Source organism: Camelus dromedarius, chromosome 11 (genome assembly GCF_036321535.1).
Source record: "Camelus dromedarius isolate mCamDro1 chromosome 11, mCamDro1.pat, whole genome shotgun sequence".
Classification (NCBI taxonomy): Eukaryota; Metazoa; Chordata; class Mammalia; order Artiodactyla; family Camelidae; genus Camelus; species Camelus dromedarius.
The window spans coordinates 57,501,273-57,562,220 of record NC_087446.1 but is presented as its reverse complement, the minus strand read 5'-3'; the positions used below and the strand labels follow the sequence as shown (position 1 = coordinate 57,562,220).

The 60,948-nt window shown below is 37.3% G+C and overlaps 3 protein-coding genes and 1 pseudogene across 3 annotated transcripts; 1 reads left to right on the top strand and 3 right to left on the bottom strand.

Moving 5' to 3' along the window:
• The first annotated feature begins 11,005 nt into the window (after nt 1–11,005).
• On the top strand, nt 11,006–11,972 carry LOC105101030 (olfactory receptor 9K2-like; annotated as a pseudogene).
• Nucleotides 11,973–19,916: 7,944 nt separating this feature from the next.
• Nucleotides 19,917–20,894, bottom strand: LOC105101031 (olfactory receptor 9K2). Its single transcript, XM_010994118.3, has one exon. The coding sequence runs from the start codon at nt 20,877–20,879 to the stop codon at nt 19,917–19,919; it is 963 nt and encodes a 320-aa protein (XP_010992420.3). The 5' UTR covers nt 20,880–20,894.
• Nucleotides 20,895–30,835: 9,941 nt separating this feature from the next.
• Nucleotides 30,836–31,967, bottom strand: LOC105100992 (olfactory receptor 9K2). The gene has a single exon (XM_010994077.3). The coding sequence runs from the start codon at nt 31,807–31,809 to the stop codon at nt 30,868–30,870; it is 942 nt and encodes a 313-aa protein (XP_010992379.1). The 5' UTR covers nt 31,810–31,967; the 3' UTR covers nt 30,836–30,867.
• Nucleotides 31,968–45,690: 13,723 nt separating this feature from the next.
• On the bottom strand, nt 45,691–46,747 carry LOC105101032 (olfactory receptor 9K2). Its single transcript, XM_031462223.2, has one exon. It carries the CDS (start codon nt 46,705–46,707, stop codon nt 45,772–45,774), a length of 936 nt encoding a protein of 311 aa, XP_031318083.1. The 5' UTR covers nt 46,708–46,747; the 3' UTR covers nt 45,691–45,771.
• Between the last annotated feature and the right edge of the window lie 14,201 nt (nt 46,748–60,948).

The window sequence follows — 60,948 nt, the reverse complement described above, 5'->3', positions numbered from 1 at the left end:
ATGACAAGCCAAGAATCTTGGGGCCCCAGTCTCAGCTGCTCCAGTTCTCTCAAAGGACAGAAGTTCTGTGCTAAGAGGCATAAGCTCAGAAGACCATGGGCTACTAACCTCACCCAAACACCTGCTCCTAAAGTAAGGATGTCATTCTGAGAGAATTCCTGCTCCAATTCCAGAACAGTTGAATGTGGGTTTTACCCAGAATGAAGGCAAAAAGCAAACTGTAGACCGAGTAGAAGTTTATACTTCCTCGGTCTAGGAAGGAGACAGCTAATAAAGGCCCTCTTGGGATTGGAACAAACCTCAAAGGCTATCCTTTGCATCCATGGTCCTGCCACAGTCGAGCGAGTGCCCTGCCTCTCCCCATCAACTCCCCCCACTCCCCACCCCCCCGTGCTGCAGTGACAGCCCCATTACAAATGGCGATCACAGGTATTTCACAGGGGACATCTTTTGGCTCTGGTGGCCAGGGGGAATTTCACTTCTAGGCCCCACACATTATCTCCTACACAAGGCCACTCCTTCAAGACTGGAAGAGGTAGCTGCTTCACCTAATACATAGAAACAGAAAGTCAAGCAAAATGAGGAGATGGAAGGATATGTCCCAATTGGAAGAACAAGATGAAACCTCAGGGAAAAAAAGACCTTAATGAAACAGAGATAAGTAATCTACCTGATAAACAGTCCAAAGTAATGATCATGAAGATACTGACAGACCTCAGGCGAAGAATGAATGAACACCCTGAGAAATTCAACAGAGAGATGAAAAATATAAGAAACTACCGAACAGTAGTCACAGAACTGAAGAATATAGTAGTTAAACTGAAAAATACACTGGAGGGATTCAACAGCACACTAGGTAAGTAGAAAATTGAATCAATGACCTGTGTCTGAAAATTCAGTGAACAAGCTGGTGAAGAACAAAAAAGGGAATTTAATCCAGCCAAACTGAGGATTATAATCAGAGAGACAGACTCTCAGAAAGCTCTGAAAATTGTTCCATCTGTTAGAAGTCGAAAGCACAGTCATAAACATTTTCGAGACAAAGTCTCATACATCAAGAGAAATACTGATATTTACTAAAGTTCACCAAAGATACATAGTGCAGGTAAGCATGTACAAAGCAAGCAGCAAGTCACAATAACCCCCTACGGAGTTGGGAAAGAATGCTATTCTTTTAAAAAGTTACATTGCTAGCATCAGAAGAGAGGAAAAAGATGATTTTTATGGCCAAGCAGGCCTTCCTATCTTTGAGGAACTCTGGGTAGTGTGAAATGCGGATGCACACTGCACGTTAGGGAGGGAGGGAGAAGGCAAAATGGACACGGGGAGAAAATTTTATGTTTAATTTTCCTTGGTAGAACTCAGTAGATGTAGCACAAAGCAGTACGGCTCAAAGCGTAAGACTGACAGCGAGCAGCACAGATCAAAGTGCCCCCTAGTCGGAGTGCAGCAGCTCACACTGCATGTTGCTGTATTGCAGGCCAAAACAAGAAAAGAAGGATTCCCAATGGTAGCAGTCATCGTCTCGACATCTTTTTCACAGCACCAATTATTGTGAACAGCCTCACTCAAAATGTGGTTCTACTACTGAATTAACATTTGAAGAATAAAAAAACATATGATCATCTCAATAGATACAGAAGCAGCATTTGATAAAATTCAACACTCATTTGTGATAAAAATTCTCCAGAAAGTGGGCATAGAGGGAACATACCTAAACGTAATAAAGGCCATATATGACAGACCCACAGCTAACATCATATTTAATGGTGAAAAGCTGATCATTTCTTCTCTAAGATCAAGAACAAGACAAGGATGCCCACTCTCAACCACTTTTATTCAGTATAGTTTTGGAAGTCCTAACCATAGCAATCAGACAAGAAAAAAGAAATAATAGGAATCCAAATTGGAAATGAAGTAGTAAAACTGTCATTGTTTGCAGATGACATGATACTACACATAGAAAATCCTAAAGATGCTGCCAGAAAGCTGCTAGAACTCATCAATGAATTCAGTAAAGTTACAGGATAAAAAAAATTAATATGCAGAAACTGACAACGAAATATAAAAAAGAGAAATAAGGAAACAATCTCATTTACCAAAAAGAATAAAATACCGAGGATTCAAAGGAATAAAATTGAACAAGAAAGAATAAAATAGCTAGGAATAAGCCTACCTAAGGAGACAAAAGGTCTGTACTCCAAAAACTATAAAATGCTGATGAAAGAAATTGAAGATAACACAAAAAGATGGAAAGACATACTGTGTTCTTGGATTGGGAAAATTAATATTGTTAAGATGACCATGCTACCCAGGGAAATCTACAGATTCAATTCAGTTCCTCTCAAATTACCAGTGGCATTTTTCACAGAACTAGAACAAAAATTTTAAAATTTGTGTGGAAGCAGAAAAGACCCTGAACAGCCAAAGCAATCTTGAGAAAGAAGAATGGAGCTGGAGGAATCAGGCTCCCTGACTTCAGACTGTATTACATAGCTACAGTAATCAAAAAAGCTTGGTACTGGCACAAAAGCAGACACATAGATCAGTGGAACAGGAGAGAAAGCCCAGAAATAAACCCACACACTATGGTTAATTAGTATATGACTAAGGAGGTAAAAATATGCAATGAAGAAAAGACAGTCTCTTCAATAAGTGGTGCTGGGAAAACTGGACAACTACCTGTAAAAGACTGAAATTAGAATATTCTCTAACACCATATGTTAAATTAAACTCAAAATGGATTAAAGACCTAAATGTAAGACAAGATACTATCAAACTCCTAGAGGAAACATAGGCAGAACACTCTTTGACATAAATCCCAACAATATTTTTTGGCTCTGTCTCCTAAAGTAAAGGAAATAAAAGGGAAAATAAACAAATGGGCCGTAATTAAACTTAAAAGCTTTTGCACAGCAAAGGAAACAGTCAACAAAATGAAGAAACAACCTACTGAATGGGATAAAATATTTGCAAATGATATGACCAATAAAGGATTAATATCCAACATATATAAACAGCTCATGCAACTCAACATCAAAAAAACAACCTGATTAAAACATGGGCAGAAGAACTGAATAGACGTTTTTCCAAAGAGGAAATGCAGATAGCCAACAGGCACATGAAAAGATACTCAGCATCTCTAATTATTAGAGAAATGCAAATCACATCACAAGATATCAGTTTACACCTATCAGAAGGACCATCATCAAAAACAACACAAATAACAAATGTTGGTGAGGATGTGGAGGAAAAGGGAACACTTGTACGCTGTTGGTGGGAATGTAAATTGCAAAAACAACACAAATAACAAATGTTGGTGAGGATGTGGAGGAAAAGGGAACACTTGTACGCTGTTGGTGGGAATGTAAATTGATGAAGCCACTGTGAAAAACAGTGTGGAGGTTTCTCAAAAACTAAAAATAGAACTATGATGTGACCCAGCAGTTCTACTCCTGAGTACATATCCAAAAACCCCCCACTAATTTAAAAAGATACATGCACCCCAATGTTCATAGCAGCATTTTTTACAATTTCCAAATATGGAAACATCCTAAGTGGCCATCAACAGATAAATGAATAAAGAAGATGTGGTATATACAATGGAATACTACTCGGCCATAAAAAAGAATGAAAATTTGCCATTTGCAGCAACTTGGATGGACTTGGAGGGCATTATGCTAAGTGAAATAAGTCAGACAGAGAAAAATAAATACTGTATGATATCACTTATATGTGTAATCTAGAAAATAAAGCAAACTAGTGAATAGAACAAGAAAGAGGCAGACTGACAGATACAGAGAACAACCTAGTGGTTACTAGTGGGGGGAAGGAAGTGGGGAGGGGCAAATAGGAGTAGAGGATTAAGAAGTACAAAGTATTATGTTTAAAATAGGCCACAAGGATATATTGTACAACATGGGGACTATAGCAACTATTTTATAATAACTATAAATGGAGTATAACCTTTAAAAATTGTGAATCACTATATTGTACATCTATAACTTACATAATACTGTGCATCAGCTGTAGTCCAAAAAATCTTTTGTAAAACATTTTAAAAATACATACATAATTTTACAAGAATCTATCAAAGAGAGTTAATGTACTGAGAATTTACTCATCTATGTATAAATACACGAGGGAGAACCACCTATGTAAAAACTCTCACAAAAGGCAGGGACAAGACCTACAAAGACAAAAGTGAAAAAGATTCACAAGTAAAGCCCATAGTTTGATTATAACAGGCCTTGATTTACCCATTTAGGATTGTTGGTTGCAGCAGAGCTTAGTGGGGGAGGAATCTGACCCCTAACTCCATTTGTGTTTTTTCTGGTAACTGTGTTCACCTATCCAATTTATTAAGTTGGGTTTTTAAGAACAGCGTATGTAGGATGCCTTTTCTATGGCTGCTAGCAGTGAAGGCAAACCAAAGCAACAGAATAATTTTAATGTTATACAACCTCCTCTTCAGAATTAAAAAAGGAGAAAAAAACTCCATCTTTTAATGATGTTAAGACAAACGAGTTCAAAATGTGCCGTGATTAACATGGGGAAACCACATAATACTTTCTTCGACTTGATGATGAACATTTACACAGCAATTCTAAACAAAATCCAGTAAAACCCAGTGAAAATGTATCTTAAGATAAGACAAATTCAGACATAATTGGCAAATATTTTCCATTTTCTGTTTTTCCCTTTTTTGAAACAGGATGAGATCTTACAGGACTTATCTTTGGTGAGGGAGGGAACAAAAGATAGGGATGGAAAACAGGGCTGACAGTGCTGACAATGCCAGAGACAACTTTATCTTGGGAGATAGGGAAATAATGGGGAGCTTTGCACATTTCTAGTTGTTTCCAACCAACTTCCCCTCCTCAGGACCACATGATGGGGATGAAAACAAGTAACTAGGAAGTACTTTGAATTGCTAATCATTGTTCTGGAGGTTCCATTCTGTCACAGTAACAAGGATGTCTGCCTTAGATGCCTTACAACAGCCACCAGATGGCAGCAAACTGCAGCTGCCTTTGCTTTTGGAGCCGGAACCCTCCCAGAATCCTGAGCAGCTCCACACATCCTTGCCTGGATCATATCACTGACTTCACAATAATTAGGCATTTAGTTTTGGGGAAAAAAATATTTTGAAACTCCTTCTATCAAGTTAAAGTAGGGTTTTAAAGTATAGGATAATTGATTGAGCAGTATATAAAGAGCATACCACGTTATAACAAGGTTGACTGTATCCCTGGAATACAAAGGTGCCTTAATATTAGGAAAATCAGCTAGTGTAGTTTACCACACTCTTAGAAAAAAAGGGGATAATCATTGTATCACCTCAAAAACACTTTACAATGTATGGAAGAAAGTTTTACCTCTACCCTCTTAGGGTTTTAGCTGGGCCTGATAATTAAATTGACATGAGACAGATTAATAGAAGAAAGCATGCAAATGTATTTAATATAAGTTTAAAGTGACAGGGGAGCACTTATAAAGGCATGAGGACCCAAAGAAATGGCAAAACCTAAATGCTTCATAGTAAGTTGAACAGAAAGAGTCAATTGTGAAAAAGTAACTAAACTATTGGGGAGGCTAAAGGAAGTTAAGAATTATTTTTAAAAGGTTGGTGTTACACAGAGTTCTCTCAGTCTCAGCTCCCCATCCTTGATGATAAGGTAAGATAGAAACAAAAAAAAATTTGAAGAAGGACCTCAGTCGGCATCATATAGAAAAAGCACTTTTATATCAACTAAAAATTTAAAATAACATCCAAAAAATTAACATTAAAAGTATTTATCTGATTTTCATTGGGTAAGTATATACAATAAATTAAAAGAGAAAAAGACCGATAAATTAAATTATATGGAAATACTGTACTTCTCTATACCAAAAATGTTGAAGAAGAAACACAGAGTGATATTTGCACAAATGATAACAGAAGAATGGTCAAATTTATTAGTTTCCACACTGGCTCAATATCTACACCTGCATTCACAATGGTTATTTCTAGATTGTGAATTTACATTTTTAGAATATATCAAAATATACATTTAAAAAATATTCCATTTTAGAATATACCACATTTTAGAAGATATATTTTGATAATAAAAATTCTGGAGACATACTGATGTAGAGATTTGGCTAAACCAAGTTACTTAATCTCAATTTCCTCATTTGAAAATGATGATAAAAATGATGTATGGCAGCAACCAAAGTAATAAAATATCTCAATAAATCTAAACAAGGAGGTGAAAGACTTATGCATAGAAAACTATAAAACACTGATTAAGGAAATTAAAGAAAACTTTAAAAAAATGGAAAGATATCCCATGCTCCTGGATTGGAAGAATAAATATTGTTAAAATGGTCATACTGCCCAAGGCAATCTACAGATTCAATGCAATCCCTATCTAATTACCCGATACATATTTCACAGAACTAGGACAAATCATAATAAAATTTATATGGAACCACAAAAGAACTAGAATTGCCAAAGGATTACTGAAGAAAAAGAAAGAGGCTGGAGGAATAACCCTCCCAGACTTCAGACAATAACATAGAGCCACAGTAATCAAAACAGCATGGTATTGGTACAAAAACAGACATATGAACCATTGGAACAGAATAGAGAACCTGGAAATGAACCCACAAACTTTTGGTCAACTAATGTTTGACAAAGAAGGCAAGAATATACAATGGAATAAAGACAGTCTCTTCAGCAACTGGTGTTGGGAAAACTGGACAGCAGCATGTAAATCAGTGAAGCTAGAACAGTCTCTTACACCATACACAAAAATCAACTCAAAATGGATCAAAGATTTAAACATAAGACAAGATACAATAAACCTCCTAGAAGAAAATATAGGCAAAACATTATCTGACATACCTCTCAAAAATGTTCTCCTAGAACAGTCTACTCAAGCAATAGAAATAAAAGCAAGAATAAACAAATGGGACCTAATTAAACATACAAGCTTCTGCACAGCAAAGGAAACCATAAGTAAAACAAAAAGACAACATACAGAATGGGAGAAAATTTTTGCAAATGAAACCGACAAAGGCTTGATCTCCAGAATATATAAGCAGATCATACAACTTAATAAGAAACAACCAAGCAACCCAATCCCAAAATGGGCAGAAGACCTAAACAAGCAATTCTTCAAGGAAGAAATACAAATGATCAATAGGCAAATGAAAAAAATGCTCAATATCACTAATTATCAGAGAAATGCAAATCAAATCTACAATGAGGTATCACCTCACACCAGTCAGAGTGGCCATCATTCAGAAGTCCACAAATGACAAATGCTGAAGAGGCTGTGTAGAAAAGGGAACCCTCCTACACTGTTGGTGGGAATGCAGTTTGGTGCAGCCACTGTGGAAAACAGTATGGAGATTCCTCAAAAGACTAGAAATAGACTTAGTGTATGACCCAGGAATCCTGCTCCAGAGCATATATCCAGAAGGAACCCTACTTCAAAATGACGCCTGCACCCCAATGTTCATAGCAGCACTATTTACAATAGCCAAGACGTGGAAACAGCCTAAATGTCCATCAACAGATGACTGGATAAAGAAGAGGTGGTATATTTATACAATGGAATATTGTTCAGTAATAAAAATCGACAACATAACACCATTTGCAGCAACATGGATGTTCCTGGAGAATGTCATTCTAAGTGAAGTAAGCCAGAAAGAGAAAGAAGAATACCCATATAAGATCAGTCATATGCAGAATCTAAAAAAACAAACAAACAAATACAAAATAGAAACAGACTCATAGACACAGAATACAAACTTGTGGTTGCCAGGGGGGTGGGGGGTGGGAAGGGACAGACTGGGATTTCAAAATGTAGAACAGATAAACAAGATTATACTGTGTAGCACAGGGAAATGTATACAGGATCTTGTGGTGGCTCACAGCGAAAGAGAATGTGGCAATGAATGTATGTATGTTTATGTATAACTGAAAAACTGTGCTCTACACTGGAGTTTCACACAACATTGTAAAATGACTATAACTCAATAAAAAAAAAGAATAAAAAGAAGAATATATTAATAGATAGAAATTTCCCGGTGTAGGTTAAACAGAATTCACAATGTGGATTAAACAGGAAACCAGAAAGCTAATATCAAGAATGAGAACGTATTTTGTCAAGTATAAATTCTCAATACTGACTTAACAGTATATAGGTTATTTTTTAAATGCTTGCTATACATCATGTTTATCATTAATCAAAGGTAATGATGCATAGATGAAATATATTTCATTATTAATTGGTACTAATTTAAAAAATCAAGATATGCTCAAACATATGGTATAGATTAGTTGTTCAATCAGCAAACACTTGCTAAGAAAACATCATTTGAAAGACTCTATGTTGTGTCTATATCTGAGGATACAGAGATGAATAAAATACTAGTTTCATTATGGAAAGTCAAGTTTGTGGGGAAAAAACAGATGAATATCAAACAGTTACAAAGTGTTAAGTACTAGAAATAAATATGCATTTCCATTGGGGAAAAAAAGATTTTTACAGACAAACAAAAGCTAAATGGGTCACCATCACTAAATTGGCTTTACAAGAAAAGTTAAAGGAATTTCTCTAAGCAGAAAAGAAAAGGCCACAATTAGAAATAGGAAAATGATGAAAGACAAAAGCCTATTGGTAAAGAAAAACATGTAGTAAATGTAGTAGATCAACCACTTATTGAGCTGGTAGAAAGATGAAAAGGCAAAAGTAGTAAGTCATCTATACCCACGATAAGTAATAAAGATACACAAAGTAAAAAGATATAAAATATGATGTCAAAACCATTGAGTGTAGGCAGGGAGTGGTTAGAATGTGTTCAAACTTAAGAGATGATACTCAAAAACTAATAGAAAACACACTCTTTTCAAGTGCATGTGGAACATTTTCAAGTGTATATGGATACACTTCCTCAGGATAGATCATATGCTAGGCCAGAAAATAAGTCTCAGTACATTTAAGAAGATTGAAAGCATATCAAGCATCTTTTCTGACCACAGTGGTATCAGACTAAAAATCAACTATAAGAAAAAAAAATAAACAAACTAATAAAAAAAAACCACATGTGGAGGTGAAATAATATGCTACTAAATAACCAGTAGGTCAATGAAGAAATCAAAGAGGAAATCAAAGAGGAAATCAAAAGTACCTGGAGACAAATGAAAATGAGAAAAACAATGATCCAAATTATAGGGAGCAGCAAAAGAAGTTCTAAGGGAAGTCTATACTGGTACAGTTCTACCTCAGGATAGAACACAAATCTCAAATAAACAATCTAACCTTATATGTACAGAAACTAGAAAAAGAATAATTAATAACAAAAAGAAAAATAAACTACTACAAAGTTAGTAGTAATTTTACTGAATGTTATCACTTCTTCCATTATATGGTCTAACTATTCAGTATTTAAACATAGGAAAACATAGAATTAGCAATCATTATCTGACTTTGAATTTGTAACTTCTAGGGCATTTGTCATATCATGAAATATACCTGCATCAAGAAATACAGGTAATGATAATATGAAGTGAATTTTCTATTTTTAAAATCATAAAAAATAATTTACTACCCAATTTTATGTAATTTATTACCCAATGTTTTTATTTAAATTTTTCTCATAGAGTACAAACTTTAAAATCTCCTTCTCTGTGCCTGGTAATATGTGTGCTATGATAATACCAGAAAGTTTTTCTTTGTCAGTGAAGAAAATAAAGTCCAAGAGAAATTTTCCCAAAGCATATACACAACCAGAGAAGGAAAAGTTCCTTGTACTTGGATCATTATTAGACAATTTTTTTGTATCTGAGTTTCCTGCAGTCCTAATGGACAGTGACCCTGGAGCCCATACTTACGTCTCCATAATTGTCTCTAAGATTACTCCTCTCCCACTGGATGAGCAATCACTTCAGTGCTGAAATACCCTGAAGAAGGTTTCACAGGAGTAAAAATAACTAAGGCCATCATTAACACCACTGTTGATGCTCTAGCTCATCTTCATGGACTCTGGATGACACAGGGTTGCTATGGTCCTTAAATAGCCATGGCTACACCATTATCCTTAGTTTAGGATGCATAAAGTATACTAGAATTCAGGAAAGGAACTTTCCTTTATGTGTATTACTGAAGTTTACTTGCCCGGACTAAAGAGTGAGATCCCTTGAATTGATGTAGCTCTGGTCATTCATTGCACTGTAAGGACTGGAATGTTCACCAGCTTCTCTTTCTGCTTCAAAAGAGGGTGAAATGACTATGGCATTTTTTAGTGAAACAACTGCTAATGGAAAAATATTTATAATGAGGCAATAAATATGCATTTATTTGTGAGAATGGTTTTGATCTGAGAAGAGGAACATATATTTGGAAACAGCTTTAGAGAATTTTATCTACGCTTACTGATTTTTTGATGTCATTAATATTAACATACCAATAACGTCTATTATTATTCTGTTTTCAAAGATGGCTACAATAATACTGGGAACTAAAGATATTGAGGTAAAATAAGGTAAAAATATTTAAAAATATATTTATTACTGTCATGTAATGATTCAAACACTAACTTAGCTGTCATCATGGTTACAAACACTATCATAGGTATTATATGCAATACTCACTTTTGAACTAATAGGCAATACTCCTATTTTATATAAAGATCATTTTTAACTATAAACATATTAAGACTAGAAATTTAGAATGTGATTAATTTTAGACAGTAAACTATGCTAATTAATTTCTTGCAGATATCCCTGCCAAAGTATTATTTAAATGAAATAACCAAAGAGTTTCTTTCACTGTCTAATAGAATAGCAATTTTAGAAGCCTAGTGATATCTATTGCAAATTCTCACTTCTTCTTGACATTAAAATTTTTTTATATGCAATATGTCATTAAGCTGTAAATAGTTCATTTCTGTATTTGAGAGAGTATGCCATTAGAATCAAAGCCAAGATTTGATTTATTTTGCCTATGCCTCTCAGCAGGTTTCTGCCATGGGAGACAGGGGAACAAGCAATCACTCAGAAGTGACTGACTTCATTCTTGTAGGCTTCAGGGTCCGCCCAGAGCTCCACCTTCTCCTCTTCCTGCTATTTCTGCTGGTCTACGCCATGATCCTCCTAGGGAATGTTGGCATGATGGCCATTATCATGACTGATCCCCGGTTGAACACACCAATGTACTTCTTTCTAGGCAACCTCTCCTTCATTGATCTCTTCTACTCGTCTGTTATTGCACCCAAGGCTATGGTCAACTTCTGGTCTCAGAGTAAGTCCATCTCCTTTGCAGGCTGTGTGACCCAGCTCTTTCTTTTTGCCCTCTTCATTGTGACTGAGGGGTTTCTCCTGGCAGCCATGGCTTATGACCGCTTCATTGCCATCTGCAACCCACTCCTCTACTCTGTCCAGATGTCAGCACGTCTCTGTGCTCAGTTGGTGGCTGGCTCCTATTTCTGTGGCTGCATCAGCTCAGTTGTTGTGACCAGCATGACATTTACTTTATCCTTTTGTGCTTCTCGGGCCATTGACCACTTTTACTGTGATTACCGTCCACTTCAAAGGATTTCGTGTTCTGACCTCTACATTCACAAGAAGGTTTCTTTTTTCTTATGCAGCATTATCATTCTGCCTACCATCATTGTCATTATTGTGTCCTATATGTATATTGTGTCCACAGTTTTAAAAATACGCTCCACCGAGGGGCGTAAGAAAGCCTTCTCCACTTGCAGCTCTCACCTGGGAGTCGTGAGTGTGCTGTATGGTGCTATTATTTTTATGTATTTCATCCCTGACGGATATCCTGAGCTGAGTAAAGTGGCCTCCTTATGTTACACCCTAGTTACTCCCATGTTAAATCCTTTGATTTACTCTCTGAGAAACAGAGATGTCAAAGAGGCTGTAAGGAAGATCCTAAAGAAAAAAATACTTTTATGTAATTCTATTTTAACAGTGACATAAATGACAATCTTGGGCATTATAACTGTTTGGGGAAACGCTGACGCAAAAAATGCACCCATTGATTTTAGAAATATTATTCAGAGAGTTTATTTATTTATTTATTTATTTATTTATTTATTTATTTAATTAATTAATTAATTTATTGAATTCCATGTACTTAACATCCAGAGTATACTTTTGGAATATATTTTGTATGGGTGTTGATTTTGGAGTGGAATGACTTTCTCTGTACTTATCTTCATTTTAGGTAAAGATGGTGATTGCCGTGTAATTTGTTTTTAGGAAAATTGTATTCTGAGTTTGCTGCTGGCTCTCTGAGGTGGTTGTTTGAGATGTATTGTTTATCCTGTCAGTAACATATGTGATGTGGCTATGTGTGTCATTGGTAGAGGTAACACAATCTAATATAATAAGTAGGCAAAACAAAATATCATATTTACTGAAGAAATCTTTTTGAATGCTTAGTGAGAGAATCAGATACTCTGCAGTGCACATGTGAACCACTCTTAATTATGTGGAGGCTAAATGAGTAACACACTTAATCATGATTTCGCCGGCTTAGGTAAATTACTTTTGAAACCTCTCCCCTTTCACAAGGAAACTGTAATGAAAATAAATCAAAATTAAATTCCTTTATATATATATATATATATGCCTTGGTGAGAATAATTCATTAAATTGATATCTATTGAACTTTGATACACTCTTTGTCTTATGAAGATTCCTAGGAGTGGATAATTTCTCTACCTAAGCTTGTAATTAAATGAGGGAGAAATAGCTGAATAGAGAACCAAATGCCATATGATAAACCCAGTGAATAAAGATATATATAGAAACACAGAGGGAGTTGCCCCAATTGCAAGTAAGTGGTCTTATTGGTCAAGGAGAACATCATAAGAGCATATTTTAAATGATAGAATTGGGCATTTGTGTAAAATGATAGAGTTGAGCAAAGTGAAATAGACAAGTTTCTGTGCAAAGGAAAGTAAATAACTGCATAGTAAACTGCATGAAGTTTGGTAAGTGATTTTAACGCACAAGACAGGGAGTGAGAGATGAGACTTAAAAGAAAATTCCTAGAAATTATGCAGACCTATATGAGAAGCCAAGAAAGATGACTTTTATTCTGTAGACATGGTGTGAGCATTGGGGAGTTTTAAGAATATAGTATAGTGTTCAAATTGACATTTTAGAAAAATACATTGATAGGTTTCTGGAAAATAAATGTTTGTGGGAGAAGACCCCACACCAAGATACCTTTGAGAGGAACACCAAGAATGGTCACTGACTGTGTTACCGCCTAGAGCAATATGCTGAATGTCATCCAGCTGACTCAGAAAAGAATCTTCAGGCTGAGGCAGAGGCTTTCAGGTCTCACCATGAGAGAATAGAAATAGCAGTTTCTTCAATGCTGACTTTTTTCCTTCTTTTCCTGATGTCGAGCAAATGCTGTCACTTCTACAGGAATTAAATTCGGTTATATTCCAGTTCTCACTCTTGTGTAGAACTTACTTTTTTCATTTTACTTTTGACTCAAGGAGGATAGATGTGCTGTGCTAGGTAAGTTCGGAAAGCAGGGATGAGACTGAAAAATAATAACTAGCATGTTAATATGAATTACTCAAAAGCACAGATACAAATGCACGCATACATATATATGTATATGTAATTATCTAAATGTGGTACTTGTATTATAAAACTGCTTACAAAATAATCAAAGTTGCAGTACAAATCATGTACAGAATCATTTAAATAATATCTAGCTAATTATTTTATTTGGGTATTACTTTTTTCCGAATAATATCATTGGCCAGACCTGAATAATACCCTTATCTAAAACATTATGCACATAAGAAGCTTATTCATGCTCAGCTGGTGACATCCCATTCCATTAAATGTGTAATTGTAGCTGATTGTAGTGTCATAACTATTGAAGTTTTCTTAATTTAAATGATAGTGTTCATGGTGTTGAATCCTCATCAGCTGCTGCTACACTGACAACAATTACATTAAAAAGTTTTAGCCTACTTTTAACATTCAGATTTTTATATAAGAAGTGTCTAAGTAAGTTAGTTTCTTAATAATAATAAATATTTATTATAAACAACAAATGCATAATTGTTTTAAATAACTAAATAATAAAATTTGTATTTCCTTGTGTAGTTTTAAATAATTTAGGTGAAAACTAAACTTTCATTTAGGGAAAAAAAGATACTTCTGAACCATTGCTCTATAAGGCAAATCCTTGGATCTAAAAAAAAGATCTACTTCAAATCTCTCTATTGTGTTCGAGTGATCTTTTTAAAAATTCTTTCACCAATACAGCAGTGTCTTGATTACTGTATAATCAATCTTGAAAGGGTGTAGTGTCAGTTCTCTGATTCTGTTCTTCTCCCTCAATATTTTGTTGGCTATTCTGAGTCTTTTGCCTTTCCATATGAACTGTAGATTCGATATCTAAAGTTTTTCAAAATCCACAAGATAACTTGCTGGGATTTAGACTGGGATTGCATTGAATGTATAGATCAAGTTGGGAAGAAGTGACATCTTGACAATACTGAGTCTTTCTCTACATGAGCATAGATCTCTCTCCATTTATTTAGGTCTTCTATGGTTTCCTCCATTAGAGTTTTCCAGTTTTCCTTCTATAGATCTTGTGCATATTTTATGAGATTTATTCCTAAGATTTGACTTTGAAGGGTGCTAATATAAATGTTACTATGTTTTTAAATTTATATTGTGCTAGCTCATTGCTGCTGTACTGAAAGTGATTGGCTTTTGTATATTAACCATATATCCTGCAACCTCCCTATAATCTCTTAGTGTTTTGTCAATTATTCCAGATTTTACACATAGACAATCGTCATTTGTAAGCAAAGACAGCTCTTTTTTCTTCCCCATTCTGTATACCTTTTTGTATTAGTTTACTAAGGATTCCATTAAAAAATACCATAAATGGGGTTGCTTAAACAGCAAATTTATTATCTCTCAGTTCTAGAGACTAGAAGTCCAAGAACAAGGTACCAGCACATTTGGTTTCCTCTGAAATGTCCATGATGGTGATGATGATGATATAAAAATATCTCATACAGTACATAGTTCTTGCTGTACACTTATTTGAGGTTTATAGAAAGACACACAAACACAACAGACAAATTTATTAACTGTACAGCATGGTGATTATTATTCATTAAGTGAAATGGATTATCATAAAGGCCTTCATCCTCTGTCTTCACCTTGAGTAGGCTGAGGAGGAAGGGGAAGAGGAGGGGTTGGTCTTCCTGTCTCACGGGTAGCAGAGATGGAGGAGGTGGGGGAGGTGGAAGGGAGGCACGAGAGACAGGCATATTCAGTGTAATTTTGCAGAAGCACATTGCAATTTCTGTCTGACTTCTTTGCTTTTTTATTTCTCTAAAAATGTTTCCATACATTATAGTACCAATCCTTCTTCCCCCATTTGCTTTAGTTTCAGTGCCTGTAATAGAAGTAGTCGTGTCACAAAGGAAGTCAAAAGCCATCTTAAGTCATTGGAGCCCTTCTGCCAGACTGTCTAATGTCCATTTGTCTTCTGGCACTGCTTCTCTATGTCTTCTTCCTCATCATCTGGCACTGGCTCGGAAGCACGCATGTCCATCGAATCACCTTCTATTGATTCCTCTGGTGTGGTGTTTATTAGCTCTTAAATTTCTCCAAGATCCGTATCTTGAAACCCTCTACCCACCACACTACCATATCCTCAGTATCTTTCATGATTTCCTTGATTGGCTCTGTCATAAATCATGCACAACTTCTGGACACAGTTTTCTCCAGCAGGAATTTACTGTTTGGGCTTGATGGCTTCCACAGCTTTTTCTGTAACAACCATGGCATCTTCAATGGTATAATCCTTCCATAAATTCACGATGTTCTCTCTGTTGGAGTTCTTTTCCGTAGGATTGACAATCCTTTCCATAGAGCACCGTGTGTGATGAGCCTTACTTATGATCCAGTGATCTAGAGGCTGAATTAGAGTCATAGTGTTTGGGGGCAAGTAGACACCTTTGGTGTTTAAGTCATGTGGTTCTAGGTGCCCAAGGGTATTGACCAATATCAAAGAACTTTCAAAGGCAGACCCTTAGTGGCAAGGTACTTCATGACCAGAGAGAAAGCATCCATGGAACCAATCCAGAAAAAAAGGTTACTTGTCTAGGCCTTCTTGCTGTACAACCAAAAGACTGGCAAGTGGAGTTTATCTTTTCCCTTTAAGACCTAGGGGTTAGTAGTTTTATGGATAAAGGCAGTCCTGATCATAAACCTAAATGCATTTGCACAAAACAGTAGAGTGAGCCTACCCATTCCTGCCTTAAATCCTGGTCTTTGCTTCTCATCCTTACTAATAAATATCCTCTGATAGTTTTTTCACCCCAAAATAAGACACTTGTTCAAGGGTCAACTATATAGTCGTATACTACAGTACTGGGGTTAGGGCTTCAAAATATGAGTTTGGGAAGACATAATTCAGCCCATAAGACTTTATTTCCTTTTCTTGTCTATTGCATTAACTAAGACTTACAGCTGGATGTTGAAAAGGTATTGTAGTGGGGGCATCCTTGCCTTGTTCCTAATCTTAGCAAGAAAACATCTACTTTCTCACCATTAAATATGATCTTAGCTCTGGGTTCTTGGTAGATGTTATTTTTCACATTAAGGAAATTCAGCTCCATTCCTAGTTTACTGAGAGCTCCTTTACTTTTTATGTGTTCATCACCACACACAGCATTCAAATTCAGATATGATGAGACATACCTCCTTTGGTACACTCCTCTCATACTAATCAGTTAATATGTTCTGTGGATTTTACCTGCAGTTTTCGAATTAGCCTTTTCTCATTTACAGCAGCACACTTCAAACCTCATCAATAACATAAACTGAAACAGCAGGTCCTTGACTCCAATTTTATTCCCTTTAAATGTGTTTTCCACATAGCCCTAAAGACTTTCCCCAGTTTCCAACCATCCACTCTCAGGTACATCAACTTACAGTCTCTATGTTTATTGTTGGCATACACATCTCTGGATTTTAATTGTCTTTCTGAGGACGTGATCCTCACATTAAATTGTAAGCTCTCCGAAGAATCAAATCATTTATACATGAGCCTGCCACAGAGCCAGAACATATTACACAGCTAGTAAATAAAATTAATCAAATAGATATTCAGAGGCATAGTAAGTAAATTTCGGATCACACTCCAGTTTGATGACTGCCTAGTTTCTATACTTTCGTTAAGTATTTCTTAAATAACTAACATAGAAAAAAATTTGAAGATCCAATTGAGGGAACAATTGCTCAAAAATGTTTGCATAGCTCTACCTCTCATTTTGGTTCTTTATATTAGGATCCAGGGCCTCAGTGTACTGCACAATGCCTGACAAAATGTGCAATTTCCCATGTTAATGTATATAATAAAGATTGCTTACTGTTTACTTCTTGTTATTATTACTTTCTCTTGATATAACACGTATAAAATACTTGATTCAGGAGAAAATTCAACAGTAATTATAAAAAAGTAATAAGCAGAACCCTTGATCAAGTAGAATTGGAAGATCAAAAGAGGGAGCTCTCACACCCTACAACAAAAGCAGTGCCCAACAGGAAGAAGAAAGAACTCCTCTTCTTTACCATCAAAGACTCAGGGGCCCTTTGTTCATATTGCCCCTGACCCTTCTGTCCCCATCCGTTTTTTGTTTTTTTTTAATAGAGGTACATCCCTCTCTTTAAAAGAGTTCTCCTTCCCTTGCCATTCAGGCGTTTGTCTCATCATGGTTGCAGACCCTGAATTGCAATTCTCAATTACTCCCAAATAAACCCGTGTTTGCTGGAGAAATAGTTGGCAGTGTGCCTGTTTCAGGTCCACATTTTGGTGGGCAGTACAGGGACCAGAAAAAACTCCCGGCAGTTCTGGGGCTGGTGAGCTAACAAGTACAGCACCCACATTTGAGCCCATTGTTGCTCAATGCTTTTCTCACCAACCCTAGAGTCTTTCTCCTGTACCCAAGCTTGTACCCTCTGCATATAAAGCTCTCCAGGCTATATTTGGATCTGTTTAAAGATTTTGTCTTTCTGGTCAAGGCGTTATTCTTCAGGCTAGGACTCGTTTGGCGCTTTGGTATGATTTGAGATCAGACTGTTCCACTGAAACTGGCTAGCCTTCAGCCAGTTCCCTGCAGAACAGGGGCTGTTTCTCCTAAGGTGGCTACCCTTCAACCCATTCTTTCAGGAACAGGGTTTTTTAAATTGTTCTCTGAAACAGTGCTGGGGTTTTCAGCCTTTAGTCTATTCTTTTGAGAGGGAGGGCCATTCTCTAGAAAGTGGCTAAAAAAGCCTTTGTCCTGACCGCTCTAGGACCAAGATGTTTCCTTTGCATTGGGTAGGATTGGCTTGTAAGCTATTTGAACTGAGTGATTTGTCTGTAAACTGTTTGAGTTGTTTGAAAATTGTTCCTTACTCTAGAAGAAAAACCTCTGGGAGGTGGGATGTCAGTTATCTAAGGATTTTGAAGGTGCCTCCCCACTTGGGCTCTGGCCCATTTTATGTTTAGAGACAGTAGTCCTCCTTCATACACATTTCTAACCAAGTGGACTGATTACTCAAAGGCAATTTAAAATATCAGTGACCATTGTGGGACACTTCTGAAATCCCCAAACTTAAATTCCTTAAAAGCAAATTGAACTACAGTAGCTCAAAAATTTTTCAGAACTGAGTGGAATTGGTACTTGGAGGCTTCCCAATGTCATCAGGAGTCTAAAACTGCCTCTCTGCCAAATAAGATTTTAAGATTAACTGAGACCAACAAGTGATTAAAGAAAGATAGAATGGCTCCCAAAGCCTCAGCTCTTCTTCCTCGTCGTCTTTATTTCAGGCTCCATCCTAAACTAGTGGCTAGTTTCCACTGTTATTGCAAAGAGCCAGACACTGGAAAAGATTTTGTTACAAATTTAAGTGCGTTAGGTACCTTCAGGCCTCTAACCAGCCTTTCCTCCCAATTTTCCATGATGGGACTCCTAGGATCTACAGTAACTCTCCCCAGTTCTCCCTCTTAAATGACTCGGAGAAACATTTCTCTAGATGGAGATGAATCTCTTCTGGCCCTAATTGACACCAGAGCCACAGCATAAGTGCTCAAGCCCACTACTATATAGAGGTCCCTTCCTCTGAGAACTAAAACAGTTCAAACAGTGGGATCTCTAATGAGCTTCAAGAGGTTCCTGTCTCTGAACCTATTCCCTTTGTTTAGGCCCTTTGAGAGGTACTCACTCTTTTCTCCTTAGTTCCCTCTTCCACCCATTTACTAGGCTGAGGCTTCTTAGAGAAATAGCATGCTGAGATGGCTAATTCCAAAAAAGGAAAACAATTCTAGAATTTGACAGTAATTATCAAAGTAACCCACCAAGTGAATTAAATGGTCCTTTGACATCTTTTATTTGTTCTGTGTCCAATGGTACTTCTTGATATAGTGCATCCCAGGTATCTTTTGTTGCAGTATTTCCTCCACAGTACCAATGCAGACCCAATTTCATGGTTAAGAAGTAGACAACATAGCTTTCAAGGCCTTAAAAAAGAATTTGATGAGCCCACCTGCCCTTGGCCAAGCCAGTTATCCAATTCCCTTTTTCTTTTTTGTATATGAAAAGAAAGGGAATGTCCTTGGGGTATTCATCTAAAAACACAGGGACCACCATCAACTTATAGGGTGTTATAGTCAGCAGTTACATCCTGTGGCACAGAGAGACACCCTTTCCTTAAAACCATTATGGCCACTGCTCTTTTGGTTAAAACCACCAGGAAAATCACTGTGGAATTCCTTTAGTCAATTAGTACCTCATGCAGTAGAGGCTCTCTTGACTAACTGTCATTGATGGCCAGAAGGAGTACAGAATAAACAGCCACAACACCATTAATGGAAGAGTAATAATAATCCCTGAATAGCACTTTTCTTCTCCAAAAGTTTGTTTACAGCCTCTGTGACATCTCTGTTTCTCAGAGAGTAAATCAAAGGATTCAACATGGGAGTGACTAGGGTGTAACCTAAGGAGGCCACTTTACTCAGCTCAGGAAATCTGTCAGGAGTGAGATACATGAAAGAGACAGCACCATACAGCACACTGACGGCTCCCAGGTGAGAGCTGCAGGTGGAGAAGGCTTTCTTACGCCCCTCGGTGGAGCGTATTTTCACAACTGTGGACATGATACACAAATAAGAAACAATAATAACGATGATGGTAGGCAAGATAATGATGCCAGATAAGAAGAAAGAAATCATTTTATAGATGAAGAGGTCCGAACAAGATATTCTCTGAAGTGGGCGAACATCACAGTAGAAGTGGTCAATGGCCCGAGAAGCACAAAAGGATAAAGTAAATGTCATGCTGGTCTCCAGAACTGAGCTGATGCAGCCACAGAAATAGGAGCCAGCCACCAACTGAGCACAGAGACGTGCTGACATCTGGACAGAGTAGAGGAGTGGGTTGCAGATGGCAATGAAGCGGTCATAAGCCATGGCTGCCAGGAGAAACCCCTCAGTCACAATGAAGAGGGCAAAAAGAAAGAGCTGGGTCTCACAGCCTGCAAAGGAGATGGACTTGCTCTGAGACCAGAAGTTGACCAAAGCTTTGGGTGCAATGACAGATGAGTAGACGAGATCAATGAAGGAGAGGTTGCCTAGAAAGAAGTACATTGGTGTGTTCAACCGGGAATCAGTCATGATAATGGCCATCATGCCAGCATTCCCTAGGAGGATCATGGCATAGACCAGCAGAAATAGCAGGAAGAGGAGAAGGTGGAGCTCTGGGCGGACCCTGAAGCCTACAAGAATGAAGTCAGTCACTTCTGAGTGATTGCTTGTTCCCCTGTCTCCCATGGCAGAAACTTGCTGATACAGACAGGCAAAATAAACAAATGAATGCTTGGCTTACATCCTAGCTACAGATAATTTCTTACAGTATTAGGATTTACAAAGCTATTCTATATGCATTGTTTATTTTAACCTTAAATATTTCCGTGAGTTAAATTTAAGCAAGTTCCAATTGGTTAGTTTTGTTATACCCTATTTCATACAAATGGTATAATTAAATCTTTTTCCTCATAGTTGAATGCAATGCCTTTTCACCCAAATATCTTTCACATTTTCAAGTGTTACTTCTGCGTACCTTCCAACTCATGATTTATGCAATAAATTCAATGTCAGGAAGCAGGGACTGGAAAAGAGAACAAATATTTTAAACATGACATTTTGGAAGCAATTTCAATGTCTGGGTTTGGAGATACTTGGGGCTTCAGTAGTCTAGTTTAGGGAAACTTAGCTTGGAGGGTTTAATTTAGAGTACCAGCAGATATAAAGGAAGTAACAGAATTTTAAAATTACTTAAAAAGTGCAGTTATTTTTGCGGATAAATGAAACTTTGAATTTTGATGTAAGTTTATACTCATAAAGAAAAAGTTGTACACAAACAAACAAAAATTATTAGCACTTGAATGTTAGGATTTGTCCAGATGAGCCTCCACAGCCCTTTCATAAATACAGTTTCCCTGCATTCCCTCAATCAACAGTTCATGGGTTTTTTTTTTTTAAGATAACATATATATATTTAAGAAGAAGCCTTACACATTCTCTAGATAGAAGAATTACCTTAGAAATGGATACTGAACAAAAGATACATATGAAGAAATTGTTGATTGCGTTCTTATATACCCTGGATATAACTTTCGCAGCCATCACTAGTTCATTTACCGGACACCTCAACTATGAGTTTGACCTCATGGTCACTCTTTCTCTCCCCTAAGGGCTCTATATGCACAACTCCACCTAGACAGTAATGATAATAGCAAACATTATGTGGCACCTTTATGTGCTCATAATAGCTCATTTAATACATACAACAATAATATGAGGTGGATATGGTTATATTCCCCAGTTTACGGTGAGGAAGATGAGGTACAGAGAAATGAAGATGCTGAAAGCCACCTGTTAGTGTCAGAAGTGGAATTTGAAGCCAAGACTCCTGGTTCTAGAATCCATGCTCTTAATCACTGCAAAATACTTACCACCTTTGATAAACAAGCTGAGAAAACGGCGATATTTTGCCTGAGAAAAAGATGATTCCAGGGAAATGGCATGATGTCTTCTTCTTACATTTTTGTTACTCACCAGCTCCATCAAAAATTAAATATGCAAATAATTATAGTATAAAGGAGCAAGATTTTAATTAGATCATACTTAGGACCTGAGGAACTGTAAGGTATTTAGGCAGTGAAAAGAAACACTCAGTAGTTGTGAAATGTTTTTTGAAAAATAATACATTTCATTTATACTCCTTTAATCTTACCTAGGGGGAAAGGAAATAAATTGTTTTAATTTCTGAGATTTAGTCCTATCAGACTCATTCTAATGTTAATAAGTTTATAAGTGAAAATATTTATACCTGGAAAAGGGAGGGTTTTTCCCGGAGTAGCCAATAAACAAATAGTCAGTTTGTGATTGAGAATTTGTCAAAAACTCACATGGTTTGAAGTTTATTCTTACCTTATATTGTTTGGTTATTTGTCAGATTCTGTAAAAGGAAGCAGCAGAATTCTGATGTTTTTGTCTTGTTACTGTTTGAATTCTAGAAAGGGTAAATTTAAAGTTAATTAATGACTGTGTTACACTATGAGTACTGAAAAGTCATTATGTCAAAATAAAATGAACCCCTCCTCCTCAAATATCCAAATCCATGTTTATTATCCCAGTTTTCTATTCTTCCCATGTAGAAAATTGACTTATTTTTCCTTTTACTCTATTTAAACTATTTCCTTTCCTTTAGCAGTTGATATCGGAAAATGTTACAGTCCTTTGTAGAAGGGAGACAAGTGAATTTTCCAAATGATACTCTGCTAACACTGAGATATTTCCAGGAATTATATTCTGTATTTAAGTAAAGTGAACCTGAAGGATCCATCTGCAGGACATTCTCTCTTGCAATCTTGGGTGCTTGAATGCTTTTTAGAAGGAAGATGGATTGTCTTGATCTCTAAGTAGAGACTGAGCCATCTAGAACCTCTGTTAATCTGCCAAAGTATCGGCAGCCGTTGTTCATGGTGGTTTTGGAAAAACAGTGTAACTTTTTCAAGTAATTGCAGCACTGAGGTTTCCCTCACCTTCTGGGAGATAGTCCTCCTGAGAGAGAAGGAAGCATAAATTAGTTATTAAGGTTCTCCAGAGCCAAGGTCCACGAGGAACACAGAGACTCTAGATTTAAAGAGAAAAGAAGAAAAGAAACAAAGAAATGGGGGAAAGGTTCCTAAGACTAATAGGAGTCAAAATACATACAAGAGTTTTTTTCCTGCTTGTTGTGAGAATCTTTGCAGTGAGACCAAAAAGTTCTTTCAATCTTGATTTCTTCACTGAAAAAGGGCATTTCAGTTTATCATTACAGCAAAGTTTGGGGTAGGCAAAGAGAAATAGCATGAAAAGAAATACTATATTATGAAATATAACCTAGGAAGATTTTGTTCCTAGCCATGAAGTTCATTTCATTTTTACTCAAAACTCTCCATATTTCTTTAGATACATTGTATCAATAATAATTGATAATAAACAGTACAATAGTATGACTAAGGTGTGGTGAAAAGCCCAACAAATGCTCTCTAATTGGTTATGTAAAAGATAAATACTGACTGATTAGATCTAAAGATAGATTTACTTTGTAACTTCACTTGATTCAAAGATATTGATCTAGGTGTCATATTTTAAGTTAATAATTTCCCAACAGTCACTTCAGGATAGTTGTTTAAACTGTTCTATATCAGTCAAAAAAAATCCCGATCTGTATTTGATATAAATTAAACCCTTAAACTAACTGCCATAAATGCATCTTATATAACATAATAAGGGAAGGAGTATGGGTAAAAAGGAAGAAAATAGTGGTGGCTCATAAAGTCCTCATCTGAGCAACTGATTGAAGGCAATAGTTAGTATTTTCTTTCCACATTCTCCTTGGTCTTAACAATAACTGCAGTATCCAAAAGTTGTTTACCTGGTGGGGTGATGCAAACCTTCACTGAGGAAGGATCTGAGCCCTTGCAGTCTTGTTATGCTGAATTGTTGTTTCTCATCAATATTAGTATTAGGAGGCATCCTGGAAAATTCCCTGAGTGACTGTGATACCCCTCCCTGACTCCTTTCTAATCTTGCTAATCGGTATTGGTTACCCAAAAGAATACAAAGTATTTTGTTTACCTGTGGTTCAGTGAGATGTATGCCCAGGAGGCAGGAGCAACTGCTGTGTTTCCCAGTAAAATCACCCCTTTGTTGGGTAGTGAGTATACTAATTCAGCAAAGTCCGGTGTCTCAGGCAGCAAAGAAAAAAATACTGAGTGGGTTACTAGGTTTTATCGTGGTGGTTGGCATTCCTACTTTAACCCATTGTACTTGGACCAATAATCTCATTATGAAAGAAAAAAAGAAAACTCACTGTTTTGTTTTGCAGATGACATAATACTATAGTATCCTAAAGGTGCCACCACAAAACGACTAGAACTCATATGAATTTGGTAAAGTTCAGAATATAGAATTATATACAGAAATCTGTTGTGTTTCTATACACTAACAATGAATTATCAGAAAGAGAAATTGAGGAAGCAATCCCATTTATAATCACATCAAAAAGAATGGAACACCTAGGAATAAGACTTGTACTCAGAAAATGGTAAGATAATGATGAAAGAAATTGAAGACAATACAAACAGATGGAAAGATATTCCATATTCATGGACTGGAAGAATTAATATTGTGAAAATGACCATACTACCCAAGGCAATCTGTACATTCAGTGCAATCCATTTTACACCACCAGTGGCATTTTTCATGGAAGTGCAAAAAATAATTTTAAAAATTGTATCAAAACACAAAAGACCGTGAATAGCCAAAACAATTTTAAGAAAGAATAGAGCTGGAGGTGTCACACTCCCTGGCTTCAGACTATTCTACAAAGCTACAGTAAGCAAAACAGTATGGTACTGGCACAAAAACAGACATGTAAATCAAAGGAACAGAATAGTGCACCCAGGAATGAATCCACATTGATATGGGCAATTAGTCTACAGCAAAGGGACCAAGAATATTCAATGTGAGAAAAGACAGCCTCTTCAATAAATGGTGTTGGGAAAACTGGACAGCTACATGCAATAGAATCAAAGTGGACTATTTTTTGACACCATGTACAAAAATAAATTGCAGATGGGTTAAACACTGAAATGTAAGACATGAAAATCTTAAACCTACTAGAGAAAAACAGGCTGTACACTCTGACCTCAGTCTTAGCAATATTTTCTGGACATGTCTCCTCAGGCAAGGGAGAGAAAAGCAAAAATAAACAAACGGGACTACATCAAACTAAAAAGCTTTTGCACAGTGAAGGTAACCATAAACAAAACCAAAAGACCACCTACTGAATAGGAGATTTTGCAAATGATACATTCAACGAGGGGTTGATACTCCAAAATATACAAAGAACTCATGCAATTCAACATAAAAAAATGGGTTAAAAATGGACAGAGTGCCTGTGACATTCTTTTCAAATGCGTTCTCTGCTAGAGCATCTTTGTCTGGCCTACTTCTTCATTCCCTGCAGTATATTTGGTCTTACCCTGTGTTAAATCTGAAACTTCTGCTTTCCTATAAATTCTGTGTGTCAACTAATACCCTTACCCTTCTAATAACTTTTGCCTAGGTTACTTAACTGAGTTTCTGTTACTTGCACCCAAAACTTTAAACAAGTATCCAAAGTCAGTAGCAGGGAGTGCATGGATGACATTGCTTGAGGGAAAACTAGGGTTCGGGAATGGCTTACATGGCCAAAAATATGATATAAGAAAAAGAAACTTCCTTTTATGTTGGGGATAGAACCTAGATGTTCACATAATTTGTGGCAAAATTATCTGCTAACTTATCACGTGATTAAATGGAATCATATACCCACTGAAAGCAAGAATCTGATTGATCAATACAGTCACCATTTTGAAATATCATTATAGCTGGTGAATTCAAAGGCTGCAGCGTACTGTGAGTGCTTCTGATAAATTAAAGCAAAAATTGAGCTCAGATTCTTAAGTTCTCATCTTTAGGGAACTCTTGTCACCATAACAAGGTAATCTCTTATATTTTATAGGTGCAGAAATCAAATTGCAGGAAACTAAACCAGAGTGTGAATTTTTGGTGTGCTGAGCATACAAATATGTTGATTCATTCCTCCAATATCTCTCATAAAATTAACTCAGGATTCCTGGATGTGTAACATTACTTAAAACATTTCAAAATTGTGATATTTTGAAACTCTACCTCAGTCACATTTGCATAAGGAAGCAAGCCTCCCTGATGGGGCCGTTCCCTGCTCACTTTAAGATGCTGCTACTCCTTTGCCTGGGGAAGTTTCCTTGAAGGAAAAACTTATAATTCCCCTTTCATCCCACTCCTTATTTTCATTTTATAAGCTCAGTTACTGGCACCAGAACCCAGCATGCTGAGACATAAATACTGCTCCAATGCAGATGCAGAATTTGTGGAAGACTGGCTTAATATTCTGAGCATTTTGTGGATACCTGTTGGCAAAACGTGAAGTATTTTGGTGTGAATGAGTTTGTAGGGCTCTTTTACTTGAGGGGGAGGGAGATATTGGGCAGAATTCTTACTTATCAAAGACTTAACAATTATGTGCTAGCTCACATATCTAGAGGTCTGATGGTTGCATTGATAAATGCAATTCATTAACGAATACTGGCTCTCCCAAAAGGAAGCTGAGACACTAGAAACACTGGGAAGATTGTAGGAAAAAGAAATTCAATATCTTTAGGTGACTGTAGTGCTAAGGAGGGGTAATTAACCATAGATGTTCTGGTCTCATATACCCTGGTTAGGTGCCCTGAGATGTCACAAAATCTTTTTCCATCCCCAGTGACAGAGCAAACATTGAGCAACTTTCCAAGCAGGTGTAATGCTTCTCACTAAAGATGTTTAATTAAAATTAAAATAGCCTTCCTGATTCAGTGAGAATAGGTGTGTGAGAGAGTTCAAATTGGGGCATCTGACTGAGACAGCAAAGGAAGATTTGGTAAACATGATAGTAGCAACTTTAGGTTATTAGTCCAAATGGTGGATATGGTTATTTAATCATGAGGTGTCTAGGAGTAAGTGGATACTCTTCTCAGAGACTGACATAGAGATAGAGAGAGAGAGAGATAGGTAAATAAATGGATGGATGGATAGATAGATAAGATCTAATCAACAGAGACCTGACTTGAGCCACCATGATTCAGATTATGCCCATCTCCCAATTCTTAGACCTGAGTTGGTTCTCACAGAGTCACTGGCATGAAAATAGCTGGACACTCTTGAGTAAGATGTGAACTAAAATGCTTCGAATAAGCCTTCTTTAAATATTTTGGTGACTAATTTTAGGGTGACCAAACACTGAAGAAAACTAAATACCCAATCGTTTTTGTGGACTTTTAGGGGTATTTAGATCCTGTCTCAGAACTATCCATCAGGGGGACAAAGAGCCTGAAATTTTTTGAAGTAAATATTTCCAATAGTTTGGATCGTATTTGAAAGTTCCTTGTCTATTTTTCACTTCCTGACTTCCTGGAATGTTGCCTAGTGACTCACCCTCTGCAGCATTTCCGTCGTGTATGTGCAGCCAGAGCAAAACAAAATGTATAGATCTAAGTATCTTCTCCTTAAGTCATCCAAAGTTTATTTATGCAGGTTTCCACAAAAGAAACCTAACTGTAAGACATTCAATTGAGGAAACTGATGCTGATCATCAGTGTCAAACAATGTGAATAAATGAATGATTGTTTAAAAGTAGATAAGGGAAGAAGAAGCTATTTAAAAAATCTAGAAGTCATATTCTGTAAAACTAAGAAATATGAAAATCAGTCTTTGGTTTAAGTATTTTCGAGGGGGTTGTCCTTTTTATTTTTTATATTGTTTTACAAAATTAGAATAATTAAGAAATGATGTTGAAATGGATTCCTTTGTCACGTTGCTTTCAGTTGCAGGATTCCTTGTTCTTTTCTTATCCCATCCTTTCCCTCTCCCTCCCCTTCCTCTGCCTCAGCAGTAAGCAGCTGTGTCCTCCCTGAGATCACTAAGATAATGGTAGATACACACCCAAACGTTTTTATTGATTTTCTGACTTACACTGGTATTATGGGATAGGGCAAGGTGACATCACATACTCACTTCACAAGAGTAAGAACAACAGTCCAATATCAATTCAAATGTCAACATTTTTGCAACATCTACTCAGTTCACCTCCTCTAATCCCCACAACAATTTCAATCTTATAATACACTAAAGCTGTCTTAAAGGAGAACAAATGGAGCAAGCTCTGGGTCCTTGTCCATAGATGTTTAATTTGGTAATTTTAACTTACACTTAAAATCAAGTTTTTGACTTATCATTTGCAATTATCTGAGTCAGAGAATCTTGGCATTCTGGCAATAGAAAATATTATAAATGCCCTCACCAAGGTTCTGCATCAATACGCTAAACATCAGGTAAAACATTAACAACACATTAAATTTAAAGACAAAATGCAGCACATGATGTCATGGGACAATAAATACATGTCCATGTCTAAAAATTTATAGCCACGGTCATTAAAACAATGCAGTACAAACAAGTTAAGAGTGTTTGAGATGTCTGATGCAGCCTTCAGCTTCTCAAGACCATATCACTGTTGAAAGACTTCTCCAGGTGGATTTTTGTACGCAGTTCTAAAGTCCCCTGAAAGTAACAACTTATATGTGATGCAGAACACAATCTTCAAACTGCTTGGAATGTGACAATGTTTCATAAATAACCCAATATTATTGAAAAAGAAAATACTTTCTGAATAAAAGCCAGTGAAAGGCTGGTCAGACATTGGCTTCTTCTGATGAAATCCTGATCCCACACATAATGAGATAAATGAGGCACTAGTTTTCATACAGAGGCCTATGAACCCAGAAAAAAATTTTTAACAAGAAAAGTGTTTATGGCAATTAAAGGAAAATAGGAGAGAGCTTAATTTAACACCTTTGAAAGCAGATTCCTTTCCCAGATTCCTTCCAACATTTGGAGTGGTCTATGCAATGCTACTTTTGAGGTTAGGAATATTGTAATCTGTTACGGCTGCAAAACAGAATATAATTCACCACACTAAAAAGTAAAATGAATGAATCTAGGGTGTATTCTTATTTAATATTATATTGCCTTTTCCCAATAGTCCTAAATAACCCATGCTTGTCAAATACATCAGAGTGAGATTTTAAGGCTAATGGGCATGCAAAAGAGTTAAGTAAAACCTGGACCTAAAAAGGGTATTTTCCAGACTTGTAGTAATCAGTGCCAAAGATCAGTTTCCCAAGCTGATTTGGATTCCTATTTTGCTCTCAAATGGTATTTTTCTGAATATCAAGAAAAATGTTAACATCTTAGCACCAAGAAAAATGGTAGATTACACCTTTAGGGAGGAGATAAGTATAACCTTGGTTTATTAAGTCACTTAGCTTCTCTCTCTATATCTATTAAATAAGAATAATTATTTCTCAAACCTCTTACCCTAATAAACATTAATCCATAAAGATACATGTTATTGTGCATTCATGGAAGGAGGCTTTGCTAGCTAAACAAAAACAGAAAAATAGAAGACCTAATCAAAGTTCCATATTTTAGGTTTTCACAGTGCCAAGTTTAATGGGCAATATAATGGTAATTATATTTTATTCCTTAGCTTTAGTTGTGGTCTAGAATTTAATGTTGTCTAGACTTAGGCATTTTAATTGTTTAGCTAAAGCATTACTTATTTCAGTTGAAAAAAAATGGTGAACTCTGGCACAACTTTCTCTGGAATTTGGTTTCCTTTAATACCTGTCAAATCTGGGGGATACCGCGTAACCACTCTTTCCTTCTCAATTGACATCTGACATTTAGGACTAATCACATTATAAGATTACCACGTATTTAAATAATGCAAACACACTCATCCACAGACAAACACACACGTGCATGCACACAAACATGTACTTTGACATGTAGTCCAGCTATCCATAGCGGTTATTGTAAAGCCTTGTGAAGTTTTTAACTGCAATTTTCAAATTCACTTCATTTCAATATAGTGATTTCATTAATTGCAGACCAATAAATTGTATTACCCCAAAGATAAAGGACATGAGCTGCAATCATCATAAATATCATCAAACGTTCTCATCATACGAGAGCATAGTAGGAGGATCATGCCATTCAAGGAGAACCAAACAAAATGTCGTAACTTCAACCAAATCAATGCAGTCTTCTCATGTTTCTTCTTCTTTGGCCCTTTTAATTCACAAAAGTCACTGGTTACTTTACCTTTCCTTTTCCTGTTCATCATATGCACACATTCTCACATTTGGCATGACATCAAAAACAAAACACAACACTGGCATTTATACTGACTGTCATTTGCGTATAAGCCAGTTAGGTCACACGGTTTCCAAGTTAATCCTTATGCTAAGTGTTTTCTAAATTTTACTTACAGGGAAGAGAAACAGTAAAACATTATACTTCTGCAGTTACATACCTGGAGGGTGAGAAATATAGAAAATTTTCATGGGTGTCCAGACCTTTAATTTTAACATTGCCTTGAGGAAAAGGGAAAAGTAAATAGTGAAAAGTGAATCTGCAGCTTTCTTTATAGGATATTATGAATGCCGTTGAATAAAACAGTTAAGGTTTTTGGTTTTGCTTCCCCCCCCCAAAAAACACCTGAGCTTTAAATGCCTAAGTCTAGGAGATTCAGAGGACAAGAACAAATGATGCAAGAAACAGTAAACAAGTAGAAGCACATTTAGAGTAAAACTTTTTTCTTCCAGAGGACTTTTCTCATGGCATCTTTAACATCCTTGTTTCTTAGAGAGTAGATTAAAGGGTTCAGCATAGGTGTGAATAAAATGTAACACACTGAAGCCACTTTACGAAGTTCCGGGTTATTTGGAGGCGTGAGATACACAAAGGAGACAGTCCCATAAAGCAGAGTTACAACCCCCAGATGGGAGCTGCAGGTGGAGAAGGCTTTCTTTCTCCCTTCACTGGAGCGGATCTTTAAAACTGTGGACACAATGTACATGTAAGATACAGCAATCACAACTATCGTGGGCAAAATAATGAGGACGGCCAAACTAAGTGACACCATCTTATTGATAAAGATATTGGAACAGGAGATCTTCTCAATTGGGTTTGAATCACAGTAGAAGTGATCAATGACTCGAGAGGCACAGAAGGACATTGAGAATGTTACACTGATTTGAAGAATGGAACTGACCCAGCCACAGAGGTAGGAACCAGCCACCAGCTGGATACAGAGGCTTCTTGACATGCGGACAGTATAGAGTAGAGGATTGCAGATGGCAATGAAGCGGTCATAGGCCATGGCTGCCAGGACAAAGGCCTCTGTTACCATGAAAAGTGCATAAAGGAACAGCTGAGCAACACAACCTGCAAAGGATATGGTCTTTTTCTGAGACAGGATGTTGACCATGGCCTTGGGTACAATGACAGTGGAGTAGGAGAGGTCAATGACAGAGAGGTTGCCTAGGAAGAAATACATTGGTGTGTTCAGCCGGGGATCAGTCACAATGATGCCAGTCATGCTAAGGTTCCCCAGAAGGACCATCCCATAAACAGTCAGGAACAGCAGGAAGAGGAGAATGTGGAGCTCTGGGCGGACCCTGATGCCTGCAAGAATGAAGTCCGTCACTTCTGAATGGTTGTCTCCTCCCTTGTCCCCCATGGCAAATTTCTGCTGAAAGACATAAGAGAAAGTCAACAAATAAAGCTTCTACTCTCTCTGCTATCACAAATAACACTTCACATTTTAAAAGGCTTTATAGTTGACATAATACTTCCATACCCATTATCCCATTAAGCTTACACACATGTGCAAAGAAAGGTAAGAGATAGTTTGACTTGCCCAAGGTAACATAACTGATTAAAAATGAAATTTGGACTCAAGGGGAAATATTTTGAATTCAAGTCTACTGTTAATTTCAGCACAACATAGTTTGATACTTCTTTATATCTCTCTATCTTGTCAAATGAGATGTTTCATGAGATATCATGTGTGATTTCAAAATATTAAAGTCTGATAAACTCTTCCTAAGAAAAAGACACTTTAAATTTTAATTTATGGTTTAATACTCATTTTTTTCTCTGTAATAATACTTTGCTTCAGTGCAGTAAAAAAAGAAAAAGGAAGGAAGGGAGGGAGGGAGGGGGGGAGAGAGAGAGAAAGAGAAAGAAAGAAAGAAAGGAAGGAAGGAAGGAAGGAAGGAAGGAAGGAAGGAAGGAAGGAAGAAAGAAAGAAAGAAAGAAAGAAAGAAAAAGAAAGAAAGAAAAAGAAGGAAGGAAAGGAGGAAAGAAATAAAGAAAGAAAGAAAGAAAGAAAGAAAGAAAGAGAAAGAAAGAAAAAGAAAGAAAGAAAAAGAAGGAAGGAAAGGAGGAAAGAAATAAATAAAGAAAGAAAGAAAGAAAGAAGGAAGGAAAGGAGGAAAGAAATAAAGAAAGAAAGAAAGAAGGAAAGGAAAGGAAAGAAAGGAAAGCTAAAGGTACATTCCAAAATAATATGAACTTTTCTACCAAAAAGAGCTCTTACAATTGCAAGTAAATTACTAAAGGACTAATTGTCTCATTTATAGAGCTTTTACAATGAAATCGGTCTTCAACTTCTGGAACTAGTCTAATTTTGTTTAAATACAAAAGTAAAATGTGAGTAATACCTTTATGTTTTTTAATCCTGTGAAGTTTATTGATCCTGGTTTTTCTCTACATAAATCTGTCAAGATATCCATGTTATCTCAAATTTTCTACATAAGAGAAAAAATTAGAAGCTTCAAAGTTAGGAACCAGTCAAAATGTGACTGTGTAAAAAAATGTATTATATTAGTTCACAAATTCTATTGAACCCGTAACCTGATGGTTAGTACTCAGTAGTTTTTAAAACAAGTAAGTATTGATTTTCTGGAAGCATCCAAGTTAACCTGTTTGAATTTGAGTGACCTGTTAAGCAATCAAGACAACTTTGGTTAATTTGAAATATTTCTGTTATTTCTCTACGAAGCAACAAACTCGTTGTCAGTTAAGTTGTCTAGCAATTAAGGATAACTTTACACGTCTTTTCTTCTTTGGTGGCATTTAAACCAAGTGTCATATATCCTTCCACAGAGTGGTATGGAGAACAAAAACCAGCAAATGATCCATAGAATGTCTTTACCAAAATCAAAATGACTGATTTTGTAATTGTCAAAATTAGAGAGTATGCAGAGTTTCTGTTTGACTCTCAAAATTCCCTCAATTATAAGAGATTTTAATTTTTATTTTTCTATGGTCTACAAAAAACCCTTAGATCCGAAAGCCTTCATGACCTTCTTTGCCTGTTTCATTTGTTGCTTCTCCTAACAAGTTCCTCAAAAAAGGACATGCAATTAATTCATATAAATTCAAATCAAGGGGAAAACATGACAACAAAATAATAGTATTATCCACAATCTCTATCCTCCCTCCACAGTAAATTTGAAATCCATTCAAATAATAATAATTTTTATGAATTTTTATGGTTTTATTAGGGGATTAGGGAATGAATTAAGTTTGCATACATGACATAACATACATGAAGACAGTTATATTTATTCTAGACCTAACAAAATGAAACTTTTTAGGCACAAAGCTGAATGGAGCAGTTTCGAACATCAGTCATCATGCATTGCTTTGCAGCTGGAAAAAGAAGACTTAGAATAGGAAGTACTTTTAAAACACACTAAAATCATTTCCCATGTAACTGCTTTCTGTAGACTCACAAGATTAACAGGCCTTGTACTTTGTTCCTATTGAAAAAGGAGGAGGAGGAAAAGAGGAAGAAGAAGGAATAGAAGATTTAGAAGAATAAATTTAGTTCTTAAACCAAGTCAAATGTTACTTTCTTGATGCAATATCAATAAAAGTAACATGTTACTATTTCCAGGATAACCTAACCTAGAATAATAGAATATAGTAGAGTAACATTATTTATATTGCTTTTATACAAAATTACAGAATATGGACTGTGAAAAGGTTCACCTCTGTTCATAGAAGAATTAGAAAGAGTCCATATTAGGCAAGAAATAATCAAAATAGAGATAATGGAGTTTTTATAATTTTGATTTCTTCTAAGAAGTGGAACAAGAGATAAAAAAGAGATAATAAACTACACATAATTAGTATTATATTTTAAACATCAGGTATCATATTACCAGTCTGATTTAAGCATGATCTTCCTTCAAACAATGGAATATGAATTATCAAAGTTTATTTTCATCTTGATATTCTCTCATTCATGGCACAGCACATTGTGAGATTTAAGAAAAAAATACATGTTTATCATATAGAAAATGTTCTTGGCTGTCTTTATTATGTGACTAAAATAGGTGTGATTATTTTGTAATTATTCTTACCTGAATTTATGTTTCTTTTCTATCTTGTGAACTTTTTCCTGTGAAACTGCAGAGATCCAAATTCTTTTTATTTCAGTCTAAGTAAAAAGATGTATTGAAGAATAAAAATTATCAATGACAATATCAAAAATTAAAACATTTTTAATGTTTAATCCCCAATAAAATAACACCCTCTTAAGCAAGGCGGGACCAAGTTCTTCATTAGTGCCGTAGTCTACAGGCCCATAATTTTCCATTACCTATTAATAACGTTTGCTCTTTCTTTAACATAATTTTGTGTGAAAACCTGTTGCATCTGTCATCCTGGTCACAGAGTGAAAGATGGGCTAGGAACCTTTTTAGGTTTTCTTAGAGAATTATGGATATTTTGCTACCAAATTGAAATAGGTGCCTATCAATCTATGGAATCAAACTGCATGAAAATCTCTTGCCTCCATGCTGATGCATTTTGCAGGCCTTAGAATGAAGATGGGAGCAAAATGGGAATTTAAGACAAGCCACAAGGCTCCCTGGTCCCTTGGGACCAATGAAAATAGAAGCAGCCAGAATCCATGGTAGTCAGAGTTCCTCCCAGTCCCATGAAACTGATTCAGAGAATTGCAGCATAAAGTTTTTCAGTTTTGCAGGAAGAAGTCCCTCAGTGAGAGGACTGACAAGTCAATTATAATTTTGTAACAGAGGCAAACTCCAGGGCTATCCCGTGAGGACTTCAAGAGGAACACTCAGTGTGATGTCTTCACTTCTGGAATACTCTTGGGATAATCACAGTAATTTTGAACAGTACTCCTTGGCAGAAAGGTTTTTTCTTTAAACTAAAGTTTGTTTCTCTGTAGCAAACTTCCACCCATCTGATTTTCAGAGCCTCTTTCCAAATTTTTGCTTTCTGAAGCTATGCTGAGTATCTCTATTTGATCCTCTAAATGACATCCTTTCAAAATGTTAAAGACAAATACATTATTGCCCCACAGTTTTCTCATTTCTGGATTCGGTGTCCTTATTTTCAATTAGGACCTCCTTTTAGCAGCAATTGAATGATTTCTATCTTGCTAGTGTCCCTTTCAAAAAATCCATTGCCATTGCCAATATTTGACATCAGGCTGGATATAAACTATCCCCTTGAAATATCACTGCCTAATTGCTTGTGGTTTATTCTTCTTTTAAGACTGAAAGTTATTTTGCATGTTGCATCTTATTAATATTACAGTCAAAAGGAACCTTTAGTGTTGCTTTTGTTTTTGTTTTGTTTTGTTTTGGCCATATGTGAATTGCTACTAAACCAAATGTTCCCTGTTCTTATTCTGTGGATATCTCCTACGTCCTCTATCCCTCCAACTTTTTCTTCCCAATTTGCAGTATTTCATATTTAAGCTCTTTTTGCTTTTTTGATGTTGCCTCTATCCTATATTTCTGAGTTGTGAAAATCAGTTTAAATATATTTGAAGACTCTGTGATATTAGTGAGTGCTTCATGGTTTGGGACACGTGGGAGTTATATTTTATAGCCTTCTAAGTGTTCACTGAAATAATATTTGAACATGAAGCATTCAAGATTGCTTGATAAAGCCTCCCGAAAGGTTTACAAAGATCCATTAATTAATTTAAGAAATGTACAGTAGTTAAAGCACTGTAATTGAGCCTCACTCTCACAAAGACTAAAATAGTTCGTTCAGATAAAGATGTCTTATGAGATAATCTTCTGAATTACTATTACCTTAACCAGAAGAGTTTCAATTTGTGAAGTCTAAGAAGATATCGGGGCAAATTGTTAGATATATTCCAAGCCTTGCTGAGATATATACATAAGTACAAAATTAATGTGTAAGTGTATATTACATACTTTATATCAAACATAAGTAAAATAATTAAAAGATAAATCAAATTAAATATAAACAAAATTTAGACATTGTATATGTATCTCTCGAACCGTTCCTCCCCAGTTGGCAACATTTTATATTTAACCCCTTTTTTGTGTTAAGCTTTTATGTATGAGTCATTTTGTCTATGGGTAGACTCATTGTCACCTCAGAAACTGTTCTTATGTGTGAGTTAAATGTCATGGCTCTAATTCGTAAAGCTGAGAATCCAGACAACTCACATATAAGCGTTCACAGTCTGGCTCCACAAGTGTATTTCCAGCTTCAAGCATCCTTACTGTGTGTATCCTCAGCCTCCGTTATACTCCTCCCATTGCCTGAAAAGACCCTGAAGTTTCACGGCTCCCTGTTGTTAACTCATGCTTTTCTTATTGACCTGAATTTCTTTCCTACCCCTGTGTTCTCACTTTTGTGCTGAAATTACTTGTTAATACCATCATAAATACCTCTAACCTCTTCCCTTCATGTGTTAATTTAGCATTATAACTTAAAATATCACCCTTAATACTCATTTTGTATATAGAATTTAAAACTCAGATGCCCACTGGGATGTCCTATTATCACACCAAACAAACATGCCAACTCCTCTTTCAATTCTGACTTAATGATGTAGAAATGAATAGGAAAGAGAAGGAAACACTGAAAATAATTGCTTCTCCCAAAGTAAAGGATTTTCATCAATGTAAGGCATCCTACTGACATGGTGACCATTGGGAAAATCATGGGGAAAAAAAGATATTTTTAGAGTAAAACCAAGAAATCATCTTGATTGAAATACCAGTGTTGAGATAAATAAACTTGTCCAAAAGTTGAAAACATTTTATTCTTATGTGCTTACTCTCTCGGCTATCACACAAATAGTTCTAGTTTCCTGTTCTCTGCCTCCCTCTTATCATACACACACACACACACACACACACACACACACACACACACAATCTGCACTGGCTCATGGTGACAACTTTTGATGAGTTCTTGTCCTAGTTGTCAAATTTTTGTGATAAATTATGTGATCTTTTTTCTAAGAAAATGTTTTTAATCTAATACTAAAAATAATCCTCAGATTTATCTTGTTTTCTTTTATTTTCACTGCTACATTGGAATAGGGCTTGAGATAGCTTCAGGGGGGAAAAAAACAGAAGTTTTATCATTAGTTTTGGATCTGTTCCAAAATATAACCAAGTTTTAGATTGACTACAAAGTTTCAGAGCAAAATCTAGTAGACGTTTTTTGAACTTGGAAACTTTACAAGTTCATGTTACCGATTCCTTCCTCTGGTATATCTACCTTTCTGAGCAGCACGCATTTCTAAATGCCTCCTTGAATGTTAGTTACCAAAAAAAAATATCTGCAGATGACAGAATGGGTGACATTAACTTAAATTTAAAAGAAATAAAATAATTCTGTTCGATTATGTTTAAGATTAAAATCTGATGTGACAAAGGACCCTGAATTGTAGTTAATATAAAATACAAAATGAAGACTTTGTAACAGCATAAACACCATCTCTGGCACATAGATGTTCAGCAAGTGTTTACATAGTTAAAAAATTTTTTTTAAATATGTTGAGGTCATGCAGCCTGACGCACACCTGAAGTAAAAGATCGATGAAAAGTCATAGAAAACTGACCATAAAAAATAACGTAACTAATAAATAAAGCTAATAAACAGGTGAAAATTGAATTTAAAACCTATTTATGCTGTGTAATCCCCCTTAAATACTAAAGAATAGTATTTATATAGATATAATACAGAAACATTAATGTTAACAGTAAATATCTCTGGAAAATAAGCTTATTTGTGTAATATGTGCTTTATGTTTTGAATAGGAATAGCTTTTACACAGTATACTATTCATTTAATTGTTACAATTAAAAATACTAATTATTTAAAAAGGTAACGAATAGACTGGGAGTTCAAAATTTGTAGATACTGATAAGCATATGCAGAATAGATAAACAAGATTATACTGTGTAGCACAGGGAAATATATACGAGATCCTGTGGTAGCTCACATCGAAAAAAATGTGACAATGAACATATGTATGTTCATGTATAACTGAAAAATTGTGCTCTACACTGGAATTTGTTTGACACAACATTGTAAAATGACTATAACTCAAAAAAAATTTTTTTAATTAAAAAATTAAAAAAACAAGAACCATCTGAAGGCTAAGCCCTAATGAAAATGCCTTCCTTTACACTGTGTCACAACTCTGTGCCAGTAATGAAATATTCATTTACATTGACTAATTCACTATTTATGTTCATAATAAATTAAAAATACATATTTTCAAACTAATAAATAAAAAGGCAAGGAAAATTGTAGACTTAGACCCTCCTTGGAAGATATCTCCATGATATTGTATTGTCTATAGGTAAATACAGATCTGTAGATTAAAAGAAAGGAGTTTGATCTGAAGCTAGTGTAATAAATATTTTAGCTGGAAGTACCCACATGATGTAAGCCACATATCAAAGTATGTTATACCATGAGGTAAAATTCACAAAAGAAGTGGGTAAACATCTGTCTCGTGACTTATAACACATCAGATATAGAGAGTTTGCCCAACAGAAGACTCCTGCAGTAGCAGAATAGGGCTGAGCTTCAATTTGGAAATCCTGTGATATCACCAGCTTCTCTCCCCTGAAATCTGGGTCCCTCTCCCCCAAGAAGCTGTATTGAATAGCACCTCACATCTAGTCTACAGGAAAAGCCTGTATACCTTGCCCTGAAAAATCATGGAGGCAAAAGCTGCCCATCTAGTCATATCAGCTTCCTCCGCCACAAAGTATTTAGCTTGCTGATTTCTTGCCCTTCAAATGATAGGTGGAGTCAGAAACTGGTACACTGTATCCTAACATGTGAGGGAGACGTATTAGGAGACACATACTGCGCTGTCCAAGTCAATAGGACCAAACTCAATCTTGACTTTAGTTGAAGATGGAAGCACATCACACTTCAAACCCTTGTGGACTGAGGGAGGGGTGCACGACGCAGCATTCTCCTTTCCAATGCCCTCTGAATGTTTTATCTCTTGGCTGTTTTATAGCCTCATCACAGATGAGGGGTTAAGAGCTGTACCACTAAGTTTTAGCCACCTCCTTTTTGAGGTCTGCAGCGTGTGCCAGAACTGCCTTTGGGATACAATATTCTAATGGTGTTTCACCTGAAAGTCAACTTCCACGTCCTGCAACACTGGTTATACGAAGTACATATACTTTCCTTGTGTAATTCATGAAATTAAGAGTCTTAATTTAACCCACATTTTTAAATTAAGAAAGATAGTGAACCTTAGAAATTATCTTAAGAAATGATGGGATTTCTTTCTCTAATTATGAAGAAGAAATAATTCTACACTTTGAATCTGGGGTCTGTTATCTACATTGATAATAAATTCTTTAGAAATAATATCAGAATAGGTGGCTAAAACAAACAGTTGTGCAATATATTCATTAAGTAGTTTTGGTGTCAAAAGAGATTGTCCAGGAGCTTTTTCAGTTTCAGAAGCGAGAGGAGATGAGTTAGCCCCCAAAGAGGCACTCGATGCCTGTGTGATAGTCTCCAATCCTTTGTGACGTCTGAGTTGAAACTACACGTACAGAAGAAGCGTCCTCCCAATCACCGTGCTCTTCCAACTTCTCTTCCTGAAGTTTTACTGTCTGTAACTACAGCACAAAAACTGCCTTCATTATCGGTCCTATCAAACAGACCTAGACTCTCCCCCTGGGATTTATTATGCTCATGTTGTTTTCAGGCAGAGACTAGTTCGCAATAGATTTAAATTTAATGAAGTTCTGAGAAACTTTTTTCTGCTCCGTTTGGTATAGTGCCTTGCAGGCCTAGTCAAGTTTTGGTGATTTTGTTGTTATTGTTATAACTGTTGTTTCTTAATTGTCATTATGAAAGTGGAAGCAAAGAGTCAAAGACCATGATTAAGTAAACATTTTTTTAGAACGACTTCTCTGACTGCCAGTAACTTTTTCATGTTGTTTTCTTTTCCACAGTGTAACTGGGGAGGGGGAAGAATCACACAATCTTTAAATAAAGAGATGTTTCTTTTGAGCTTAGAGAGCACAACATTATCTCATTATTTTTTATCCTCAGGCTAGGTATGGATGCAAAAATGCTTAAGAACAGCTATGTTGATTAAGAATTTACCAGAACTACATATATAAACAATTTGAAACAAAAAAAGAGAAAGGCTCACAGAAGACTAACATAATACTTAAGGAGAAAAACACAGATACATACAAAGTAAAATTTAAGAAGATCCATAATACATAGAAATTTCTAAAACCCTTTAGAAGGAAACAAGAGATGATCTTAAGGGAACCTATATACTGTATTTCACCTGTAGGGGCCCAAAGCTCCAAACAGCCTCAGTGTCTGACCCTGACACCCTGAGCTGTCAGGCATCATAGGGTCTGCTGGATCCTGTGGGCCAAGCAGTAGAGCAGCTGATACAAGCAGCCTGAACCTGCTACAGAGCCTTCTGCTCTGGGCCCCACACAAAACTAGCAGCTTTCCGGGTCACTCAGTAAATGGACCACAGTCACACATCCAGATGAAGAATATGTTGTCTCTAAAATCAAAACAAAAGGCCCACTAGGCTTTGTGCCACTTTGTTGGTTGCAGGAGGGGCCTGAGGCAGCAGCGCATCCTTCACCTTAGAAGGAATGTCTAGATATGCCCCACACCCTAGAAATTTCACTGCAGTAGAAGGGCAGCCTCAATATGCCCATTCTCCAACGTGTATTTCTGTTTCTGACATCTGAGCAAGCAATTATTAATACTAGAAACTGTTTCTCAGACTGGTATTTGAATTTTTGTTGGTTTTAACTCCCACCTTCTAGCACACAAATGTTGAAGTCAAGGGCAGTTGCTACTTCTTTCTACATCCAGTCAGCATGACGTTGTCAGTGTAATGGACCAGTGTGATACCTCATGGAAAGGAAAGCTGATCAAGATCTCTGCCAGCTAAATTATGGCATAGAGCTGGACAGCTGATATACTTCTGAGATAGACAGAATATTGAAGATACATTGCTGGCCATTTCAGCTGAAAGCAAACTGTTTCTGGTCCTTACTAAGAGCTACAAAGAAAAAGCATTTCACCCACTAAATATGTTTTTAAATAAGCCAACCACATTCTTCAGACTTTGTTACTGGGCTCCTCTGGTCTAGTAAATCCAAAGGAGCTACAGCTGCTTGTAGCCTATCGATAGGCTCCATGAGCCAATGATGTGTGCCCCGATAAGATTTCAAATAAAAAGAACCTTAAGTTTGAAGCAAAGTTTTATCTCCCTCAAAAATCAAATACTATTTTGAGAAAAAGTTGCTGGTACTAATAATTGCTTGCTCAGATGTCAGATACAGAAATATATGTTTGAGAATGGGCACGTTGAGCTTGGCTCTCACAGTGTTGACCTATAGTGGATTTTTGCTTTAATTTAGTCTGCCTGGCGTTAATTTCCACTTCCTAAAAATATGCTCATTTAAATAAACTTTTTCCTTAAAATAATTTGATATTTACAGAAAAATTGCAGAGAGAGAACAGAGAGTTTCTACATATTTCTTGCCAAGTTTCCCATATTGACAATATCTTACATTACTGTGGCGTATTTGTTACTACTAAGGAAGCAATAATGGTATATTACTACTAAAGGAACTCCACACTTGATTCAGATTTCATTAACTCTTTTTCCCCTAATGTCTTTCTTACGTTCCAGGATTCCATCCAGCACACCGAATTAATTCTCAGGTCTTCTAGACATCTCTTGACTCTGATAGTTTCTCAGACTTTTCTTCTTTTGGATGACCCTAACTGTTTTGAGAAACATTGATCAAGTATTTTATAGAAAATCCTTCCATTTTGTATTGTCTGATGTTTTTGTCCTGGATAAACTGACCGTGCATTTTGAGAGGAGAGATCACAGAGACGTTCACATCACATGAGCAAGTGCATACTCACAACATGACATCATTGATGATATAAACTCTGATCACCTTGCTATGTTTTTCAGATTTCTCCATTATGAAGTTACCCCCAACACTTTCCATACTTAACTCTCTGTAAGCAATCCACTAAGAGCACCTCATACTCGATGGAGTAGAAGTTCCACCCCCTTGAAGTTGGAAGGTATACATATAAATTACTAGAAATTTGTCTGTAAAGAAAATTTTTCTCTTCTCTCTGATTTACTCATTTCTTCAACCATTGTTTTTATAAGCACCGTATACTTGTTTTATACTTTGAGTTATAATCCAATACTATGTTCTCTATGTTTTGCTCAATTTTTTCTAGCTTTAGTCATTTGGAGTTCTTTCATATTGATTCCTGTGTCCTTTTTAAATGCTCTCTCTCTTTTTTTTAAAGGACACTCTTACTTTCTGATACTAGAAGATTCTTCAGGCTCATCTTGGATGGCCCTTGCCCCAGCCCTAGAATCTGCTGTTTCTCCAATGATTTCTAATTCCTTTTGTTAGAGAATGGTTTTAGTAACCGGGATTGACTTGCTAGGTGTGCTTGTTACTACTGATGTATTATTACTCCTAGAATCTCTCAACAAACAGCTGGAATATGTATGTAAATGTATATGTGTAAATTTATCTGTGTGTATACCCATATCTGTAATTATTACTGCATGTACCCATCTGCATCTACATTAAGCTAAAGAGGAGTTGACACTGATGTCCCCAACTCAAATCTCAAACCAGTTTGTTCATTCTAGTCTTTTCCTTTGCTAATCCGTCACCCCCCACCCCCATTCCAATGATGAACAGTCTGGTGATCTCCACCATTCACTGTCCATTCACTTTAATTTGGTAAATCCCAGTGTATATCCATACAATTTTCACAGTTGTCAACCTGTACCCCTGTGAGAAGCAATATTACCAATGAGGCTAGAGTGTTTATGCTCTGTTCCCTTTGTATTTAGTCTCATGGTTTCCAGTCCCAAAGCTGTTTGGGACCCACCACCAGCCTTTTCAGTGATATTATGTCATATATTTGTAATGCAGTGTGATTCTTTTATCACAGTCTGCATTTCATCTGGGGATCCCCTTACCTCCTAGTTAATTTTTTTAAATTTCTATATGTAAGTTTTCACTCTTTGTGCCATGAAGGTCTACGGGCTTTGACAAATGATAATGTCATGTGTCCACCCCAGCAGCACTGTATGAGGTTAGTTTCACTGCTCTGAAAATCCCCTGGATTTTCATGAGCAGTTTTTATGTGGACTTTAAGTTTTTAAATCAGGTGGGTTAATACCTAGGAGCACAAAGTCAGGTTTGTACAGTTAGTCTACTTTTAACGTTATAAGGAGCTGCCAAACTGTCTGCTGGACCATTTTCCATCCTCATGAGAGTCCGTGTGTTGCTCTGCATGCTCACCAGTATTTAGTATTGTCGGGTTTTTGGATTTAAGCCATTTTAATAGGTGTGCCATTATGTTTTGAAGATTTAGGGTTTTTCTAATTAAATAGTCATAGTTAAGGGTCCAGCCACCCTCTAGTAAAGGGGCAGACGTATACCCAAAACCTGGCCTGTATAGTACGTTGTATCAGAATTTAAATTTACAGGAAGGGGAGAAAACTTTGAAGATGCTTGGAGTTTACGTGTTCCAGGTGTAGCATTAAGCGAGCCTGATTTTGGCCAGCAGACTGTTCTGTAGCTCTTGTTTCCTCTTTTCTGGGGATGCCTTGGTTCCTACCCAATTACAAAGGCTCGCTCCCTATCTTTTCTATTCCACATACCCTTCTAATAAGTTCCCCTTGCTTATGTTAGCCAAAGTAATTTTCAAATAAACCTAACTAGTATACACTCAATTAAGCAAATAAAAAATGGATGTATGTAGTTGAAGTGTGGAAGATGGTGAAATAATATTTGATTTATTGGAAATATTAGTAAGGAGTAAAAGAATTATTTTTGAATTCTAGAACCATATTCAGAAGATTACAAAAACACCTTTGTCTTGTGGGGAAAAAAAACACTGATGTAGACTTTGGTTAAGGAATTTTTCTAAGTTGGGGTACCTAAGAATTGGAAAAGAAGCCTATTTTTATTAGTAATACGTTAAATACCAGGGTACTCTGCTCCGCCAGTCCCCATTCCTCCCTGTTCTGCCCCTTCTTTTCTAACCTCTGCAAGGGGTTGTGTTCTGTCTAAGACCAGGCGCGGGGCTCTGTCAAAACTATTGGCTTTATTGATACATTCTGAAATTGCAGAACTAGGCAAACACACATCAAACAGTACATCTTATACAACGTCCCCTCCCTTCTGCCTTCTGCATCTTCCCGTCAACAATTTTATCACATAATTCACCCAATGAAAGAGATACAATAGGAGCCAAACCTTGGCGCTTTCTTCAGCAACATTTTCTATTGGTTTTATCACATTTGGAGAATTGAATACCCTACAGTTTGCATCTGAAAGCACAACCTGAATCAGGAAAATTGTAACAATGCAACAACAAAGATACTACTTTTAAGATGGAAATAGCTTCATTAATGTACACCACCAATGAAACAAATATTAAGAAGACAAAAAGACCACATATAATTAAAATAGCAAATACAAAGCAAGCAAAAATTGTATACATCTAAATAGCCATTATCAAAAAGAACAAAATAATCCAGTAAACTAGTGAAAGTGGTTTGAAACATCTAATGCAGTTTTTGACCCCTCAAGATAGCACATCAGTACCAAAGACTTTCCTTTATGGATTTGTAGTTCCTGTTTTTAGAAGGTTGGATACAGAATTTCTTTCTCCATCTCTTTGATATGATAATAAATCAATAACAATATTTAAAATAAATAACGATAAGATACAATTAAACATCAGTGATTTATTGAGTTGTTCTGCAAACTCACAATGGCACTGACAAAAAAAATCTTATACCATGATTTTTATTCAAAGCCTGTGGGCCCAAAATCAAGTCACTGTGAGTAAATTTTATAAAAGAATTAAATATGTACAAGTCAGAATCATCCTGCCTTGGGTTGACACTTCTTCCAAACATAAAAGATTATACATTCTGAACTTAACATCCTACCAAAGCAATTTTTCTGCCCACTGTTTAAACAGGACCCAAAGGAAAAAAATAATAAAATTAAATCCTCTTTTTCTCACTGTCATAAAGTTATACCTAGAAAGAGTGTATTTCTGTTTATAGAATGACTGTAAATGTTACTGATGCACAAGATGTAACACTGCACTTAGGGAAGAGTGAATGATGGATTGGTACCATTCCTTCACTGAAACTAACTCATCTGTGGGATGATCAATTTACAGGATCTTCAAGGGACTCAAGTTGACCCTGTATTGAAAGCAAATCAGGATTAAACTCTCAGTGGGCCCAGCCCGTTAATGATAAAATCACAAGAAAACAGAATCAGGATAAAGCTTTTTTCTTCCGCAGAATTTTTCCCAAAGCTTGTTTGACATCCTTGTTTCTTAGAGAGTAGATCAGAGGGTTTAACATGGGTGTGACCAGTATGTAAAACACTGAAGCCACTTTACGAAGTTCAGGATTGCTTGGAGATGTGAGATACACGAAGGAGACGGTCCCATAGAGCAAGCTGACCACCCCCAGATGGGAGCTGCAGGTGGAGAAGGCTTTCTTCCTCCCTTCACTGGAGGGGATCCTCAAGACTGTGGTTACAATATATATGTAAGATACAACAATCACAACTATTGTGGGCAAAATAATGAAGGCGGCCAAGCTAAGAGATACCATCTTATTGACCAAGAGATTAGAACAAGAAATCTTCTCAATTTGGTAAGAATCACAGTAGAAGTGGTCAATGACTCGAGAGGCACAGAAGGACACTGAGAATGTGACGCTAACTTGGAGGATGGAACTGACGCAGCCACAGAAATAGGAACCAGCCACCAGCTGAGTGCAAAGGCGTCTTGACATGTGGACACTGTAAAGAAGAGGGTTGCAGATGGCAATGAAGCGGTCGTAGGCCATGGCTGCCAGGACAAACCCTTCCGTTACAATGAAGAGAGCAAAAAGGAAGAACTGGGCAGCACACCCTGCAAAGGAGACAGTCTTTTTCTCAGACAGGAAGTCGACCATGGCCTTAGGCACAATGACAGTGGAGTAGGAGAGGTCAATGAAGGAGAGATTGCCTAGAAAGAAATACATTGGTGTGTTCAGCTGGGAGTCGGTCACAATGATGCCAATCATGCTTAGGTTCCCCAAAAGGACCATGCCGTAGATCAGCAGGAAGAGGAGGAAGAGGAGAAGGTGGAGCTCTGGACGGACCCTGAAGCCTACAAGAATGAAGTCAGTTACATCTGAGTGGTTGCCTGCTCCACCCATGGCAAGAACCTGCTAAAAGGCACAAGGCAAGGTTAAAAATGGAAGCTTCTGCCTATTTTCTGGTGTCACAGATATCCTTTTCTCTTGAAGAAGACATTGGAGTTTGTGCTGTGGTCTTCTTTGTCCCATCCTGTTGTGTTGGGTATGATTCGCTGCACCCTTTTACAGGCGCTGACTCTGAGCCGTGCTGTAATTGCCCATCAGTACACAGCACACAAGGTGCCTAACTCAGTTTGCTAATGAGATTCTCCAACTCCAGTGCTCTTTCCATTATAACACAGGTGCCTTTCACACCTGAAGCATTGTGTCTTTACACCGGTTGGTTTCTCACTTGATTTACACCATAAGTCTAATACAGCTGAAGGTTTTGAGAGATGATATGTATTTGGTCTCATTTTTAATTTGCAATTTCAAATTCATTTTATTCTCAATAATACTTCCACTTTACAATAGAAGGATCAAATTAAAGAGTGATTTAAAACTCCATGAATATGCCTTAGAGATTAATACAGGTCAATAATGAAACAGTTTGTGAGTGTTTAAAGTAGGTTAGCGAGAGATTTATTGGGGTATCCAAAATGAAAACCTTGAGAAATGAACGCGTCTTCAGTTTCTTGAAGTGGACAAAGCTCCGACACGCTATCAGAAAAATCCACGGATCCTACAAATTTCTGTACAAATCTGTCAAGAAGTCAATTTGATCTTAAACATCTGTGCAAGTAGGAAAAAAAAGGAAACTTCACAACAATGTGTTGACTGAAGTTAGGGGTCAGGAAAGAAAAATATTCATTTTAAAAACAAATTTTATGATATCTACATTTAAAGAGATATCCATAAACATATTAAAAATTTCAAAATAATTGCTTTGACTCAGTTCAGCAGCCTGATTTGTTTGTCCTATAAATTTGGAAACTTTCTGTTTTCTTCAATGAAGTGACACAGCCGTTTCTTTCTTTTACTCACTTTAAAATCAATTGTTACTTAAACTCACCCAGAAGGGGGAGAGATTGGGTAACTATCAAAAGCAGCAAGTGATCTAACAAGCATTCGTTTTTTGGTTTGTCATTTGGAGCAGGCTCCCCACGGTCTGGCCTCAACCTCCCTGAGACATGTGACCATCTGTCTTCTTCATCCTCCCTGGAGTCCCCCCACCCCTTTTGTTCTCATCATCTCTTCACCAGATCCTTCTCTTCTCCACCCAACACCAACTTTTCTTAAAAAGTCAGCAACTTAGTTTCACTTATTTTTGAGGAGGACACTGGGTGCCCATGTTAACTTCACTACGGATGTTTGCTCATAAATATTATTGTAAAATTAGAGCTAAAGGCATGAAGATTTAACAGTGGAATTTCGGGCATCAGATAGAAGTGTAACAGAATAGAAAAGAGATTAGAGATTTTTAGAGAAAGCAAAAGGGCCTTGTCAAATATACCAAATTTGTATACTACAGCTAAATAGCTGGCAGTATTTCAGCAGAAGTTTTGTTTCATTTGTAGTTCCCAGTTTTATTAACTAAATTACATTGTACTGTATGAAACTGTATCAGCCAGTATGCAGTGACCAGGAAGTAATTATTTGAGAATTTTTTTTTTCAAGAAAAATATGAATTCATCCAATCATTCATTAAGTCACTGAACGCTGTGGGCCACCTACTGTATACCACCCAGAATAAGGACATATACAAGTATTAGGAAAGAACTTTCTTCCCAGAGTTCAGATACATTGCATTTTCTGCTTTGCCTACCTTCAGTTTTTTATGAAAAAACCAGGATGTTGTGGTTTGCCCTTCAGGAAATGGAATATGATTTCTAAGGTGCATACTGATGTATTTTATCATTTGTAACAAAAATTTTACCAATCATAAAATAATTTTTATACATTAGGGCTCACAGAAATACTCATGGATGACTAATTACTTGACTGAAATAAACATAAATTTATTTTATCTCTTACCTGACTGTTTCTTACTCTACTTCTCTTGAGCAGTTTGGTAACGGTGCATGCAAGGATACAAAAGTTATTGTGTTTACTCCTGGAAGTGGATAAAAAGGTTGTAAAACCATAGAAAGAAAATTAAAGACAATGCCCAAATTAAGCACATTTTAAGAACCAAATTTTGCATGAGTTATAAAAATTTTATTTTGAAATACATAATTTTATTCTCCATTTTTAGGTCTGCTCACAGATTAATACCATACCATTCTTCAATTAAGAATGTCTTTTTCATTTCCTTAGTTGCCGTTTTGCCTGAAAATCCCCTGTAATTATACACCTCTTGTCTTTTCCTAGAAAGAGGTGATCTGGTGAGGCCTCTCCAGCCCTGTGAGCATTTCTTTACAGAAACTGAAAAGAAAACACGCCCAAACCTGAAGAATCGCACTGCATGCACAGGCCTCTGCTGCCTTAGGACTTACCTTACAGGACTTGGGATGAGAAGGATGAGGCCAGATGGAATTTAAGCAGGGCAAAGATAAAATCGCAGTGAGGAGGAGCAGTCCTGGCGACCCCGGGGGACGCAGCAGGAGGCGTCCCTGCGCCCTTAGTTACCTCTGTTGCAACGATTTCAGGTAATTACGGCATGATTGGGGGCAAAGAGGTCCCTCAGAGAGGCTAAAAAAAAGTCAATTATGGGGTGGTAACAATGTTGAGTTCTAGGTCCATCCCATGAGGACCACATAGGGAGAAACAAGAGGAAAGAATAGAATTTCTTACAGCTCACCTTGAACCATCTCTGGGTATTTTTGGACATGACTTCTCATTAGGAAGACTTGTTCTGGGGTTGAGATAATGTATTTCACGTCGTTCCATTCCTCAGTTTGTTCTGCCGTCTCAGCCACATGGACTTTATCTCTTGACGCTGTTACATGACAGCTCACGGTCCTGTTCTCCACGTTCATTGTCCCTGCTTTCTCCTGGGATCCTACTCTCTGCTGGATGATTTCTAGTTTGCGTGTTACACCATGAAATATATTACAGACCGTGTTACCTTCTCCCTGCACCGTGGGCTAAAGCTCTCTCAAACCAGTAATCTGGGGCAGTCTTGTAACACTCCCTGCCAGGGACACATTCAGAAGTATTGTGTCAAAGATTTTCTCTAGGTATTTTGGGTGTTTCAGGTGACAGGCTCTTGTTACTTTATCTTGACTGGAAGCTAAAGTTACTGGATTTTTAAATATAAAAGAAAGAAAGACAACTTTCACTTTTTCATTTGTGGATTATATATATTGAATGGGATCCTAAAGAAATCTTAGCTGAAGAACTCATTCTTCAGCTGAGAAAAAATATATATATACAATATTATAGCCTATAAATCAGAGCATTGCTCAAGTAACTTAATAGACGTAATCCACACTGCATTCACAGGGAAGGTAGCCCCGACGGACAAGCCAAGGGCCTTCCCATTGGGATTTATTACACTCAGGTTATTTGGGGTTAGTAATTATTTTTGAATAAAATTCAAATTAATTAATTTGGGGGTAACTTTTTAAATCCTTTTGTCTTTCTGCCATGTGAACATATCAGGTTTGATGATTTTTTTTGGCCATGTTCAATGTTGTAATTTTATATTAATTTTCAGTGTAAAACCAGTAGCTAAATGGAACCTCAGTTATTCAGCCATGAGATAAACAGGACATTTTAGTCTGTCAGTATATTGTTCCCATAAGCCGTTGGAAATAGCCTTTTTAATATGCTAGCATTAAATTATCTTTGAACCAAAAAAGGGGGGGCATGAACAAACAGCATACCATTTCAGCATTTTTTAAAACTTCTAATTTAGGTATCAATAGAAACAGGTTTCAGATCAGCTAAAGTGAAGATAAGAAGGGGAGGGAAAGTACGTTCTTTTTTTTCCATCACAAGAAAGATTTATTTATTTGTTCATGTCATGGACTGACGTGGGGTAAACACATTAATCCTTCCATCTGCTCTCCAGGCTACACAGTAGTGAGCAGGACGGCCTATGAAGTATTCCATCTTTCGGACTCAAGAGTGGGTGTCCAGCAGATTGCCATTTAGCATTTACATGGTCCAAGTTGTCTTTCTTTAAACCTTAACAATTATCCTTAGAAAAACCCCTTGGTGAATAATCCTCCTATGTCAAATTACAGCCTCATAAGGATGTCATTATACTGTTTTTTATTATACTATCATTGATTCTGTCACCTAGGCCTCAAAAATACGTTACCAGAGGCAGAGAATAAATAGAACGCAGAAGTGACTGTCAAGGAACATCGTAACCATTTCAGTAGAAAGTCCTATCAACATGAGGGTTATTTTTCAATTCTGATTTTAATTATGAATATATGTGTTTATAAATGATTAGCTTGGGAATTAATTAAAATTAAAATGGGCAGCCCGCCCTGGTTCTGCCCGAACTGAGTGGCCCACCCCCGACTCTCTGCTGCCTGCTCAACTGCTCTTCCTAACTTTCTTCCTTTGTTCAGTTGCTGGGAAGCCATGCCCTTTACCTGCCCTTCCACAGCACCCTCAGCCTCCCAGAGGCCGTGGGGGTAAAATTCCATTATTGTAAACCAATCGGGATAATTTAATTTCACTTGCCAGTAACTAGTTTATGTCTCAGTAGATGCTGTAATTCTGTCCAACAAAACGTAAGAAGGAAATTTACACTATCGCTGGGAAAGTTTTCTCAGCTTCATAACACATAGGACATGTGTTATGTTGATTATTATTATGAAAATTAATAGTTAAAGAGGAAAGTTTTAAACATTTATCCTGTCTTTCTGAAAGAGACTCTGTTTCAGGAAAACCAAACTGTCCCACCAAAATAGGGCAGCTAATAACTGTAGAAGATTCTAAAGAAATAATTTACTCAACAAAAATCATCAGTGATGCCAAAGCCAGTAGGTGAAAGAATGAAGGGGAATGAGGTATTCACATGGTGTCAAAGAATCACACATAAATTATTCACTGTTGTAACTGGGAGGAAGAAACCCTCACATGATTTCGCAATAGCAAGATCAGCTGATATCACCCGAATTCAGTGACAGAATCTAGCATCACTATTGGAGTATGCACGACATGACACATCTCTAAACTGATGTAACACAAAAATGCCTCTGAAGTGCTCTTGGCAAAAGGATTTACATTGAATTGAGCCTTTGGATCTAATTTCCAGTTCACAAGAAATACAATAGGTAGAGGAAAAAGTTAAGACAATAAATACTGATTGAGTGCCCACTAATGGCAAGGCCCCATGCTGGAGTAGCTCTCTGTATGTGTGTGACATGGTGCTGAACAGTGTATTTTCCAAAAACTAGTCAGGAAAAAAATCGGCTTATGTGTGTAACAGAAATACTTTGTATTCTAAATTTAACAAATAACTGACTTTAAATCTCGTAAGTTCACAAAATGGATTAATCTTTTTTAATTTCAAAAAAAATACGTTTATAGATATGGTGTGTGATTACTTACAGAGTAAGTCAGTAGAAACAAGTTCATGTGTAGAGTATTGTGTCCTAAAGTTTCCAAATGTTAAGCAAATAGATGCATTCTTTTAGGAGAAACCAATATTAAAATACAGTGTTAAAATAAATCATAAATTTTCCAAACGAGTGCATGCAGACAACCCAAAACACCATGAGGTGGCAGCACGTCCCCGCGATATCCCTGCTTACACAGTGACCCGTCAGTTGTCAGAAAGAAAACCTTGAGATGTCCCCATTAAATCCTAAGTGTTAGATTCAGGAAAAACTTCAGGATCGGTTTAGCCCAAGTTTCCCTTCACCTTCCAAAGAGGAAACCGAATTTTTTTTTAATTATGGCATTTTCCCAAAATCAAACAAGCAGTGGATGGAACTGGGATCAGAAACTTATCTTCTGGCTCCCAGGGCGCACTCCCTAACCCTGTGAAAGCCTTTATCATGTCCTTTCTCTACCCTAAAGCCTCTAGACGATGTGTCCAGCTAGGAAAAGTGATTATATATAATAAAATATGTAAACTGAGGTAGCAAGCAGTGTTTTCTTGGGTCCTTCTCTTTCCCTAGTCCCAGCTCTCCCTGCCCCACGCATCTCCTTTCAGTACCTTCCCACTTTCTAACGCCTCCCTGCAACGAGATGGGAGAGAATCAAATGTCAATTGGCTTATTCATTTTCTGGCTGAACCTCATTTGTTTACTTAACTGTAAAATGAATGTTGCTCATGCTAAAGAAATATTGGGCTATAGAAACAGATAATTTTTTTTATTGAAATAGAGTCAATTTACAATGTTGTGTTATTTTCTGGTGTACAGTATAGCGATTCATTTACACACACACACACACACACACACACACACACACACATATATTCCTTATCATATTCTTTCTCATTAGAAGCTATTACAAGATATTGAATATAGTTCCCTGTGCTATATATTAGGACTTTGTTGCATATCTATTTTATATATAGTAGTGTGTATCTCCAAATCCCGAACTCGCAATTTATCCCTTCTCACCCCCTTTCCTCCCGGTAACCATAACTTTGTTTTCTGTCTGTGAGTCTCTCTGTTTTGTAAATAAGTTCATGTGTGTCTTTTTTTTTTCTCTTAGATTCCACATATAAGTGATATCATATTTTTCTTTCTCTTACTTAGTGTGCTGATCTCCAGGTCCATCCATGTTGCTGCAAATAGCATTATTTTATTCTTTTTTATGGTAACCTTTAAGCAGACTTTACAGTCAGATTCTTCCTCAGGCTAAATGCAGTCAAATGACTAAACTTCCTGGTTTGCCTGGGCCTGAGGGGTTTCCCAGGAAGCAGGACTTCTAGTTCTAAAACGGGGCAAGTCTTGCACAGGGAAAACGAATAGGGCTGGTCACTCTGGCTCCTTTACATGGAACTGGGGTTTGTGGTACTGTGAACAATGGGATGGGCTAGAAGAAACACGATGCACCCCACCACCCCCTTTTCCCTCTCCTGCGGTCTCCCACTTCCGTCCAGCCCAGGTACATAGAACTCCTGGATGGGAGGCATGGTGCCAAAGCCACAGGAATCCGCAGGCGATAGACCTTGAATGAGGCAGCAAATATGCGCACAGATAAGATTCCTAGATAACCTTTTTACTGTATTCACTTCAGGGAAGCTCCCACACCATAAATATAGCTCCAGTTATAAAATATTGCTCCAGTAAACAAAACATGTATGCACCATTTTTATGCTTATTCCTAACAAAACCTAGTCACTTTCTTAAACCTAGAATGTGTGTAATAGAACTAATTCTTTTCCCCAAGTGCTTGCCAATTTCATGGAATTCTGCTGTTTGACTCATAATAACCCTTTGACAGAAATATCTTTTATTGTTCTCATGCTTCAGACCGGTGACTTGAGGCTTAAAGAAGATACGTAACTTACTCAAGATTATACAATTCATAGTGGGAAAGCTAGATTTCAACCCAGATCTGTTGGTTCTTGGAGCATATTCCCTCATCCTTGTCACCACCCATTTCTCATCCAGAGGGAATCTCGTTCCCTCTAGAGCTTACTGCATTAATGAAGTGTTGTGTATCTGCTCTGTCCAGTAGAGTAGCCACTGACCACATGTGACTATTGAACAGCTGAATTATGGCTTATGTGACTGAAAAACAAATTTTATTTTACTTCATTTTAACATCCGCCTGGTGGCTAATGGCTACTGTGTTGGACAGCAGAGGTCTAGATGTGTTACATCAACATAAAGGCACATCTCGGGGGTAGTGCAGGTTCAGCTCCAGACCACCACAGTATAATTCAAATACCACAATGAAGCAAGTCACACAAATTTTTTGGTTTCCTAGTAAAAATTAAAAATGATGTAAAATTATGTTTACACTATGGTGGAGTCTATTAAGTGTGCAACAGCATCATGTCCAAAAACCAAATGTATATACCTGAATGTTTACATACTGCTTAAACATGCTGACATCATCTGAGAGTCAGCAAGTCATAATCTTTTTGCTGGTGGAGGGTCTTGTCTCAATGTTGATGGCTGCTTCGACATCGACACTTGGTTGATCAGGGTGGTGGTGGCTGAAGGGTGGAGTGGCTGTGGCAATTTCTTAAAATAAGACAACAGTAAATTTTTCCATACAGATTGACTCTTCCTTTCAGAAATGACTTCTCTGTAGCATGCAATGTTACTTGATAGCATTTTACCCATGGTAGAATCTTTCAAAATTGTAGTCAGTCCTCTCAAATCCTACCACTGCTTTATCAACTAAGTTTATGGCAAGTTGTAAATCCTTTATTATCATTTCATCTATCAGTCAAGTTCACCATCTTAGATGAACGTGATCCGTGGTGCCCTCAAACATACTAATCATGAAAAAGTTTGAAATATTGTGAGAATTACCAAAATGTGACACAGAGACACAAAGTGAGCATATGCTGCTGGAAAATGGTGCAAATAGACTTGCTTGACTCAGGGTTGCCACAGACTGTCAATTTGTGAAAAATGCAATGTCTGCAAAGCACAATAAAGTGAAGTACAGCAACACAAGGTGTGCCTGTGGGGTGATGAGAGGAGAAAGGACCTTGGAGTCAGCCACTGGCTGTGTGAACTAGAGTAACGTTTTTTTGCTTTAAATCTAAGATTCAGTTGAATCACATATAAAATAAGGATATAATTATACCAGACCATTGTTGTGTATTAATTAGATATATAAAATATTCAGCACGAATAATCACTAAACATGTTCCATTTGCTCCTTGAAGATCTACAGTGTTTGGGAAGGAAATTGCATAAGCTCCACTTAGCACTTCATCCAATGTTTGACAATTTATGTCAGAAAGCTCTTCAGTGTCTCTGCCATTGAAATATAATTCAGGTTCCTTCACTATGTTCTCTTTTAGGGTTATTGTTGGGTTTAAACTTTTAATGACAAATGTAAAGTACCCCACAGTTATATCAGTGAACAGAGCACAGTAACGTACAATAATATTTCTTTTCCTCCATGCCTCCCTTAGGACTTGGAATAATTTGTCTTTTAAACCCCACAAAACATCATTGATGAAAAGGGTGGGGATGTGGGGAGTGAATAACCTATCTCTACTTCTCTGAGGTCAAAGGATAATTGAATTGGCACTTTGGACTCAGGCATGTTTGAGAAACAAGTGCTATACTATCATTTGATAAACGAGTCCAGTTGTCCTTCTGAATCCACAGGGGATTGGTTCTAGGACCAGAATCCATGGATGTTCAAATCTCTTGTATAAAATGTGGTCGTATTTGCATATAACCTACACACATCTTCCTGTATACTTTAAATCATCTCTAGGTAATTTATAATACCTAATACAACTTAAATACTATGTAAATAGATGCCAGAAAGGGGTAAATTCAAGTTTTGCTTTTTGGAACTCTCTGGAATCTTTCTGGAATATTTTTGATCTACAGTGGGCTGACTCCTCGGACACAGAAACTGCAATACAGAGGGCCAACTGTGTATATTGGAATGATTGAAAAACAATGTGATAAGTCTAATTTCATTTTGACCCTGACTTGTTCTGTGGTCATTTGGCATGTTGTGCCTCAGGTTTCCCATCTAGAAAGTGGGTAGAAATCTCAAATCTCCCTGAGAATTATGTGAGGATTAAGATCCTTAATTATGTAACTCCTCCTATTAGTCTAATTTACATTTTCGTATCAGTAATCTCTCGTGACATCTACCATAGCACCATACATGATGTAAGTTGTAACTTCCGTAAAACACTTTCATAAACTGTAAAGCACTAATTCTAATCATTGCATAAGGCAGAAAATATCATCTTCATTTTACCAGTCTGGAAATGGATGTGCAACCGATTAAGTACTTGCTCAAGTCACACTCAAGTCTAATATCCCTGACCACACAATCACTGACTTTATCACTCTTTCTCAGAAAAAGATGCTTAAATCAATCCCCAGTGTGTTGAATGAAATTAATAGGTTTAGCCTTTCACGGAAGTGATGTGATGGGTCGTTGAGAAGAACTTGCCTGAACGAGGTGTTGTAACACATTGGCCTGGCGAGAGTGAGATGGGTGACGTCTCTTGTCATCACTCCCTCCTGTTCTCTCTTCCAACATCCTGAAGAGAAGGTGATTAAGGAACACGGCTCTTCCAAGCTGCTGTTCTCCTCTGCAGCCACTAGGCGGACACCGCGTCTAATCCTGCCGTGCTGGTGTAACAGGCTCAGAAGGTCGAGGATTTGCAGAATTCATGGCCCCAGAGGGAGGGGCTCTCCCCAAGGCTGCACGTGAGTGAACAGACTCAACAGCATGGTGATTAAACCCTGGGGTTTAATCACTTGCCCAGAGAGAAGCTGGAAACGAAATCATAGCAACCTTGTCCAGCCCTCACCCTGGCCGTTCCTGCCACGCCAGGGCCTCCGGCCAGGCGTTCACGTCTCCGCGGCTTCCTAGCATCCGTCCGGCCCTGAGAGTTCAGCGTTCGAGAGCTCTAGCCCCAGAGCTCAGGTGGCGGGTTAGGGCCTCAGCCCTGGGCTTGAGGGAGCTGTTGGCCCCTTCCCAGAACCTGTTGAATCAGGAACGGACCCTGTCTGAGGTTATACAAGGAGGCTGACCAGCAAGAGACAGCAGGGAAAAGTAACCTGTGCAGAGGCTTCTGAAGATGGTGGGGAAAGTGGAAGTTAAGTCAATGTTTGCCCAAGAAAGAAGCTTTCTGTTTTATACTTGTGTCCTTAGTCCAAATCTGGGAAAGCCTCTCTACAAAACAATCCCTGATATTTATACCCCGCTGGGGTCTTTTCTTCTACCTCTTATGAAGGCCCTTCTCAGAGTCCCCTCACTGACTCCTTCCTCAAACTGTTGCTGCTGCCGAGCCATCTGTCACCTCCCAGCATCCACAGCCCCTCCGGAGAGCTGAGTCCCAGCAAGCTGGGGCCGGGCTGGGGCGGGATGCCGCGGTCACAGCAGGACTTCTGCTAACTGGGGAGGGCATCGAGGGAAAAGAGGCTTGATCTGAACTTCACAAAGCAAAGCAGACTTTAGACATTTGTTTATGATTCAAATAAACAAACAGTTATAAGAGAGATTCTGTAAGACACTCTTTTTAAAGGCTAGTCCCTGCCCTCTGACGATCAGAAATTATGCCCTTAGTGAAGGAGGTAGAAAGGATTGTAGAATCTGTAATACTTTGTCAATCAGTCATACGTGTTAAAGATCATTGAAACACACCCCTTTAATTTTACATTGAATAAATTAAGATCCAAAGCTGGAAGATGCAAAGATACTGAAATTCACTCACGTACACACACACAAACACACACACTCTCTCTCAAAATATATATAATTTGAAGTATATATTATCTCTCCCCTAACTAGTAGGAGAGATATATTCTTCAGGTATAGGGGTCTGGTGGGATGAGGATGGGGGTAAGGTTAAGGGGAAGCCACCCACTGCTCTAATGAGAGTCTGGGCTACACTTGGGAAATTGATAAATATGGTTTTTAAAAAGCTGTAAATAACACCAGTGAGGTAAGAACTGTCCTGAAGACTTAAAGGAAGGAACCCAATCCCATCTGACTGATTTCAAGAAATCAGGCATGATTATGACAGGTTTGTAGAGACAAGAAGAGAAGGAGGAAGAATACACGAATTCCCAGCACAAGGATGCACAGGAGCAAAAGCACTGTGTAAGCAAGTCCAAAAGCAGAGTCCATATTGATGGAAAATAAAACACATGGTCCGGTTTGGCACGAGTGTAAAGTCTATGATCAGAAAGTATTTGGAAAAATGATTATAGTGGTAGATTAAGACTGTTTGGTGGAGGCTTTGAATGTCAGACTATTGTCAGTGTTACTACTTAATTCAGTAAGAAATGGGGAATCCCTTATACTTTCCAAAAAAGGAAGTGTTTTAGGGGGAGGGTATAGCTCAGTGGTAAAGCCCATGCTTAGGATGCACAAAGGTCCTGGGTTCAATCCCCAGTACCTCCATTAGGAAAAAAAAAAATGAAGCCTTTTTTTAATTAAAAATTAAAAATAAAATTAAAAAGGAAGTGTTCTAATAAGATGCTGTCAAAAAATTAACACTAGGTAAACTATAAAACAGTCCCTGGTATTTATACCCGCTTTGGGGTATAAATAAAAACTAAAGGAAGGGCAGGGTTATTCTGTGTCTAAGAATCAAATTCCTCAAATCAAATAGAATCATCAAATCAAATAAAAACCTCAGCTGTCTGAATCTGTCCATTCGCTAACCCTCTGGTCCCACTCCCAGCCCCCATCACCCACCCACATTGCCCCTTGGGGAGAACACCTGGGCCCTGGGTCTATCTCAGCTCCAACTGATACAAATGTCTCAGTTTGGCAGGAATCTCTCTGATTTCATAACATCAAAAGTTTCTCTAATAAAGACAGCAATCTGGGATTTTAAAAAAATAGTTACACAGTAATTTATGTGTGTTTTCTTTGCAAGAATTTGGAATGGAGAGGTAGAAGGTAAGGGCTACGGACAAGGTACACTTAAAATTTTGGATGTCTAACAAGATACCTAGGAGATATAAATATGATACAGATATTGGTGGCTAATTGCAAAGTAATTCTAATTTAGTTTGAAAGTAATGCTGAAGTATTCAGAGCCAATATCCAGATGAAGTCTAAAAACAATTGTCGAACCTGCAGATGTCTTGTCTGCACAACACTAACATTCTGGCAAACATCACTGAATAACCAATTTAAAAGAAAAAAATAATTTTATCCATCTCTGTCCAGCAGGACAAAAATAAACAAATGACCAGCAACCTTTCTTGGTGTTCCGCTCGCTTGGGGGGTTCTTGATGTAATAGTAAAACAAATGAGGTGTCTCTTTATCCCATTCATGCTAAGACACCTTCATATAATTAACATGCTAATAGTCAGGATGGCTGGATATGAAGTTGCTTCTCAGTTTTCAGGACCCTCGAAATCTGACCTTCTCCCCAAACGAAAGTGTCTGTGATGTAGGCAAGCGCTTCTGTTGTTACTGCCTTAGCCTTTTCTACCCTAAACCACTCTCAGTCCCTGTGGGTTTCGGGTTTCGCCTCTCTTTTCCTGTCTCTTTCTCTCTCAGGCATATGCGAAGGGCTAGCCCTCCCCAATCCCCGTCCTCCCTGGAAGAAAATGAATATAAGAGAGCAGAGCTCTTCCCCCAGGGGCTCCACACGCCTGATTTCCATAGGAAACAATTGAGGGGACTCTGGCCCGATTGTTTGGGTGTCGAGGCTGGGTGAGAGGGAGGTGGAGGTAGCCCTGAAAGGGGCTGCCCACCACTCTAATGAGAGTCAGGGATCATGACAGATGGGGTATGAATACCAGGCTGGCACCTTGCAGAAGTTTCTCATGAGCCTGCGGAAGGATGGGAGAGGAGTCCAGGTCTGCGGACAGAACATCGCTGGGCCCTCTCTGCCTCCGACTCCCCATTTATCAAAGAGGCTCTGGGTCATCTGTGTCTCTCTAAATCCGATTCAGAGAAAACAGACCATCCTAAATACTGAACAAAAATTCCTCCGGAATACATCGGTTTGTTAGGAACATCTTCTCCAACGTGGACCAATCCCAGGGCCAGGAGACCAGCCACTGACATGGAATCTTGCCACTTCTCTGTGTGAAAATGCCAGTCTCCCTATCACCAGCAGGCCCGAGTCCAAACACTTTTAGGCTGGCCACTTGGTTATAGTTTACCAGAACTCATCCTTAACCCGTCCCCTCCACGCACACCACCACCCAGTGATACAACTCACTGATCCCTTAGAATGTTCCTTATTCCCAGGGCACCTAGATTACTTTCAAGCTTGTCTTTTGCCCTGGCATTTCCTGTTGCTTGGAATGCTTCTCTCTATTTTTACCCCTTAATGAATGCCTTAAATGTCTTTATAGCAGTCTCCATCTTCTCTCTGTACCAATTTCCTTTCTCTGCGACATGCAGTACTGGGCTGATACTTTTATACTAGCAAATACCACACATTTTTGTGGTCATGTAAAGTCTGTCTCTCCCTAGACACAAATGCCCCTGAAGGATGGAACAGCATCCTATCCTTTTCATTCTAATGCTAGATCCTGGAGGCACTTTTAAAAAAGCGCCTGTGAACTTGATAATTCCCACACTGCTGCCACGTCTGGCTCGGATGCTTTCTGTGTCTCTTCAAGTTGTGTTTTCATCATGCCTTGCAATTGCTTTCTTGATAACCAGACATGTTGTGCTGGGTAAAAGGAGTGGCTGCAAATAGACCTTTAGTAATGTGGTTGTGAGGGGTGGGTGTTACCGAACCAAACTTGGGTCTGCTC

Excerpts from the sequence above, each read along its gene's own strand:
- LOC105101031 (XM_010994118.3), bottom strand. The coding sequence starts at position 20,879 with ATGGGAGACAGGGGAACAAGCAATCACTCAGAAGTGACTGACTTCATT.
- LOC105101032 (XM_031462223.2), bottom strand. The coding sequence starts at position 46,707 with ATGGGTGGAGCAGGCAACCACTCAGATGTAACTGACTTCATTCTTGTA.
- LOC105100992 (XM_010994077.3), bottom strand. The coding sequence starts at position 31,809 with ATGGGGGACAAGGGAGGAGACAACCATTCAGAAGTGACGGACTTCATT.